Raw genomic sequence first — 62,228 nt, forward strand, 5'->3', positions numbered from 1 at the left:
AAGCAGATCAGTATGACGTTGTGGGAGAAAAACCTTCAGCTGGGCCAGATGTCTTCAGGTCCTCTCACACACTGTTTAATTCTTCTTCATTAAAACACTTGAGTCGAATAGAGTCCAGTGCAATATAGATTTGACTGTAATATCAAAAGTTGGTTCATGAAGCAACTGAACAGGCTCAGTTGTGTATTCACTTATATTTTCAAAACACGCTCCTCCTGGCTGGTTGTGGGGATGTTCCCTATTGGTCCATTATCAAAACACGGAAATCATTGACAGTCTCTGATTGGTTATGAATTATTGTGCCATTATGCTTTTACCCGCCGTTACACGGAAACTTCTGATTAAAGACACGAAAACATAATTACCTGACTGTCCTTGAATACGTTGGGTGAAGATAAGGATAAGGTTGTTTGTGAGAAACTAAAACAGGAGGATCCGGGCAGAGCGATAGGACTCCTGAGAAGAGCGTCTCTTTTGTCTCTTTATCAGACAGAAAGAGTTTATCACAAAACTTCCCAGGCTCTGCACAATGGAATCTTTGATTAATATGGAACGTATCATAACCCTCCGACCTTCGGCAAAACGCATCAAAGCCCACAGCTGTTGGTTTTACGTGTGCACAGACAGCATGCACATTTTATTCTCACATCTCTCACGTATGTCCATCAAATGTAGACACTTTTTATAATCTACAGTATATTCGAAACTATACAAAAATAAAGGCTTTGTTACAACACAATGTGCATTAATCAGGAAACACATTACTTTTCACTTAGCAGCACAACCTGAATCATTATTGAACTTGATCTATGTCAAGGAAAATATTTTCCACAACGTTATAACGCGAAAAGTTTATTGTTATAACTAGATGTTTTTCGTGTTCTAACTATATTTTCACGTTATTATATCATACAAACTTATCACGTTATAACAAACTTTTCTTGTTTACAGCCCGATTAGCAAACTTAGAACCCATCGGCTATCGTCTCACAACGATTTGAATGCAGATACGTTTTAAAAAAGCTAATCTCTAGGGTTCTGAGACTGATAAAAAAAGCTGAATTGTTGTCCGATGATAGCCAGTGGGTTGCATTTCGGCAAATGCGTTCTGCCTCTTCTGCTCTCCACATGGACTGTTTACCTGCATGCAACCAAAGCCCGCTCAAACGTGACTGGACAATACTACTCGGACTACAAACGGAAACCAGAACGCTTCCGATACCAAAATCGTGTCCCTTGCCTACAGATTCTGCATAGCAGAACAATATAAGTTATCACGTTATAACGTGAAACATTTCACATTATAAACAAGATAAGTTTCTTGTTATAACGTGATAAGTTTGTATGTCATAATAATGTGAAAATGTCTTGTTATAATGTGAAAAACCTCTTGATATAACAAACTTAGAGTTATAACGTGATAACGATCCGTTTTTCTTTTTCTGGCATGGCAGCAATATGATGCCGTACTTACGTTATCTGTTTCCTTTTGTTAATAAAAAATAAAAATCAGGAAAAAGAAAACAATGGCTGCCGGTGTTTTGACACGTGTCATACACCACCGGTGTGTGTTGCCCTTTAGGATACGCCACCGTCCTATTTCCAAGTGTCGTTGCTGTGGAAAAAGCAGCAATTTTATCACAGTCTCTCCTTGGATTTGCAGCTCCAGCTGTGCCTTGAGTACTTCTTCTGTCTATACAGTTTCAGACCAAATGCACACGAGTTGCACGCAGTAGTGTTAGAATGAAAAGCAGCACATACTCATATAAAGCAGGTGCAGGATGCTACAGACTACATCAGAATGTAAATAATCACGTTATTAATTTTCTAATTTGCTATTCTCTTCCTTTCTGATATTGTCTGCCATGCTTACGACTTTTTTCTCATGTCTCTGAGAGTAGACCTGCAAGCTTGTGGAACTTGTGCCAGGTGGTATTTGAAGCTGAGCGCTGTGGCACTTATTGTTCAAGGCTTCTCCTTGTGGTTTCTGCTGTGGTTTGGATTATACCTCATTTGTACATCGCTTTGGATAAAAGTCCCGGCCACATGCATAAATGTAAACGTAGAATCCCAGTGGACGCTCGTTGTGGAGGTCAGAATATTTGGAGTCAAAATTCAATTTACTTGAACATTGGCCGCACAACCTGGTGGAAAATCTGCTGTAAGCCCTGTCATGTTATGTGTGTTGATTGAAAATCACCCATAACGTAACAACTGTGACACGACCGGTGTGTGTTGCACATAACATGCAGAAAAGAATAGCTAAATCATCAGTATGTCGTGCCTCCTATCCACTTAAATATTGTGCAGTGTAATGAATGTTGCAGCCTCTAGGGCGCACTAGCAGGGGTTTTAGACCTAGCTCTGAACTGTAATATGCCCACTTCCAATAATACTACTGAACTACCCATGTATTAATATTACACATGCAGCACCAGCTAGTGTTAATTCTGCTCTGCTCTATCTCTATCCTAACATCATCTCTGTGCTTAAAATGTCTTTAAACTTGACCCCAAATCCTCCATCTGCAGACTCTAATTTGATCTAATGATAGCAGCTGTAGCCTAAATGTCAGTCTCAGTCACTTAGCTGCTGTCAGTACTTTGCTGAACTCCTCACATGTTTAAATCTGCTAATGTAATTTAATCTAACCATAAAGACAGAAGCCTGGGATATGTAGGTGTAGGACTATACTATATTTAGCAGCTGGTGTCTTTCCGTTTTAATCCTGACATGTATCCATCTGTTCTGCCTCTTTCCATGTCTTTGACCTTAACTGTAACCCAATTAAAGATTAAAGACACATCTAAAGACCACTGTAATACTTCAGATATTATCATTATCCTGACATGTTTTCCATCTGCTATTCAAAGCTCTTTCCAGTTCAGCGAGGAAGCTCTGTGTTAGTCTGGATTTCATCGCTGTTCATTTACACTCCGATGCATCGTCAGAACACATGTTTATTACCCTGCTTTGTCCATTAAAACGTCTTTAAACCACAAAGCATCAGTTTTTCTGAGGTTGTTTCAGAGTGTGTGTGTGTGTGTGTGTGTGTGTGTGTGTGTGTGTGCAGCTACTGTACTCTGGCATTACGGCTGTAATAACATAATCCCAGAGATTTGGCCTGACAGCAAGACAGTATGCTGCCGATTTCAACTGACAGTAGGGAATTATCGTCACCACGCACTTTACAGACGGCTAGACGTGTTATTATTGGTGCTGTGAGTCTCAACATGTGGCCCATCGACCCTCTGAGGGACGCTGACTAGTTTAAGGAAGAGTGAAGTTTAGAGTGATTTGGAAGTTAGGACAATGTTATGGTAAAATACAGACCATCAGGTCCATTTAACCTTATTACACCATATTAGTACTTTTTTAAAAATGAAACGAGGCACATCTTTACATGTGTGACGGCACTTTACTCAACTTAATACTACTCGCACTTTACTGTCTTTGTACTTATTTTATGTCTTTTTGGTTTGACCAAAAGGACGAGGTGAGAGAGCAAGATAAAAAATGTATCAATTCTCTTGTTTTGCTCAAATTTCGCAAATTACTTTGTATCCTTTTTCATTTATCACACTTACATAAAACACGTGCATCTGTTAAACTCAAAATCCACCCTCTAGGCTACGCCTTTGGTTGTCAGTGACTCAAATCAAATATTTTTACACGATCACAACTAAACTACAGAATTACACAGAAATACATGAGATAATTATCATATAAAGAACAATTTCAGTTTCCCTACGGGGATCAATAAAGTATTTCTGATTCTGATTCTGATTTCCTCTCTGCAGAATTGCACGCTTTTTTAGAGGAGTTAGAACTTGGTTAATGTTGCATAAACATCAAATTAAATTCCCATTCCAACAGAAACGCTGAGTACTGTTGTAGAACTGAAGTTCAGATATGGCAAATACAGATTTGACCTGAGTGACTGTGATGGTCTGAATGGTCTGTGTTGTCCTTTTTCTCCACAGATTGTACTTAAAAAATAATTATCCTGAAATTGGACCTCTGTATGATCTCTCTCAGTCCTCCTGATATGCTCACATTGTGATTCAACATCTAACGTTTGCCTGACATGTCCTGCAGTTTCCTTTGTTCATTTTAAAGGTGTGTCAGCAGCTCACATTCAGATCTGCTTACACTGAACGAGCAGGTTCAGTGTTTGGCTCAAGGACACCTGACAAGACGCTTCCCGACCGAGCACTCGACATGATCTCAATAATGATGCTTTAGCTCTCATATTGCCCAAGATCTGTTGAGCAGCAAATACTTGTTAAAAAAAAATGCAGAAACAGCGGTAAATACCAGACATCCTCAGCAGAAAAATAGTACCCAAGGAGAAATTTACCTTCCGTATTTCTGTTCTTACTTAAAACCTGCCAACAAATGTCGAAACAGGTCATTTTTTATGCTTGTCAGGTGCTACTAATGTTAAAATGACAGTTAATGTACCTGCTACAACATAGTAAACAGTGTGAAGATGCTGCTGAAGATACAGTGAAATGAAGCAGTTCATTAAAGTGCGGCACAGACTCGGTTACAAATGATTCTGGCTCTTCAACACCTTCCAGAAGAGAGAAGAAGCCCACGCAGCAGCTATGAGGACATCAAGCCTCCCAAAAAAGGTAAAATTTAGAAGCTGAGATGGTGAGGAAAAAACTGTTCTTTTGATTTGAAATGGTGAAAAAATGTGAATTGTGAAGAAGTGTGAAGAGAAAATGGAGACAGAAGGAGCTAAGCATGGGCGGGCTAAAGCATTTTCTGGAAACCTCCTTTGTCTTCATGTTTCTTTTTTCCCCACCATCAAAGAAAAGGACATCTTTCTGCTTTTTGCTTCCCTTTTCTTCGGTGTTGGTGCTCTAACAGAACATTTTCCCACTTCTGTGCTGTATTGAACTTCACTTTTTGATGACTTTGCATTTGAAATTAAGCTCCCAACGATTCCCAGTGTCTCTAGTGTAGCAGAGAAGGAACACGTCCATGTTTCCCTAAATTTGGTGGTTGTGACGGCTTCTGGTAAACTTAAAAAACTTACACGCTCCAGAGGAAATGTGCGTGTCTCATTTCCTATCTTGTTCATCTAGCGACCCCTCCGATTTTTCCGGTGACCCGTTGGGATGTCCCGACCCCCAGGTTGGGAATCAATGGTCTAAAATATCACTGTATGCTGTCACGTTATGATTTCCCTTCACTGGAACAAAGGGGCCTTGACCAAACCACGAAGAACAGACCCAGAACAAATGTACACAAAGTATGTCGGCGAGGCTGTGCAGAGTACATGGTTTTCCCTTGACTGTGACATGTCCAACCTTAGCTACATGTTCTCTGTCCCTTCCTCTCTAAATTTGAATGAAATAATTTAGTTTCAACTACAACAACTTCAATTTCAATGGTAATTTTTTACTAAACGAACTAAAACATGGTGCAACTAGAGGGCCAAAGGTCAGTGTCCTTTTAGAGTTTTATCTTATTGTGTGAAATCTAAATATACTGTAACAGCGGTGGTGTGAAGCGACTGTGGCTGGCATATGGACGTCCCTGCCTGTCTACATGAAACTCCAGCAGCCTGCTGCCAGATAATACATACAGATCTAGTTTAATACAAAGAAATCTCGTATTATTCTGCCCATTACGTAAAAGGATGAGATTATCGATACACAGATTAATGGGCATCCAATGGTGTTCCAGCGTAACGCCCCGCCCTGCCCCGTCCCTCCACCCTCCTCCCGCCCGTCTGCACACAATACTTCAATCATCCAGATAAAAATAGAAAACCCCACAGTGACTTGCAGTTTAGTTGTTAGATTTTAGTCTTTATTGTACTATTTTTTTCTTGACAATTTGCTAGCGGACATGTGAAAACTTGGACCAACAAAACATCATCATCATTATTATCATTTTTTAATTACAGCATATCGTCAGACTGCGGTAACAGTGAGAAGATGTGTTTTTAGAAAATAAAACAAAAAGAAAAAGAGAATCCAAACCAAACAGGAAAAAGAAAAAACAAACATTTTGACTTTAATATTTGATGGTGGTTTTTTCTTTTTTTTTTATTCATGTACACAATATAACAGTCTAAAAACATTAAACACACAGAGCTGAAGACATTGCAGTGTTGGTTGGGAAGTGGCAGTCCTCAGGGCAGTTTATATACTGTAGCAACATGGTCCTGCTGTACTGTCAAATATCTACTGGGACGGATGGGGAGGGGGGGCGAAGGGGGTTGAAGGGGACTACAAACCAAAATGGCCGTCAATATAAAACTAACAGTCTTTTTTTTCTTTTTTTTTTGTTCTTTAAATCCACCAATCAGGGGTTGGTAGAGACAGAGAGCAGAGTTAAGTAGCTCGACGAGGAGGAAAATAGGACGGCGGGGGAAATGGGGGAAGGGGTTCTCGATTTTCATTTTTTACATTTCTGCATTTTTCTTTTCTCTCGTAGACAATATAAAATCTCACAGACAAGCAAAGAAAAAAAAATAAAAATAAAAACACTGGATGTACATTTTTGTTTGTGTGTATGCATGTACTGGACGGAGGGGATGGATGGATGAAGGGATGGATGGATGGATGGATGGATGGATGGGGGACAAAAAGAAGGGCTTGAATTATTGCTTTCTGAGTGATTATTATTTTTCACTTCTCATCTACATGAATTGCGTCTTTCTCATTCTCTCAATCTCTCTCTCTCTTTCTCACCATGGTGATCTGTTAACACGTGATTACTCTGGGAGGAAGGATGAGGGATGAAGGAAGAGAGGAGGAGGGGGGGAGGAGGAGGAGGAGTTAGGGGGGGTGGGGCTCAGAGCTCCTTGCTCAGCGAATCCCAGGCAGTTCTAATCCTCTTTGTGTGGCCTCACACGTTTCCCGCCTTTTTGTCTGGTAAATGATAACAGAAGAGATTGAAAAAATGTATTAAAAAATAGGACTTGGAAAAAGGATAATAATAATAAACAGTCATATAAAAAGGGTTATGTGTTATGTGTGTTTAGTGGTTTAGTACAGATGTTGGTCTCTCTAGCGTTGGGTTAGTTAGTCATTTTTGTGTTAAGGACGTACATAAAGCAAACAACAACACAACTGTTTCATGAGAAAAATATGACCAAGTGTTGTCACATTATAACCAACAGGAAGACGTACAGTCTGTCTGTCTTTCTGCCTGTCTGTCTTTCTTCATTTCCCTTTTTGTCCTGTACCTGTATTTGTGCCTTTTTGGTTTTTCTTGTTTTTGTCTTTTGTGTTTTGACTGTCGTTTGTGCTCAGAACTCACAGACTCGTCACCTTAAGGAGAAGATTTTCCCTGAAATCAAATAACCTGACCATCCACTGGTCTGTCATCTGTCTGTAATTCTGTCTTTCTGTTTGCTTCCCTCCAGAGAGAGACGGCAGAGAGAGAGAAGGCTAGTTAATCTGGCTTGTTGAAGAGGCTCCGTGACACTTTGATTTTGCCCGCTAATCCGTTGATGGACTCAACTCTATTGATGTCTGCTAAACCAGCTTTTCTCTTCCACAGGAAACAGAGAGCTAACTATCTAAGCTACAGCTAGTTAGAGCTAGCTGGAGGTTTGAGGAGGGAGGCCAAACCACGGAGATCGAGGGTCTGCAGTGAAGCTTTTGGTGGTTTTAATCCTTCTTGTATTAATTCAGTTACTCTCTGTTCACACAAATGTTTTCATGTTTGCCGAGTCCATGTGAGGGACCTGCTATCTATGATAAAAACTGTCCGCGTTTTCCTCTATTCTCTCTGTGTTTCTCGGACTGGGCATTGAAATGGAAATTTGCTCATCATTTTTGGAAAAAGAACAAGGAGGAGTCTTGCAGCATCCATTTTTTTAAAGTAGGTGATCGCACCAGTTTAAGGGCATGACTGCTGAGCATGCTGTGTACTTAACTTCCCATTGAAAACATTATCATGCGCTCAATTTGAACCTTTTGAAGTAAAATTGTCAGCATTGATAAGTAAAGTTTTCCTGAGATAATTATTATTTTCGTGTCACTGCAGCTTGAGCTCATACAGCATTGGCATGGAAGACGACAAGAAAGACAGAAGACTTGCCTTGTCCAGTTAAAACGTGAAATCTCTTATTGTAACTGAAATGTGTTAGCAACGGTTTACAGTATTTAACAGTAGTTAACTATTTCTCTGACGACTTTCAGTATTGGCTGGAAGACTTGCCTGCGTACAGAGGAGAATCAAATGTGCAAAAATGGATGTTACGTACTGTAGGAGTAAAGTAGGGCTGCATACATGAAGAAAGTAAAAGTTTGAGATGACAATATCAGATAATGTAGTCAAATTTGGTTGACAACACCATGTGCACCATGTGTCTACAGAGAAGCCATTGCAGCCGTGTTTTCAGTCATCTGTCTCATGCACATCTGACGGAACCATGACCTGAGGCATCGTTTAAGGTTTTAAGTCTATTTTCTTTCGTTTTACAGGCGTAGCTGTGGTAGCTTGTGTATTGGGCTCTAAGGGCTGCCAAAACACAGCTGACCTGAACAGTGCCATTTTCATTTTGAACGCCCACTAACTGTATGCATGTCAACATGCTAAAAAAGCAGAAGAGGGCGTCGGTTTCACAGTTGTTCCAGTTGAAAGTGAAGCTTTTTGTGCTCTTGTTCTGTGCTAGTAGGCACAAAGTTGAAAAAGTTTAACTTAAATCTGAAAGGTGCCGTACACACAGTTGTTTACCCCCAATTGGATCAATGGAGATGTGGTACTTATGCGATAAAGCCGCATATGACAGTCATATGTCATATGAGAGTTACCATAATCACCAGGTTCTGACTTTTAAATGATACAGTTTACGCCAACTTCCAAGTCCTAATTGCGATTGGATATTTTTTGAAAGGTCCAATATATCTAACATGGTGCTTAATAATACTGAAAAATCAAAAAAGTCTATTGTTTAAGGAAATCAAACCATTTTTAACCATCACAATAATAACTCTCCAATCACACTATCGTCTTGGGTTGTCCAACGAAGCTTGGAAATTGTAAATGGGAAGATTTCCCATAGCTAGCATCCCACATGAAGTGAGCGCAGCAGTTACAGTTGTGACCCAGTTTTACGAGTCAGAACAAAAACTAAATCTAAAACAATTACATGTGAACCTAGTTAGCGCAATTATGAGCATTTAATTTAGCAACGGACATTTGATTGTGTATCTGATGTGCTTTCCAGCTTGTACTGAATGATATTTTCAGTAAAAAGCAGTTGCAACAATGCGGAGAGCTGTGCACGGTTTCAGGCCTCAGTAAGCCAAACACTGGGTGTTAAACAGAGTTAAATTTTTGCAAAAGAGTTTGAGCTTCAAAGAGGCTTCCAGTAAATCGCACAGCAGCAGCAGCGGGAGCCGTGATGCTCTCCACAAACATCTGCTGGGCTGTATGAGATCAAAGTGAGGTGGTTGCTGGACACCGAGCCTCACACTGCACTTGAATAGAGAGGAGGCTGGGACTGATAAATAATGGAGGAGGGAGCAGAGCACCTTCTGGTTCACAGGCACTTCACCTTCTGATGCTCAGTGTCTAACAGCTCAGAGTGGCTCCCAAGTGGGAACGCGTGAAGTGGTACGAACGAGAAGTGAAGCTTTGCTGTAAAGAGCTCAGATAAAACGTCTTTAGATGAATGAAAAAAGCTTAAAACGTCAGGAAATGTAAAATTTCATCTTCACCTTCGTGTTTTCTCTCATCAGTGCTTAATCCATTTATGTCTGTGGGTCAAAATAGACCAAAAACTGCACCAAATAAAAGCTAAAATCAAACATGTTACTGCTAAATCTCCTTTTAAAGGACTGTTTCAAGGGGGCTGTAGTTAGCTTGCACTGTGACAGGCTGTGTCATGTAGCAGTTCATCTGATATTTATATTTTTATACAAGTTCACGAACAGTCAGCCTCCAACCGTAGCTGCCCTGGGAATCCGCACGCGCCACCTGAGTCCCTGTTATTGTTAAATGGTTTTGTTGTTTGGCTGTTCATGAACTTGACATTATAATGAAATTAGCAGCCAATAAATGAAAGGGATGCTTCTCTCCATCTCTCTTTCTCTCTTCTATCAAATACTCGCTGGTTATTTACTTGTGAACACTTATTTAACAATCACACTACAATTTCTTTAAAGGGATATAGGAATAACTGCTACCTTATGTATATCATGCAATCACCCAGGGAAGTTGACATTTCTAATACAGTGGCTTTACTTGTGTGTGTGCAACTTGAAATATATAGTTCAACATTTTGGCAATTACACTTTTTCACTTTCAATCTTGTGTGCGTTTTAAGTCAGGATGTGTTAGCCTAGCTTAGCACAGAGACTGGAAGCAGGGGGACAACACCTGTAAAGTGTTGGAACAGTTTATTAATCTGCCCAGTATTTTTGCGTAGGGCTGTAACTAACAATTATATTAATTATTGATTAATCTGACAGTTATTTTCTTGATTAATCAATTAATCATCAAGAAAATGGTGAAACATGGCAATCACAATTTCCCAGTGCCCAAGTATTCACGTAGCTTTTTCCGTATAACAGTCCAAAAAACAAAGAGTTTTTCAGTTTCAGAGTTCAGTTTACTGTCATAGAAGACAAAGAAAACCAACAGTTCTTCACATTTGGTGATTTCTTTGTAATTTTCGCTTAATAAAATGACTTAAACAATTAATCAATAATCAGAATTGTTGCTGGTTTGTTTTCTGTTGATCGACTCATCATTTCAACTCTACTTCTGTGCAAACTCGTGGAAGTCACTGAGCCCATCTGTTGTTCGTCCAGAAATAACTAAACATGTAACTCCCCCTAAAACCTTAAAGTGTCTGGATTAAACAAATGAGATACATGTTAATTCGTTTTAGAGGTCCTGGAAGGTGTATATTTTGAACATTGGACAGAGCCAGGCTAACTGTTACGCCCTGCTTCCAGTCTTAATGCTAAGCTAGGCTAACCAAGTCCTGAGTCCAGCTCTTTACTTAACACACAGACATGAGATTGATATTTATCTTCTCATCTAACTCTTTAAGGTAGCAAATAAGCGTATTTCCCAAAATGTTGAACTTTTCCTTTAACATGTGTGTTTACATGCATATAGTGCGCTACCCTGTGCTAATATGTATAACTTTACATTTGGCACATTTAAGTTAATACTTGCATGAAAAGTGCATTTCCACATACTGTGCATAAATGTGTGTTTGTGTTATTATGTGTGTGTGTGTTCTTATCGAATGTTGGTGTCGTAACACCCATTTAGACAGTTGTCGAAGCACAGCTCCCTCTCTAATTGGTCAGTTGCTGCTGACATCACATTCTGAACGATGGCCACCGCTGCATCTCGAAGATCCCTCTTCCTCATCTCCTCCTCCTCATCTTCCTCCTCTTTCTCCCCCTCCCTCTCTCCCTTGTCACATGACTCTGCACCATCGTGACAACCTCCATTTTGTGGAGACTCTGCCTCCCCTCCCTCCCCCTCCTCCCTGCTAACGGCTAGTGCTAGCTCAGGTTCTTGACAGCTGGTTTTAGTTTGATTACTGCTGTTGTTTGTTAGTGCTGCCACTTGTTGTTGTTGTTGTCTGTTGTTAGTATCTCCTTCTTTGCTGCTGCTGCTGTTTTGTGGCTCATCAGAGTCCCGGTCGGCGTGCTCTAACTCACCGCTGTTCACAGCCGCCGTGGCATTGATGATCTTGGCGTTGGCCTCCTCTTTCGCTCCTCCTGCCTCCTTGGTCTTCTTCACGGGGCTGCCCCCAGTCGTCTTCTCCTCCTCCTGGTGATTGTGTGTGGCGTGCTCCTCTGCTGTGCCGTTGGAGCAGCCGTTTTCCCCGTTGGTCACAGGAGCTTCGGCCAGCGTCTTCTCCACCTCTTTCGCCGCCTCCCCTCCACTCTCCACTGCCTCCCCTCCACTCTCCAGCACCTCCGTCTTCTCAGCCGGTACTGCATCTTTGTCATTGGACTCCTCAGTCGCTGTGGCAGCTTCACCTCCTTCCTCTGCTGCTTCTCCTGCCTCTCCTCCCTCCGTGACCTCCTCTTCTTCCTTGGTGCCCTCACCCAGGTCCACACTAGTGGACTTGCCCTTTCGCAGGATGAAGTTCTTCAGGGAAACTGCGCGGCCAAAATGTGAGCGCTTGGCCTTGGCTGACTTGCCGTCTTTGCCCTCCTCTGCTGCTCCCTCCTCACCTGGAGGGAAGAAGAGAGTTCAGGGTTAAAGCTTCTTTATGAATAATGAGATTTTCATTGATTACCCCTGAAAAATCTGCCATTTAAGAGAATCGGCACTGATCAGCTTTTAGCTCTGTTTGGGTCTCCATGTCTCTTGAGAAAAATATCTGGCTCTTTAGGTGCTCGAGGCTCAACTTTCCTCAGCAGCTAAATTGGATTTAAAAAATCAATATTACAAAACTCCAGGTGGAAATCAGATTTGAAAAAGTACCATTTGCAATGCAACAACTCTGTATTTTTTATCTACTTTGAAGCAACTGGTGCATAATCAGCATCTCATTTGTGTTTTCTGCCCATTTTTTGCTTCACATTTTATCTGAAGATGAGCTGTGCTCATTGCAAGATGAATTTCGGTGAAAATGTATTGAGTTTAAACCAATCTCCATAGTAAAAACCTAAATACATTGAGCCCAGGGTTCTGTATTTTTGTACAATTTTCTTCGTGCAGCCAGGGGCAGAAAGTAAGCTAAATTTAGTCTTTACTGTTGACTGAAGCTGCAGTGTAATTTGAATTTCACATCGGATGTTGAATATTTTATCTGGGAGAATGTTCAATTACATTACCTCCCCCAGAGTTAGCAAGCCACTAACTCCTGTCTGTGCTCCCTGGACAGACACGAAATGAGTGTGAACACACTGTCAGCAGCTGAGTCTGAATTTTTTAATGGTGTCCACGTTTTAAAACCTATTAGACTCGTATCGGCAGATGTTTATCTGGTTTTTTTTGTGTTGGTTATTTGTATTAGTTGTATAGCAGGCTAAAAAGGCTTTTGAAGCAGTTATTTTTCAAAAAAAGAATCTTTTTCATGTGAAAGGTTATATTAAAGGTTGTTTCATAAATTTGTATGATTTGAATTTATGCTCATTCAAAGATAGTGTAATGAAGGGCTGAATGACAGATTTCTTTGTTTCCCTGGCACAAAAGGGGCAATAAATAACAACAAAACAAAATAAACAACAACAAAAAATAACATTGGTATCGGCATCGGCTATCTACTAAATTGTTATTTTAAACACTGGTATCAGTATCGTGCCAGAATTTCACAATCGGTGCATCCCTACTCTGTAGGGATAAATACTGGAACTGATGGATACCAACGTACCTGTACAGCAGCGGTTCCCAACATAGGGTCGGGCCCTCTCTAAAGGCTAACAAGATAAATCTGGAGGGGATTGATGAGATCATTAATGGTGTATTAATTCTGATTCTGCTACACAAATTTGTTTTCATTTTATGGACTTTTCTGACTATTTTTGTTAAATATTGGATCATTTAACCTGTTTGGGCCTCGAGCAGTTGTTTAAATAATACTATCTGTGAAGTTTAGAGGGGAAATGTCTCCTTACCTCACCACTACAAATGAAAGGTGGGTGTTAGGGATTTGCACCTTGTCATTATCACTCTAATTATTATTTATCAATGGGACAAACCTGCTGAAGGTTCGGTTTTGTGGTTTATTTGTCAGTATATTTGTGTCCTCTCACCTGAGGTGGCAGCTGCAGTTGCATCCTCCTCCCCGCTGGGGGCGCACTCTGTGTTGGCGCGTTTGGACTTGGAGATGACACGCTTCTTGAAGGAGGTCCAGATCTCATTGGCGTGTTGCGTCACCGTCCCACCTCCCGCCGTTGTTGCCTTCTCCTCCTCCCCTCCTTCAGCCTTCTCCTTCTCCTCCCCTCCCTCCGTCTTGGCCTCCTCTGCTCCTCCCTCTGCCTTAGCCTCCTCTCCTCCCTCAGCTCCTCCCTCTGCTGCCTCCTCTGGCTTTACATTGTCAGCAGAGTCTTTGTCGGAGCCTTTGGCCTTGCCGCTGATGCCGACCATGGATGGGTCCCTCTTCAGGCCCTGGAAGGTCCAGGAGCGTTTCAGCTTCCACCTCTTCTGCCCCGACTCCTTGGAGTCCAGCGTGGAGGAGTCTCCACCGCCTCCTTCTCCCTCTGCTCCCTCCTCTTTACAGTCCTCTCCTCCTCCGCTCTTCTTGTGCGCCTTCTGAGCCATGAGCTTCTTGAAGGAGTGCCAGCGCTTCATGTGCTTGGTGGCTGCCGAGGAGGATGAGCCTTTCTGTTCTCCCTCTGTGCCTCCCTCGGCTCCTCCTGCTGCTCCTCCCTCCTCTATGGTGGAGTCTGCAGTGGTGTTAAGTGCTTCAGGATCTTCCAGCCGGTCCAGAGACTTGGACCGAACCTTTACTTGTTTCTGGGGTTCTGTGGTGGCGCCATCCTTCTTCTCGGTGCTGCGATGGGAGAAAATCCTTGCCACCGGCTTCCTGATCAGATCTCGTACTGTGGATTTAGCCTCCGCCGGTTTGCCCTTCTCTGCTTTCTTCTCCTCCTCCTTTTCTCCATTTTCTGGAGCTTTCTCTATTGCCGCCTCTTCTTCTGCACCTCCCTCTGCTTGTCCTTCAGCTGCTGCAGCCTCCTCGCCTGCTTTCTCTCCCTCTTTCTCCCCTCCTTCAGTTGCGTTCTCCTCTCCTCCTCCAGTGGCTGTGACCTGCTCTTTCTTCTTCCTTCCTCCCATCACCTTTCCCAGGCCGCTCTTGTTGAGGAAGGAGTCCAGGAACGAGGTCTTGGGCTCAGCAGAGGAGGCGTTTTCCGAGCTCTGAGGAGGTGCCGCCTCCCCACTCTCTGCTGCTTCTCCCTCCTCAGCTCCTGCCGCCGCCACTGTGTCATTATTCACAGTCTCTTTGTTATCGACAACCTCACTGTTGACAGCAGTGCCATCTTTATCGACAACTTCGTTGTTGACAGTCTCTGAGTTTGCGTTGGCATTTTTAGCTGGTTGCTCTGCCTCTGTTGGCTTGCTCTCTGGGGTTTTTCCGTCTTCCTGGACCACCGGCGCCGCGTTGGCCTCCGTCGCCGCCATTTCAGAAAGGGAAAACAAACAACAACAAAAAAAGTGTGTTCCTTCCTTCCTTCCCTGGCCTTCTGCCCTCCTCTTCCTCTCTCGCTCTGGTGTTTCGTTCCTCCCGCTGTGGTAGCGCTCTCAGGTCATGGAGAGCAGGGTGGAGAACAGTTGCGAGGAGGAAAGATACTCAGCATCCTACTAGTCCTCCAAACTCCTGCAGAGAAAAGACAGGGTAGAGGAGGTAGTAGGGGTGAGGAAAGAGGGACGAGAAGAGGGGCAGAGAGAGAGAGAGGAAGAGGCACAGATGGTTAATAGTCTGAATCAACACCATAGACACTCAATTAGTCTGGTCTAGACTGTGCATTGAATGGGGAATGAAGTGTAACAAAATAGAGAATCTCAGCGGGAAATGCAATGCAATTATGATGTTTCCTAATCAGTCACACTTCCAAAATTCACACCCTGCGTGATTTGATATGGGACACACACACTTCTCCTTTTTTCTTTTTAAATGAAATGGCTGAGATACAATACATGCACCAGACAACAGCAATAAAAGCTGCATGTTTATTCTGTTAGGAGTTTGCCGCTTAACTTTCATCAGCTGGTGTTTCAAAACCAGATGATTGCTTTCAACAGCCCTGAGTTGGTATTTGTCCAGATATTTAAAATCGCTTTCTATGTGACAGTCCCATCCAGCTCAGATTCGTTATTTAAGCAACATGATGATGTTGAATGTTGTATCCAAATCCAGAAATTCTAATTGAAAACTATCAACCACACTTAAAAGTACTGAAGGGATTTAATATTGCACGTCCATAAAGATGACTTACGAGAAACAAATTAAAAACAGACTGGTCAGACTTGAGATATCTTGAGTTTTAGTTCCTGGTATGGGCCAAGCTCTAAAACTACTGGATCCTACATTTCCAATAATGCAAATTTGAGACGAGCATCTTTCGTTAGAATATCCATGCCTGGTATACGCCCTCAAAACACCCACATCTTTTAAACTTTGTAAGATTTCGGTTGAATATTTGTAGCCCAAGCTGAGGACTGATAACTCTGATGAAATCACTATGACATCATCAGGATTAATTTCCCAGACTTGACAAAGATCCTCTAAAGCCTCAGAAGATATTATATGATTGTCTCAGTACTCAGTAGTGGAGTGCCCCTAAATATTGAATTACAAGTGTTTGGGGAAAAATGTAAAAGTTTAGGTATTCTGCACTACACTAAATGCCAAAATGACAAATATAACTTTAGTACAATGTGGTTAAAATCACAAAAGTCTAAGATGACTGTGCTTTAACGTGTTCACACTGCTGCCAACAGGAAGGGACTCTGAATGTAAAACCTACAGAACTCACAAAACAAAACTAGTATCAATATTATTAGCAACAGTCTTTATATGACCACCGCTTAAATAACGTAATACGCTTTCTCAGTTTCTGATTGTTTTGAGGAAAACAGTCTACGAACCACAAAAGTGTCTTAAAGGATAAGTCTGGTGTTATTCCATATTTTTCTTATTGTCATCCAATCCTATGAAAAGACCAAAACCAACAGCGTGTTAGTTCGTCTCTTCATGACATTCCTACCCTGTCTGTGGCTCTCAGCTCCGAGCCCATTGGTTCCTACTGAAGACGTAAATCTTTAAAAACACCTCACAAATATATTTTATTTAAATTTTTTAAAAAGGCTCAGTAATTTCAGCAGGGAACTGTACTTTTTAGCAAACGTTACTCAAACAGGAGGAAACAGTGCATTTGTTGGGGACTATTTCCAGTGGCGGATGAATCCACATGTGGTGCTGTAGTGAGTGTTTGGGGCAGCAGGACGCTGTGTGTGGGACTGAGTCAGAATAAACTACAGTGTGTGCGTTCATGGTGATGAAGGAACATGTCACCCAGTGCAACAGTGCGGCTCACTGATGTGTTTTAATAGTTTTTGGACAACAACAGAGTTCTGCAGCTCAGAGGAAGACGATATGTCTGACTTTGGATACATACATAATACTTGTTAGCACGATCAATTCATTGCTGGTTTTTGTCTTTCTTGGGATTTGTTGATGATAAGAAAAAATGCAGAATATCACCAAACCTTTAAACACTGCTTGGTTGTAACACCTTTGGAGAATTTAATGAATGAATCAGCAGATCAATGAATCTGTGAGTCACACGCTGATGTGGAGTAACCGCCTTTCAGCTGTGAGAAACTGGAGAGTCCAGACGTTTAGTGAACACATTCTCACAGGAGATGGTGAAAGTGTGAGTCAGACTGAAGGAGGCAGAGAGATGCAGACAGAGAGGCACTCAGGTGGAGAAACAATCACACAGGGGAGATGGAGGGGCGAGCGAGGAAAACAGTCAGACAGACAGAGAGAGAGAGGTGTAAACACATACATCACATGCTCCAGATAATCTCACTATGTTGTTGCCACAACTGACAGACTGACCAACTGGATGGCTTACTGGTTGCTGCCATATTGGCTCGCTGGCTATACTGGCTGCCTTACTGTCTGGGAGATGGGATGGCTGACTGACTTACTGACGGATTGGATGGCTTACTCCCATTATCTCTTGATGACTGACAAGCTAGCTGTCTGGCTGGATCATTTACTGACTGATACACTGACAGACTGGCTGGCTGGCTGGTTAGTTTGCTCAGTGACTGTTTGAACAGTACGGCCATGTTCAGACAGACATCACCCTTGCATGAAAAAACGCAACCCCTTCGCTCATTTCGATGAGATCACTGTGTTGGCACAGCGAGGTAACTAACATACGCAGAGGGCTCCGGTAAAAAACACACGGTCGTCCGTCCAAAAAATTGAACCTGGCTCAACTTTTGCCGCAAAGCAATAAAGCGCCATCCGGCAGGGCGCTGCATTGGCCAATCAAATGCACACTAGCACACATATCTACTGTTTAATTTGCACTTGTCGAGATGGGGGACAGAATGAACATCGCCATGAAAACTTTCCAGAGTTGCACAATCCTGTATCATAGTATATAAAGCAATGAGCAGTGTTTTGGCGTCTGAAAAACCTGCAAACTCATGAATCTATTACTCAAACCGGAAACACATCCATACCAACGCATGCATTTTTTAAAAACAGGGCTGTTTTTGGTTTAAACGGCCGATAAACTTGACCATCAGGACGATTGACTTCTTTGCTCTCTAGCTGATTGTTGGTCACGCAGTTCAAAGGGGCAACTGGCTTGCTGATTGGTCAACTTGTTGACTTGAGGCAGGGTCAGACTCGCCACTGTAAGCAGACACCAAGTTTTTGCCAACTTGTTGCTGAATAGGGGCATGTTTTATTACCTTTATGGCAAGCAAATTACTTGGAACACGTGACTACTCTATCTCTTGCTATTTTTCCTGTTGCATGAGTGGCCAGTGGCCTCCTCCTCCTGCCTCAGTGCTGCAGCGTCTCTTGTTTACTGCTCTGAGCTTTAAATTGCTGGTAGCCTGTTACCTCTGATGCACTCTGCCTGGTAGTAGCCTAAGGATAGTAATGGTCACCTCTACCTAGCACACAGAAACAGCAACACACTCTTACTATCAGGCGGTATTAGAATCAAAGTGTTATTCCGCAGGTGCAAAACAATATACACAAATTAGTCTCAGTGACACAGACGCAAAGGCTAGCGGCAACACCGCTGATTTCAACAGTGAGCTAGTCAAAAATTGGGTGATTTAAGGGTGCTCTTTATAAAGACTTTAGAGTGATTTATTTAAACAAATTAGACCAGTAGTGGGATAAAATGTGCAATGAACTATGGCTTCAAACTTCTTTCCATGAATATGTATGCAAGTTCTTAACCCATCCAAGCCGACTGCAAAAAGTCTATTTAAGTCTCGTTGCGGACTGGATGAATTGTGAATTTGAATAGCTCTAGTCAATCACAGTCTTCCTGGGAACGCGCCTGTTTGGCACCGGTTTGCTCCAACCAAAAGTGCTTGTCCGACTGTCTAACAACGTCTGAAACTGTCCAACTGTAACTTTCCCCAACAGACAATCCGACAATCACGCCCACTTTATGCAGTGATTAATCGATTAATTGAATAGCGATACACTGAAGAATAAAAATCCTCAACATTGCAGCTTTAAACAGATGTTATAGTATTAATAAATGTGAGTTTCTGCTGGATTCTACCCAGCTGTTTGAGGCACGTTCAGCCACACGAGACAGAATCCACCATGGCTGTCTTTGTTTCAGTTTTTCTTTATTTTGGGGTGACTTTTTTTCCTCTGGTGGGTGATTATGCTGCAGCAGCAGAGGAGCATTAGTGTGTTGGATGGTGGATGTGAGGCTGAAGCCCCGAGGTGTTGGAACAGCATCAGACAGAGGAGGACGACAAAATGGAGGGTGGGTGGGATGGGAGGAAGAAGAGGGGGAGTGGTACAGACATGGGCTAATTGTGAATCGTCTCTCTGTTTCGATTTGTCTGTCTCTGCCTTTCATTCTTCACCTCCGTCTTGTCTGTCTGTCTGGTTTTTCCTCTTCTGTCTGTCTCTCTTTTCTTTCTATTTTTCCGTCTCTTTCTGTCTCCATCTCTTTTTTGCTTGTCTTGCTTTTACTCGTCTGCCTCGTTTACCTCTGTCTTTCTCTGCCTCATTTGACCTCCCTTTTTTGTCTCTCCTCCCAGCTGTATCTCTGCCTCTTTTACTTTTATTCCTATAGCTGTCTTTCTTTTCTTTTCTCTTTTTTGTCTTTTTGTCTCTGCCTTTCTTTCATTCTATGTTGTCTTTCTGTCTCTCTTTCACTTTAATTCTCTCCTTCATCTTCCCTCTTTCTGTCTTGTTTTCTGTCTCCCTATTGTTCTATTTGCTCTTTTTCTTTTCTCCCTCTCATCTTTTTTGTCTTCACGTCTTTTGCATTGTCTTCTGTTTTGCATTTGTTCTCTTATTCACCTTCCTCTTCTATGTTTCTGTATCTCTCGCTACTTGTGTTTCTCAATCTTTTTCTTCGTGTCAGTTTTTACCTCTCTTTTTGTCTGTCAGTCTTGATGTTTATGACCTTTCTGTCGTCTGACTCTCTTTAGTTTACTTTTTTAAAATCATTATAACAGAGAGCAAAGACCAAGCAAATGTTTCCATAACCAAATTACAAAGTCAAATTTTAAAAAGAAAATCAAGGACACACTGTGTCATTGATGTTAAACAGGTTGAAACCAGGTCCAGTCGATCTGCAGTCCTGCAGTTCCAGTCCAACCTGCTGCACCTACAGGCAAGGACATTAACAGCTGCTGCAGTTTTAACACTTACGCCACCTGCAGGCATTGAGTGTTACAGCTGTGTATGAGAATTAATATTTTACTAGTTAAAACTGTAAAAAATCAGGTTTGTTAACTGAAGAGTACTTTCTGCTGAATACAGAGAGAATCATGTCATCTTTCATCTGGGATACCCATATTTTATTTGATCTGTTGGATACTAAGCCGCGTTTCCTGCCTTATTACTTGAACCTTTGAACATAATCATAATCATAATCCCTCGTCTCTTATGAAAGACAACTCTACTCTTTATTACTGTTTACTATCAAAAATTGCGTTAGTCTTATAGATACTGAACCAAATTTACAGAAGCACAAACATGGCAAAAAATGTCAGATTTTTTTCTCTCCTCTTTTTAAAATTTTTTAAAGTTTCTTCTTTTGAATGCATTGATTGTTGTAGTAATATTGGGACCTTAAATGGTTTACACAGATGAAACCATGTGGCTTTGTGCTTTCAAACTATGTAGTTTGTCAAAGTTAAGTGAAGATTCAACAGGATACCATCCAAAATAACATTATGAGCTCCTTTCCTACCTTTATTTGGGCAGCTGTGTGTTAAATAATGCTTGTTTCATTAATGTTTAGACAGAGAAATAAAAATCAATCAATTTCCAAAATCTTCAGAAGCTAACATCTGATGGTTAACCCCCAGTTCACACATGGGATTACAAAGGAAAAGAAAGAAGCAGCAGGATGTCAGTCACTATGGAAGACTGCTAAGGAGGCAGATGCTAAGCGTCAAAGAGCAGTGCAATGACTGGGAGTTGAGAAAGTTTCTGCAAAAGTTTTTCTGTCGTGAGAGTTCACGTACTGGAAAAACGGCATTTACATTTCTTCCAAAACATAGTAGGCACAACTATTTACTACTCTATACACATAATTTTTTGGAATAATTTCAATATTTTATTTTAGCTTACAGGTGGCACATGGCATAAGTGCAAAACCTCAAAGACAACCACAAAGTAAGAAATTGTCTGCAGGTGGAAACATCGACATCGTGTCCGCTGCTGCTGTTACATTGCTTTCCTGTAGTTGTCGCAGGTTTGCATGTCTAGAGACTGAACAGCTCCCTCTGGTGGAGAATCTGCAGCTTGATAAGCGTAAATGAGTTACGAGCCAGTACACGTACACATCTAAACCTCGGAATCTGGACCAAACCTTCCTCTACAATCTATCATTCCACTACATTAGACAGGTAATAATATCTTGTCAGTCACCTGTCTTCACAGATTTACTCTGTTTATATTAGAAGGTTTTTTAAGTTTTTGAGGCAACTGATGCAGATAACTTTGTCATTATGTGAGGGCTTTCGGTGCCTCCTGGGTGCATCTCCAGCTGCATGTGTTTTCACTCACTGTGATGATAATCCCCCAGTTAATGCAGCTATAATGAGGGTCAATGGGGAGGCGGCGGAGTGGCCAATCACTGTTTCCCTCTTCACACTGTGATAATAGCCTTCCTCTTCACACCTTCCTGCTATCAACATGGACTCCTCAACCATTGCATTCACACACAAACACACAGCTTTGGTTCCTCAGTTTATCCCTTTATGGTGCAGGATCTTCTGGGCCTGAATATGGAGACGGGCAGATGCAGTGCGTTGTGCATTGTGTGAAAGTGAGACGTGGCCTGTTAAAAAGCAGAATGTGTGTGTTTTTACTGCATTAAGATGTAATCAGACACAGCAAACAGCTATAGTCAGATCTGTTTAGGTGGCTGTTAAGGTTTCATGCTGCTTAGATAAAAGTCAGGAGGAAGTTGATGTGTCTGGTGATTTTAATGGCCGACAGAACAAATTCTTACTTCTTAAAATAAGTCATTTGCACCCTTGTCTTACAAATAACTCCCTCAAATTACAATTTCATACACTCAATATTTAATTTCTTCAGTTTAGTAAGTCATACCCTTGAATTACTTAATTTCTTCCCTCAAGTTAAGAATTTCTACACTTTAAATACTAAATTTTGGCCTCAGTTTGTTTAATCTGGACCCTCCCTATTCTCATTGTAAATCATGTACAAATTATCAGTATCAGGGAATGTGTATGCATGAATAAAACCAGATAACAAAAAAAGTATACCGAGTACACAAATTTCGAATTTTCCCAGCCATACCTGCTAGGCTCTGTAGATTTTCAATTGACATTTTTGCATGTAGTGCTTCTAAATAAAATCTGATGCTGGGCTGTTTAAGACACGTACTGTGCGTACCTGGAAAGCAACCGAGTGTACAATAAAGTTTTCCCTGCTGCTAAAGAGGATCCGAGGATTTTCTACTTTTCCTTATTTTTTACGTGGTCTCACCTGCTGACGTTGTCGTTCTACATGTTGTTGTAGTAATGTTGTTTGCTTTTACATTTTTTTTTTTTTACTGCAAACCAATTTACTGTTAATTAAGTTTTGAATTGAAGTGAATTGCTGCCAGTGTTTAAGTGCTGCCTGTGAAGCAAAATGTCTGACACATCAAGAGCAACCGCAAGTCACATTTCCCGGAAAAAGTGCTGCTCAGGAGAGAGTTTTCACTCATTTCAGTCCAAAATGACAATCACCAGTTTCAGTGTCAGTGTGACGGTGACGCACAGAGCTTCGACAGAGTTTGCACACACAATGGCAAAACTTTGTCCTAAACAGAATATACTGAAATACTGAGCAGTAACTATCAGGTAAATACTATTAACTCCCACAATAAATCATTTAAAACTCTGTACACAAATCAAACGATACAATGAGTTTAAATTTATACAAAAGAACACAGAGCATTATCAATCCGTTTTTTTTCAGGTTCTTATATTGATGTACAACATTTAGGGGATTGATCTTAGTGAAGTGTTTTACTGTCAAGGTCATCCTCATGCTTTAATTTAACTTGATCACGAAACATGTATATAATTATTGAGCCCAGAAAGTATGTCAAAGTATGACAAAAATCTATATTTAAAACATACTTACAAATAATAAACTATATTTGTAAAGGGATTGGATGATTTCAACCTTTTGAAGTCTTTGATTTAAAGTGGTCCATATTTTTACTCACACTGCACATTGCTGCAGCGCCTCTTGTCTCGAACGCTCTGTTTTAGCTACAGAGTGAGGCATCTCACTTCTATTCAATCTTTGTTGGGAGTTGCACATGCACAGTACCTAGGTAAGAACTACTAGCCAATCAGAAGCAGAGTAGGGTGGGTCCTGACGAGCAAGGTAGTGTGATCCAAAACAAAGCGCTTCAGCCGGTAACTATGGCTTCGGTTCAGCTGTACATGTTCCAACAACCCGAACAAGCTTCACAACCGAGACTGAAGCGAGACCTTTCACAGTGGTAAGTTATTCATTTGTAACTAATTTATCTTTCATAGGTAACGTTTTAACTGTGCACAGTCTCTACATCACAGTAACAACTTTACTGACTGCCTGGAGGGTATCTAACGTTATGTTAATGTCATATTTAGTTGTACTTGTTACATAATGACGTTAGGGAAGTAAAGGCTGGACGACAATCGAGCTGTTTTCAGGCAGTTCAGGAGCAGTGTTTTCTGTGGGAGAGGGTAACTCCCTTTGGGGTGGACTTTGGGCTTTTTCACTTTGCAAACTTCTTACATGCACAAAAAAGATATATAGCAAAATAAAGGAAAGGGAAAAAGCCAAAAGGCATAATATGAACACTTTTTTCATGTTATAATGACACTGAAAAAGTCTTAATGTATGAAAATACCACTGAAGGTGACATTTCAGGTGATATATGGAGTTGTACTTTCGAAAAACTGAGCCGTGAACACCAAGAGTCTGTGATTTTGTCATTTTGTGATAAAAACCATCAGTCACATTAAATGAAACCAGGCCTGCAGGAAAACTCCAATCCAGTCAAAGTGTTCACACGTCACGAAGCTGTCGGAGTTACAGTGATAAAAAGCTGGTAGACATTCAGCCTCTCGCTCCAGGACACGGCAGCGGGACAGAGTAGCTGCTGTGGGAATTGAACCTGTGACCTCTTAGACGGGGGCTAAGTGGAGCGGAGACCGTGTCCAGACTGAGACAAGAGCGAATCGTATTCATTTGTACGGTTTACAAACCGACCAGCCTTTAATCAGGTCGTTCACAGCTCCCGCACAGCGATTCTGTGAAAGATCACACCAGAGAGACGATGTGAACAGCGAAATGGAAATGTTTCCCAGGACCACAGCGTTTAATCAGCATGATACGCTAAATATGACAAAATCTGACTCTAATGTGACACATTGGAGGAAACTGTTGTTCACTAAATGTACTTAATTTGTACAGAAAATTGATGTTAAGACAAAATGCATTTAAACTCAGTTAAAAACTCAATTACCAATGTTGATGAAATAGGTTTTAAGATTTGTTTAATTCATTTCCAACTCCAACATCCAATTTCCAACAGGTTTAACAATATTATGGATGCAGTATCTACATAATTTTGGAATCCATGCTAGTTATTGTGTGTGGCAGGGCTCTTAGTTGCCTAAATGTAACCATACCATGAAGTCCTCAGTATGCTTCAAATGAAGTGCTCATCAGATCATCTAAAAGGTTCAGGATGCTCCAGATGTGCTAGTTGTTGTCTGAACACATTTAAATGCAAAAACAGAAATAAGAGTATAAACTTTCTGGGCATGTTATGTTATCCGGCATTGGAAATTGTAACCTGCATGGACAATCTCTCTGATGTACAGAAGCTGGATGCCAACAGGCAGGCTCTATTTCAGAATGAAAATGTCTAGCTTAATGTATATTTTCAGCAGTCCAACAACACACATTTCTACTGCAAATAACTAAATGAAGACCTGGAAAGGTCTTAAATTTTAGACTCTGCAGACCTTTGTAGGATCCTCTTGCCTCTCTGTCTTTGATTTGTTTTTAAAGCCAGTGGGTTTCTCCTTATCGCTAACTTTTTGGGATCATCCATGAAAGCCACTGTACCTTTGAATTGGTGTAATGGATAAATAATATATATATTTTGTGTGGCAAATAATCATGCGCGTTTTGTTGCAACATGATAATTTGTTAATGCAGTAGAGTAGCTGATTGCTTCACAATTAGCCATTATGATTCTTATGAAAACAACAAACTAGTGTACAGTGAGGCTCAGCTGCTGTGGTTTGATTTAATCCAGATTTCTGTCCGGTTGGTCACACTGGAGGAATATAACACAGGCCATCCTGACTCGGGCACAGCGATATCACATTTAACAACAGGGAGACAAACTTCTGCTACTGTTGAACACAAATCCAGCCAAAACATTTTAGTCTTATTTCTTATATTCAGGTTAAATGGAGTCTATTGATGGGGAAAACATCCCTGAAGAAACTGAAACCAAAGCCTCCTTTACTTTCATAGCCACAAAACAAAATCCCAGATCCAAATCACTATAAAAATCAAATCAATTGCTCCTTGGCTCGAGGCCAAACTGTCTGCCAAATTTCATGGAGATCTGTTCAAAAGGTTTTAGAGAAATCCTGCTCTCAGACAGACTAACTGATCCTCCAACAGCTCCTGCTGACATAGTTCACATCAATGGAGATTCTCCACTGGCTGCACAGTTTCATTTGGGGGGATTGAACCTCACATGCAGCAGTGTCACACACATACAGCAGCTGTCTGTGTAATGATATCTCTAGAAATACGTTCTGCACTGTTGCCTTTCTACCTTAAAGCAGCAACAACATTTCATCTCTTTTGTATCTGCTTTCACTGCAAACTGTTCTGGACAAACCAATTTCTTTCCTAATTTATACAAAAATGGTCACTCCGTTGCTCTGAAAACATTGAGATTTATTAGAAGAGCTCATCAAATCGTTGCTTTTGGAGTTCATTTTCCTTCAGCACAGCATATGAAACTTCTGTTAGGCCAATCAAATAATCCCATCCACCCTCCAAACAAATGCCAGCTGAAGGTAAAATGTATGTTTGGAAGATGAATGAAAAACAGAGGCGATATCACTTTGATTGCCTTGATTATCTGATGAAGTCTGATTACATCTTTGTTCTTTGCCTGCTGTAAAATTTGTCCCTACTGGACACCGTACACAGTCTGACTGTGAGCCAATCAGATCAAAGCAAAACAAAGGCTCTGTATCAAATAGGCTCCTGATTGGATGCTCTGCACAAAGCAGCAGCATCTTTTTGATCCAGGAAATGAGTTCCCAATGAACACCAGAAACTGCTTCTACAGAGAAATTACCACTGTGAAAAGGTGCGGTGGCGATGTTTGGTAGAAACATTTTTATTTAGAAATTATTCTTGGTTGTTGTTGTTGTTGGTTGGCAGTTGAGCCAAGAGGTTGATTATAGACACTTCCTGTAGTCTGGCTTTGGCATTGAGCACAAACCCTCTGCTCTAAAGTGAACTTGAAATCTGTCCGGGTTGGTGAAGCAGTTACCTAAAGATTAATTTTAGCAGTTGAATGAGTTTGTGCGTGGTTAGCTTCAGGTTTTCATCATGGTTTGATAAATGGACATGTTGTTATGACCTGTTGGTTGAACCTGCACTGTTGGAGCTGATGGTTAATATCTCGTCCTATTAGCTCCTCTGACCTCCATGTATTATTGTTAAAGATGTGATAATATTTATCTACGTCAATCACAGAATTAAGCTACTGTTTTTTTCATAGGTAGATATTAGCTGAATGTTTGTTATCCTCACAGTCTCTTTGAGGGCTGCAACTAACAATTATGTTCATTATCACTAATCTGAAACTTATTTTTTCAATGAATCATTCAGTTTCTAATATTAGTCCTGAAATGATTAGTTTATTTATTGATTAGTAGATCAACAGAATATTAATTGCCAACAATTTTGATAATTGACTAATCATATAAGTCATTTATTCAGCCAATTATCTTGCTGCAGCTTCCCCAATGTAAGGATTTGCTGCTTTTCTCTGTTTTATATCATTGCAAACAGATTATTGTTGAGTTTTGGACTGTTGGTCAGACAAAACAAGACATTTGAGGACGTCTCCTTGGCCTCTTGGAAATGTCGATGGCCATTTTGTTTTAGTATTTTTAGTTATTTTGTGGACTAAACAATTCATGGATAATGAGTACAATTGTAGGTTGCAACCCTCTCTATCTGGAAATCGTAAAAATGCGTCCATTGCAAGTTCCTGGAGCTCAATGTGACGTCTTTGGGTGTCTTGTTTTGTCCGAACAACAGTCCAAAACCCAAAGATAATCAGTTTACAATGATACAAAACAGAGAAAAACAGCAAACTTTCACATTAGAGAAGCTGGAACCAGAGAACGTTTGAGATATATGCTTGGTAAGCAATTAATTGGTTATCAAAAAGGTTGTTGATTCAATCTCTGTCAGCTCATCTTATTGGCTCTCTTCTATCCTGCTGCTGTTACAGAACTCAAAATGACTTCACAACCTGCTTCTTCTTTGACCCAAACAAAGATGGCGGCCAGAAACGGAAGCTGCTTCCTCATCTGGTCACATGTTACACACTGGGGCTAAGTAATTTCTACATTTGCTTCCTCCGTCTCATTCTTTGCCACAGATTGCACTTTCTGCACACACTTTTTGTATTTTCATGCGCTGAGTTAATCAGATCTGAGGCATCCAAACTGGACTATGAAACGTTGACATGAAGCGAGGATGAGCGAGCCTGGCATAGTTTGATCTGCCCCTGCAAGCTTCAGCCAGATAAACTGTTGTTGTTGTTGTTTCTGTGGATTAAAGCCTGGTGTGTTCCTGCAGCAGATTGCCCTCGGAGGGAACGGACAGGCCTTTTAGTGTAAAGGTATTAAGCCCAGGTCTAATCCAGAGCTAGGAGAGCAGCCAATTTAAACTGGATTCAGCCCACAGGACGACACATCCCTCAGTCTATCCCTGTCTGTAGTGCCTAGTTTTTGGACGCTCTGTTGCTATCTGAGATTCTCCCTCCATTCGTGTCTTTGTCACTCTTTTATGTCCACAACCAATATATGTAGTTTATACTACATTAAGAATCTGCACACACAGACGTGTTCACATTAGTTTGTCCAGATGTACGGTCTGCTCGGACCCTCATGGCCACGAGCAGATGCCGAAAATATCATTTGGGCGTCACACAGTTTGAGAAAAATCATCAGATCATAGTGACAATGCAAAAGAAGATATTAGCTGCTGTGAAAATCAATATATTGGATCCAAAACTGAGAACATGTATAGAGCTGAATCAGTTAGGTGATAATCGATGAGTTAATTGACAGAATATTAATTTACAACAATGTTGATAATTGGTTATTTTCTTATGTCACTTTTTAACCAAAAATTGACTGATTCCAGCTTCTCAAATATGAACATTAGCTGTTTTTTTCCTATGAGAGTAAACGGAGTATTTTTGGATTGTGGAGGGAAATTGTGATGTTTAATTGAGAAAATAATCGGGAGATTAATCAGTACTGGAAGTCCTTAGTTGTAGTTCTGAACATGTTCTTCGTTTAGTAGTTAAATAAGTTGCTGTGTTGCTGTTATACGGTTACTGCAGATGCCACAGCCCTGTGGAGACTTAACTGTGTGTGTGTGATCTGTTTTTTAATCTACAGTAGTCCTTTTTTTTTTTTTTTTTTACATCTGCCTTGAAGCCACTCGTCTACTTTGCAGCTCTCTAAGCTGAATTGAAGGTTTTTTTATTCGGCGTTGTGCCCTCATTACCATGCAGACCTATATTTTCAAAATACAATTCCCTAATTATCCCTGCTGTCGTAGTTTTGCATCAGGAGCAGGGTTGGGAGGGGGTGCTCTGAAAAGGCTTTCATGTGCAACGCTGTTAGGGTCCATTTATTTTCAACTCAGTTCCTCCACAAAACAAAAATGTTGAGCAAGATTTCTGTGTGCTGGTTCACAGCAGAGTTTGTTCATGATTACTCTGGGAAAGAAAGAAAGACACAGCTTTGCATTTTTGGGAGGATTTTTAAAGAATTTCTGTTTTGATTGAAAAGACCACCATTAAATAATAATAAGCCAGGTCATCCAAGCAATATGCTGTATTGTAATTTTCTTACATGAACAGAAAATAATGATAAGGCATCTGTAGGCCAAAAGGGATACAGCCTGATAAATCATTTGTTTGAGCTTCTTTAAAGGCCAGTCCTGTGTTTGGGCAGTTACTGTATATAATTATTAAACAGTTTGACCTATAGATGGAAAAGTAGATGTTTTAGATGTTATCTACTGCAGTGGTTCCTAAAGTGTGTGCCGCTCATTCCCCTTTTACTAATGTACATTTCTGAGAACATTTCACCATGTAAAAAAAACGAGATGACATTTACATGAACTACACTTTTAGACATGTTAGGGATGGCAATGTCGGCTTGCCGGTCAGTCCATCACTTTGGTCCAGACTGAAATATCTCAACCTCTATCAGATGGAGTGCCATGAAATTTGCGACAGATATTCAAGGTCTCTAGAGGATAAATTCGGATACTTGACTCTACGCCACCAGCAGGTCAAAGCTTTCACTTATTTAGTGAAATATCTTAAGATCTACTAGCTGGAGTGGCACAAACGTTTGTACAGACATTCATGGGCCAAAATTTGTATTTGTCCAATACTTTGGTTTATGACCAAATGCCTGCAAACCTAATGACATTCAGCCTCAGCTGCACTTTGTGTTTAGTGCTAATTAACAAATGTTAGCATGCTAACACGGTAAACTAAGATGGTGAACTTGGTAAACATTATACCTGCTAAACATTAGCATGTTAGCATTGTCATTGTGAGCATGTTAGCATGCTGACATTAGCATTTAGCTCAAAGCAATACAGCCTCACAGAGCCTTAGTCTTGCTATATTGCATTTTTAAACATATCAAAACGGAATAAATATCAAAATAAACATATTAATCCACATACCTCTGCTAAATATGCAGTTATGAAACATTATCATTAACAATATAAAGATTTGTAACTGTAAATAGAGCTCAAGGCCCTCAACACAGTCTGAGACAAATAAACCTGAGCCAGCCAAAATAACTAAACTCAGGAGTAAACAGTGAAAGCTGCTCGGCTTACGGCTTTTCTTGGATAGACGAAGCTAGCTGTCCCACAGGGGGGGGGGGACTCACTATGAAGGAATGCTGTTGTTAAAAACAGTTTGGGAACCACCGGCCTACTGTTTAGCTTTTGAAAGTGACCGCAGGTTCCAGTCCTGTGTTTTGGTGGAGCGTCCTTTTTGTTTTATTTAAATCACAGATTTTACCTTTAACATGCTGGCAGCGCTGCAGGATGATGTAAAGAGACAGCCTGCAAACACCTCCAGCAAAACCCTAAACCTGCAGGCTGTAAGTCCTGCTCTGCAGCTGACCTTTACCTCTGACCTCTGACCTCTGAGAGTAAAAGGTCAAGAGAAAAGAGGATTTTCCTGCAGGGAACAATAAAGTTTCAAATTACATGACACTTGATTTAAGCCTGTTAAATCCATCAGGGGGATCAGGAGAGGCTGCACGCAGAGCGCTCACACAGGTTTACATGTGAAGGAAGATATCTTGTAAACACAGCAGAGCGGCTCAGAGCAGGACAACACATCAACCACACATATTCAGAGCATGAAAAACGAATATGGTTGGGTTTTAATTCTATCAGTCCAGTCCTGGCTGTAGCCTGAAGGAGTAAAAACCAGAACCAGTGTGGTTTCTGCTGCTTTAGTCAACAGGTTTGATGTCATCCTCCAAATGTATCTTTAACTCTCAGCTGCCAGTAAACTGCTAAACTGAGAAACACTCCTACTCAGCCAAAACCACCACTGAATTGTGAATCATAAAATATGTAATTCCACCTATTTTCAGTGTGTTTTCATAAAAGAATAAAGTGAGTGAAACAGTCATAAAAGAGCTGATATACAGGAGTAGACTGATTCAGTCAGCAGCTGATCATGACAGGGGAACAGACTAAGCGGTTTAAAGCAACTATCTGAATCAACTTAAACAGACTGATGGTTGAATGTAAAGCTGTAATTTACCCTCTAGGCTTGTAGTAATGATGCTATAGTTGTGGGAAGAATGGCTAATGTCTTTGGTTTAATGACTATAAATAGTTTTCTGCACAGGAGGTAGAATAAAATGAATCCATTCAGAGCCATCTGCCAAAACTCAAACTGTGCATGTCTTCCTCCTGAATATTCAAATTTTTTATTTTCCAAAAGTTAAAGCAAAATAATTCAGATGTTTTCTAATTGTTCATCCAAATTCCAGCTCAGTTTTGACTGACTAAATCTGTGGGAAAATCTCCAAAACTAAAACGCAGCATTTACAGTTTGAAATTGGCTGGATGACTGGAACTGTGGGCGACTGGAAGCAGCGATGCATCACGGACCCAATACTCCTGCTGCCTGAACCGCCACCATTTTCTGTTTCCAAAGAGCCACCTTAATTCATTCAGTCTTTCTTTCTGTAACCATCCAGTTTGCCCCAAAACTGTCCCACATTATTCAAACTGTAAACAGCTTTACTTCAACCGTCAGTCCTGCTTCATATTAAGTGAACAACTGAGTGAAACACTATGAATGTCTTCCAGGAGAGACTGTCTGAAAATGTAAAATGAACGATATCGCTTCTTCCCTCTCTGCCAGCTGTTCCCTCCAGAGTCCAGTGTGGCCGTTCAGAACAGCTCTTCAGGTTGGACAACACGTTGTACCAACTAGTTCTCAGTGAGCGTAACCCGACCCTTAGGCAACAAAAGCACTTCAGTTAAGCTTCGTTTAATGTTCATACAGAAAACATGTCGTGTCTCAAGTCACTGTTGATTTTTTTTCAGTATTTAATGAAAACCATGATCTTTCCCAAATCTTAACCAAGTGCTGTGAACACCTAAACAGAACCATTTACTTTGGTCGCTATGAATGGATATTGTAGGAAAACAAATGAAATACGTTGTCAGTGAACTTTTGGCAGATGCGCTCAGTATGAACATTTTGTGATTTCCCAGATACGTTAATTAACGTTTCCTCATTAAGTTGATAAAAAACATCATCCAGAAGGCATTACATTTCCTTCAAAATGTGTTTGCCGTTGCAAATCAGTTGTATATTAACGTAATTTATGATCATTAACCTCAAATTTATGCATTCTTAAACCTCAACAACCCAACAAAACTCAACCTGAAGCTTTCATTTTTGTGTCCTCCAACAATCCAACCATACACGCTCCCACCACTAATTCACCATTATCTAAACCTAAGACACCTCAATTAAAATGGACATATTTCCCTACACACTGCATCCTCATCCAGTGTGTACAATAGCAACCCTGCTAATAAAATTCCACTTAAAGTTGATAAACAATAAGACATTTTAAAAAACCTATTTTAAAACACATTACATTTTAAGTCAGGATTACAGTATAAGTTCAGATTTCAACTGAGTTTGGGCTCATCAGATGTTCAGGTTTTCATGTGTGGTTCAAACAGAATCCATGTTCAGGCCCTAAAGTCTCACCAGGCTTCCTCTTGTTCCTACCAATCACCCAACAGCTCATCCACCTCCATCACACTATAGGCATTCCTCACAACAAGCCCCAAGTTTAAAGGGACATTCTGTGTTTTCTTTTTCCCCTCCCTGTCCATAGTGGCATCATTATAAGAGCCTATTATGGCGTTACAGAGGCCGACTCACAGACTAAATGCCTTGTTTCTGTCCGCCATGGGAGCCTTCTATAGAGCCGCAGCTCCCTCCTTCAACAGAGAGGCCCCTTCATCACGCTGCCCTCCTCCTCCTCCTCCTCTCATCCTCCTCGCTCTCTTCTCCCTCAGACACAGACAAGCCTTTATCTGCCCATCATGTGCTCGCTCTCTCTCTTACTCTTTTTTTCTCTAGCCTGACCCTGTTTTCCACAGTGAACAAGCATGCCGGTTAGGATTTGGGGGGGAAACACACACACACACACACACACACGCAGAACGAGGGGGAAAAGGCTGATTTGGAAAGCCAGCTAAATATTTTATCCATGGCCACGCTATCTGTCTGTGTAGCTTAATACCGATTTGATGTTATCTCCTAAGTCTTTCCAGCAGAGGTTTTTTTTTTCATATTTTATTTTCTGGTCACATAATCTCTTCATATCTGCTGTGCAGCATCTAAACTGTACACCGCGTCATCTCGTGGTGCTCAAGCGTGGTCTTTTCGAGCTCTCTGGCTGGCAGACGTGTAGGTTTGTTGGTAAAAACATGGATGGACCGTAACGTCCAGCCAATAAAACAATCACAACAATCAACAAAAATACACCGTAGAGCTGCACCAAACTATTATTTCCAATATCAAAAATGTGTTGTTTATTAATTTTTATGAAGCGATTCATCTTTTGGTCTAAAAAAGATCAGAAAATACTGAAAACTTCCATCACAGTTTCTCAGAGCCCAAGCTGACATCTTCGCAACAGACTAAAACCCAAAGATATTCAGTTTACAGTCATGAGTGTTGTTGCTTTATGAACGACAATAACAATCAATTGATTATCAAAATTCAGACAAAAGTCAGTCAATTAATCAACCAATGATGTCAGCACTAATCAAGTGTATCTCAAGAGATACAGAAGACACAAACGATTCAAGCGCTGTGTACACTGAAACTAATTAGATTGGGAAAAATTTCTGTCAAGCAAAGTGAGTTCACCCTCCACTACATCACTAGTGCATTCATTTTTCCAAATCCTAAGCTTTTCCAAAATGCGCCCTCTTCAACCCGCAGACCCATTATTAAAATATCTTGTGGCTGAGCTTTGTTCTTTCTTTTCGCCTATAGTCAAGTTAGCAAAGTTTCCCGAGAGCCCAACTATGTGAGTCTGAATTACAGGGAAATGTGTACAGAATGACGCACAACACATCGGGAATTTTCAATTTGATGCAGCGGTTCGGCCATAAAAACACTGTGTCTGGGGTTTGGATATTTCAGTCAAGACATGGCTTCACTGACTACTAGAACCTTGTTTTCTTTATCGGTCTAGGTGTTTTTTAGCCCATTAATTACAAATCACGTAACATTACTGCTGGCAATTTTCCACAACATATCCCAATTTAGATTTTTCTAGGTTTGCACACCTTTTCAGGCAGCCAATGGTTTTCTTACAGTTCTATGCAGTGTTAAAAGCAACTTGCAAAGACTTGAAATCTGCTGGAGCTGCATAACTCATCACAGTGAACGCCATCGCGTCAGAATTACAGTTATGTGGTAATGGATCGCAGACTTTCACAATCTGTCTGCATTTACCACACAACAATGGCGTATACAACAACAGCAAACATGATATGAAACTCAAGCTGATTTTCTGAGCATACTGAAAAAAATACTCTCTGTAATGTAAGAAATCAGTCTAAAAAACAATCACATGCTTTGCAGAATGATTGCCAGCAATGCAAAATATGGGTGATTTGGAGTTAAAGGGCTAAACATTCAAAAATATTTATGTGTGACACAAAGATCACCTCTGCAAACAAACAGTTATTACACTTTTGTGAAATAAAACATAAACCTTAAACCAGAGGCGCTGTTTCAGTCATCCAGCAACTGAACTGACCACAAGTCGAGATGCGTTGGTATCCGGGTGGCTGCCACCTCTGCTAAAAAACGTCCTTGGGAAAACTTTGGCATGGTCCTTTAAAAGTTAAATATAAAGAATACTCTGGGTCAACTGAAGCTTATATTTGACCTCACTCATGAGTCCTGTTGTCCCATCAAGAAACTGAGATATTTTATCAGTCAGATTTTTAAAAATGATCTCACATAATAAATCTGCATGGGAATGAGGTGAATTGTTCCTACGTGCTGGTTGTATGCGTTGCACGGGATTTAAAAACCCTCATGATGTGCATGTGATGTGAAAAGAACAGAGGAGGAGGAAATGTACTGTACATTACTGAACAATTTCCTCCTTGTCTTGCCACAGCGGACGCCATCACCTGCCTTATCAGCTCCGTGTTTAGTTTGTCCACAGAACTGTAATGTCTCGCCCATCTTTTCCCTCCAGTTTCTCCTCTTTTTCTTCTAATTTGCCTCCAGTTTTCTCTATTGCTCATCCTCCTCCCGTCCTCCATCTTTGTCCCCTGTCCACTTCCTTTTCCACCTCTTTTACTTTACTCTGCATCAGTCTCTTCTGCTTTTGTTTTTCATGTCCTTTCTCCCTCTTCTCCTCCTCTCTTTTCTTTTCCTCTTATCAGTTTTCACTTTCCTTCATTGTCTCCTCTATTCTCCTTTCACTTGTCCACATTCCTCCCATCCTCCATTTTGTCCCCTCACTGCTTTCCTTTCTTGCCAACTTCACTACTGTCTTCCTTCCCGTTTCCTTGTATTTTGTCTCCCTTTCTCTTTTTAACCTCTTCTATGTTCTTCTCCTCACATCTCCTTCTGCTTCTTTCCTTAATTTGTCTGTTATTTTCTGTCTCTTGTCATGTCTCACTTCTGTTTTATCCTTTAAAATCATTTCATCCATCCTTTGCTTCTCTTCATTCCTCTCCTGTCATGTCCTTCTTTCTTCTCTCCTCTCATCTTCCTGTCATTGTTCTAACATCACACTCTTCTTCTCTTTTTTAATTTGTCTTGCCTGTATCTTATGTCCACTGCATTTCCATCTTTGTCCCCCTACTTCTTTCCTGTCTTCGACTCATGTCCTCTTCTTTCTTTTATCCTTTAACCCTTTTGTTATTTTAACATTGGCTTTACTTCCTCATTGTTTGGGGTCCTTACAGCTTCGGGCTATATAAAAATAATAATAATTGCAGAATCAACGTCCCCTTTTCTTCTGACCTTATAAAATAGAGTATTGAAGCAGTAACCCTTCCCTACGAACTGGGCCTGCACATTTGACGACTGATGGAAATGACCATAAAGCGTTGTTATTGAACCAAACAATGACATGTTTCATGTTTGATTTGTTATGTGGGCTATGCGTGAACAAATATTCCTTTTTGTTTGCCAAAAAGTCACTCACAGACCAAGAAATGAACAGTATCAAGAAAGTAACATCCATACTAGTGATACTTATGTTTGGGGTCAGTAAGACCACAGAGAGGTCGAACTCTCTGCTAGACCGCTTATGGTCAAACTGTTAGAAAACTCCAACAGCAGAAATCCAAATAGACTGATTTCCATCACTGATCCAGAGCAGAGGATGATAGTATGGGGTCACAAGGAATGCGTAATTTTCTGTAGCGGTTTTCTGAAACATGTCATCAGTTCAAAATCACGTTTATAAGCAATTCACATAAAATTAGGAAAAGTCCTCAAATACCAATGTAACTAAATTAATTTACTCAAGTACTGCACTTAAGTACAGTTTTGAAATACTTGTACTTGACTTCTTGTGTTTTATGCTTCTTCATACTTCTACTCCTCATCTCTCTACATTGCAGACAGAAATATTGTACGTTTTACTCCACTACATTTATTTTACAGCTGCTTAGTTAGGCCACTAGTTACTTTTCAGATTAAGATTTTACATACTAAACCTATGATCAGTTTATAAAATAGGATTTATTGTTATAGATGAAACTATAAACATTTCTATGAAGTAGTTCAAAATAGCTCCCCGACCAGCTACAGCTTTAGAAAACAGCTGTCATCTTAATGCATCAGTAATAATGATCAAATCATATATAATAATACAACACTGACAGGGGCCATTGCCGCATAATGAGTACTTTAATTACATTTTGCTCATTATACTTATGTACTTTTACATAAGTAGGATTTTGAATACAGGACTTTCCCCTGCTGCTCTCACTCGACGATGTAAAGTGTGTTTTACGATCTGTTTAGCTTAATATTTCTCCTGTGGCCTCATCTCTTCTTCCGTTCAGTCTTTCCCACTCGGTAATGCTCTTCTTTAATCATCCCTATTTAGCATTTATAAGCAGTACATAAGCATGTAATACATGGTTTATAACAGGCTGCTGTGTAAACAGATAGTGAACGCACAGTTGTGATGATATAAAATATGTCTTCATAGGATTAGAAGTTAGAATTGTTGACAAATACTAGATTAACACACAAATGAGCTTTTATCTGCTTACAACTACATTAAAACCTCATATTGGCCTATATATATATATATATATATATATATATATATATATATATATATATATATATATATATATATATATATATTATATGAATGCTAAAAACTTTCCCGTCATTTGTCTCCTGTAGTTTGTTCACCCTCCTCCATCTTTGTCCCTTTATTTCTTTCCTTTCTTCCACTGATCCACTCCTTTCCTACTGTCTTACTTTTAATTCATCTCCTCCCATTTATTTTATTTTCTCCTTTACTCCCCGTCTTTCCTCCTCTCCTCTCCTCTCCTCTCCTCTCCTCTACCTCTCCTCTCCTCTACCTCTCCTCTCCTCCTCCTCTCCTCTCCTCTCCTCTCCTCTACCTCTCCTCTCCTCTACCTCTCCTCTCCTCCTCCCCTCCTCTCCTCCTCCTCTCCCCCTCTCTCCTCTCCTCTCCTCTACCTCTCCTCCTCTCCTCCCCTCCTCTCCTCCCCTCCTCTCCTCCTCTTCCTCTCCTCCTCCTCCTCCTCCTCCTCCTCCCCCTCTCCTCTCCTCTCCTCTCCTCTACCTCCCCTCCTCTCCTCCTCTTCCTCTCCTCTCCTCTACCTCTCCTCTCCTCCCCTCCTCTCCTCTTCCTCTCCTCTCCTCTACCTCTCCTCCTCTCCTCCCCTCCTCTCCTCTCCTCTCCTCTCCTCTACATCTCCTCTCCTCCCCTCTTCTCCTCTTCCTCTCCTCTCCCTCTCCTCTCCTCTCCCTCTCCTCTCCTCTCCCCTCTCTCTCTCCTCCCTCCCCTCTCCTCTCCCCCCTCCTCTCCTCTCCTCCTCTCCTAACCTCCCCTCCTCTACCTCTCCTCCCCTCTCCTCTCCTCTCCTCTCCTCTCCCCTCTCTCCTCTGCTCTCCCCCCTCCTCTCTCTCTCCTCTCCCCCTCTCCTCTCCCCCTCCTCTCCTCTACCTCTCCTCCTCTCCTCTCCTCTCCCTCCTCCTCTCCTCTCCTCTCCCCTCCTCTCCTCTCCCCCTCTCCTCTCCTCTCCTCTCCTCTCCTCCTCTCCTCTCCTCTCCCCTCTCCTCTCCTCTCTCCTCTCCTCTCCTCTCCTCCTCCTCTCCTCTCCTCTCCTCTCCTCTCTCCTCTCCTCTCCTCTCCTCTCCTCTCCTCCTCTCCCCTCTCCTCTCCTCTCCTCCTCTCTCTCCTCTCCTCCTCCTCCTCTCCTCTCCCTCTCTCCTCCTCCTCTCTCTCCTCCTCCTCTCCCTCCTCTCCCCCTCCTCTCCTCTCCTCTCTCTCCTCTCCTCTCCTCTCTCCTCTCCTCTCCTCTCCTCCTCTCTCTCTCCTCTCCTCCTCCTCTCCTCTCCTCTCCTCTCCCTCCTCCCTCCTCTCCTCTCCCTCCTCTCTCCTCTCTCTCCTCCTCTCTCTCTCCCCTCCTCTCTCCTCTCCTCTCCTCCTCTCCTCTCCTCTCCTCTCTCCTCCTCCTCCTCTCTCCTCTCCTCTCCTCTCCTCTCCTCCTCTCTCTCCTCTCCTCTCCCCTCCTCCTCCTCTCCCCCTCTCCTCTCCTCTCCTCTCCTCTCTCTCCTCCTCTCTCCTCTCCTCTCCTCTCTCTCTCTCTCCTCTCTCTCTCCTCTCCTCTCCTCTCCCCTCTCCTCTCCTCTCTCTCTCCTCTCCTCTCCTCCTCTCTCTCCTCCTCCTCCTCTCCTCTCCTCCTCTCCTCTCCTCTCCTCTCCTCTCTCCCCTCTCCTCTCTCTCTCCTCTCCCTCCTCTCCTCTCTCCTCTCCTCCCCTCCTCTCCTCCTCTCTCTCTCCTCTCCTCTCCTCCTCTCCTCTCTCCTCTCCTCCTCCCTCTCCTCCCTCCTCCTCTCTCTCTCTCCTCTCTCCCCTCCCTCTCCCTCTCCTCCTCCTCTCTCCTCCCCTCTCCCCCTCTCCTCCTCCTTTTGTTATGTTAAGTGTTACCGCTGCTTGTGAGTGCGAGACACACACAGAGACGCTTTTAAAGGAGAGAAGAGCGCTCGAGCTCTTCTTCTTCTTCTTCTTCATCTTTTTTTTTTTTTTTTTACATCCGTCAAGGCTCCGACAGCGTGTACGCGCCGCGGACATGGAACACAATTCTAATGAGAGGGAGGGATGCGCGTTCCCGAGGCTGAGGGGGAGGAGGAGGAGGAGGGGGGAGGAAGCCAGTCAGCCATCCAGCCGCGCGCGCATGCTCGAGACAGCAGGTGCCCGAGCCCCCGTTGAAGAAAAAAAAAACTAATTTGCATTGCTAATGAGCTCCTCTGAGCCTCCTCCCCCTCCATTTTGGGGGGCAAAAAAGCTCCTAATATGGCGACATGTTTTTATGCGTGTTTTCCTTCTCCCCTCCTTCCAAAGACACAAAAAAGATCAAAGGCAAAACATCTTTGGTGATATTATGGTTACTAAAGGACATTTCGCAGCAACAATGCAAAGCCCTGTTGATGGAGGCTGTTATAGAAATATCACAGGAGAAATATAAACATGAAGCATGAAGGTCACTAGACTTTACTGTTGACCAGACCCACTGTAGACACACTTTAAATACCTGTAGCAATATTATGCACACCATAAAGAGGCTCTCAGTTATGGAAATGTTTGTGAGGCGATCATTTGGGTTAATGGGCCGACTGAAACGCGTTTAGCATCAGATTCACACAGGGAACAATAGACTGAGGGGGAGAGTCACACTCACACTGCACATGGACATGCCAGGAGCCTTCAGTGATCAATTACTCGGCCAATCGAGAGCTACTAATAACGACCAATGGTGATAAAAGAGCAACGAGTGAAGAGGTTCACGGAGGGCTTCGCCATCATCATCATCATCATCATCAACAACAACAGTGTGAGGGGCTCACAGTGAATTCCTCATTGAGCAAAACAAGTGAAGCGCCAAATCCCCAACAAGCAGCCCACTTGTCTATTGTGGGGGGAGAGAGGGGGGAGAAAAGAGGCTGGCGTACTCCTCCCTCCAAACCTCCAACCACCTTATAGAAAAGATACTGCAGCAGATCGTAATGATGAGGAGGAATTGGTAGTTTAATTGCAGAAAGAGCCCTGTTTCCCTGCGCGCTGCCCTCCTTCACTGCGCCCTCACGGACGCCTGGCTGTGATTTCAGTCAGTCAGTCTGTCGCCATGTGCGTGCGTTATTACACGCGCTTCATCGAAAATGGCTGAGAGACCCCCCCCCCCTCTCAGTGTCTCATTCTCTCTCTCTCTTTCTGCGCGCGCACTGTATAATATTCTCGGGTTTATTATTGCACTGTTGTTGTTGTTGTTGTTATTGTTGTCGCGGCGCATAAACAACTTCATACGTTATTATTCTCCAGACTGCACGCGCTGAAAACACGCACACACACACGACCAGATGACAGACACGCATGTCAGATGCACGGCGGCAGGTTCAACATCTGACCGTATATGTCTGCCCCCCTAAAGTATGGACATGCAGAGCAGCTGTAGGTGCATCCCTGCAGGAATATTATGCCGGCTCCATATGAGATTAAAAATGTCACAAAGCTCCCCGCTGAGCCCCACATGACCGTTATAACATAAACTCGCCTCTGTTGCTCCATAAGAAGAAACGGCGCACTCACGCACAGCCCAGCAACCCAGACCCGAGCCAGTCTGTGGGACTGACCCGAGCTATTAAATCACAAACTGACATATTTCTATTTTTTCTATTTCCCCCCCCAGTTGCTTCCAGAAGCGGTCGGATCGGTTTCGGGGCACACCGCGCGCAGCGTCGCCAAACAACAGCCCCGTTCATTGTCCCCCTCCGCCGCCACTCTCTCTGTCTCCTCGCGCACACCGGAGAAACCCCGACCACGACCAAAAACAAGCCCCTCTTGCACGAGGCCCCCCAGTCAGCATACCCACACCGCTCCTCCTCCTACTACCAGGTTAATTTGTCCGTTAACGGCTAATGACCCGCCGGCTAATCGCCATTAAACCACTCCCGCGACCTGTAGCCTCAAACTGCAATGGACGGGGCAAATAAAACGTTTAATTTAAGAGGTGAGAAAAACATAAATCAAATGCAGAGATGAATGCAAACGGTAGAGATGGTGAGAGCAGAGAATAGATAAATAAATGAGCCAAACAAACCTCCTTTTCGTGCGCGTAAATCCGTTTCCAAGCGCGTGGAGAGAAAGGTAATAAGCTTGTTGTGTTGGACGGGAAAAGACGCTGCCGGGGCTAAATCCTACCAGCCATCCTCTCTCTCTCTCTCTCTCTCTCTCTCTCTCTCTACGTCTGTGTCTAGGTCTCTCGCTCACTGTCTGTCTGTCTCTCTCTCTCTCTCTCTCTCTCTCTCTCTCTTTCTCAATGTGTTTCTTTCTCTCAGCCAATTGTGTGAGATGGAATTGGCGCGAGGGGTCGCGCAACGGGACGTAGGCAGGTCCCACACGCGCGCCGCACACACACACACACACATACTCACACGCACAGGACGCCTTCTACTTCGCTCACTCCTCTATGGTTGCCCCTAGCAACTATGAAGAACACCACCAGCCCCGCCCCTCGCCAGACACCCCCCCCCCCCCCAAAATTTCAACCCCCCCGAGTTAAGAGGGTTTAGAGAAAAATTATCTTCTTGGGGGTTAATTTGCTCGCGAGAACGTGATGCGCACGAGCTTTTCATATGCCCTCAAAAAAGAGGGGATCAGAGAGAGAGAGATGAGCGAGAGACATAGACAAACAGAGGGAGAGAGAGAGAGTCAGCACTAGTCTGGGCACCAACAGCTTACAACTCTCCCTGTGGTGGCTGCTCCATTCACGTCTCAGGCATTGTTTTGTACTAGTGTGTGTGTGTGTGTGTGTGTGTGTGTGTGTGTGTGTGTGTGTGAAGGCAAGAGAACAATAGGGGCAAAGCATCAGGGCGAGCAAGAGGGGGGAGAATGGGGATGGAGGGAGGGGTGTGAGGAGGCCCCCCTTCTTTCAGATATCAACCGTTCAGAGTGAACTGGAAGGAGATGGAGAGGCAGAGCGACTGCGTCCACACGGAGCCGGCTGCTTTTAAAATGCAGACGTCCCTCGCTGTTCTGTGTTCGCTGGATGTTCCAGTTGCACTGCAGCTCCATCACATCCACCGTCACCGTTCAAACGTCCGCGCCTCAGCAGCAGAGCATCTTCACGCAGTCTGTTTGGAGTTATGGCAATGTTGGATGGTTCTGCACCGGATTTACGTCCGGTACCAACATTCAGTACGGATGCGGGATGTAGTGTGTCCTTTATAGGGTGGTTGATGGGTGACTTCCACGCAGGAGACCAGAGTTTGTGTCCTGTCACAGACCTGCCATCCTTTTTTTACTGACCTTAACTCTAACCAGGTGTTTTAGTTGCCTGACCCTGACCATACCTGAGCCGTAGTTTATTTGCCATCTCCACAATCTTTTCCTGTCCTTAACATTTGTCTAGAGTTTTGCAGGATTGCCCAGTAGTGACGTTCTTGCCTGGTGATAAGTTTGGTTTTACAGCATATTAAATGAGCTTGCAGCTCTTTATGATCAATACGGTGACAGATACTTTGGAGCTGCACTCATCTAGGTGTAATTAGTGTGTGTAGCATGCTGCTGTAATCGTCTGCTTCACAGACTTAGGAGAACAACAAACAGGAAGATGTATTTTTGCTGTATGTACATAAAGACAAAGTAAATAAATTAAATGCGTCGTTAAATATTAAATTAATATCAAAAGGTATTCACATACAGTCACAGGTGAATTCACGCTTCACAGATATGTGCTGCTCTGGAAAAAACACTACACTGGCTGGCCGTGGATTATCTCTGACGCTGCGGCAGATGCGAAACGCAATGCAGCTGGATTTGGTGGACACCGGGGGTTAGTCTGCGTTTCATACAGCCTCTCCGGAGTGGAGCAACCTGAAAATGGCTAGCCTCACAGTTTAGTGTGGATGAAGAAAACTGAGCTTTTGCAAAGCGATGACATGCCTTCCCGGTCACGGTCAGGCGCTGCGTGCCACTAAAGTTAAGAAGACTTTATGTCACCTCTAACCCTCTCTGATCATCACACAGTGCAGATTGCCGTTGTCATTAACCTGCATTCATGCAGATTTTGTCACATAACTTCGAGATCATAAAATAGTGATTTTGGTGGATATCTCAGTGCAGCAGAACAGGAGTTACTTTTCACCTGCTTAACAGGAAGAGTTGCAATCAAATCACTGGTTTCTGCTCATTCAGTTGTCTGACAACAACAACATAAAAATATACAAATGAGAACAACTAAATCACGAGTTTGGCTGCATTAAACAACACAGATGATGATGATGATGATGATGATACTTTGTTAGATCAAGTCTGAAATTGTTCTTGCATCACAGCAGCTCCATTTGCATCATCACAGAAAAGATAAGAAACAAAGATGCAATATTAAATGGCCCTTCAACATACATTTGATCTGGGATTAAGCTCCATATTTAATTTTTGGATTGACTGGTGTACAAAACAGTGTTTCAGTCTAACCTTATTAAATCGTCGAACCCTGTATCTCCGGCTGATGGTAACAGTTTGTATTCACTGTTCAGTTGGCCAGCCTTAATATATTATTATGGTAGGCTCAGGCTGATTCATAGAGTTTCTCAAGTACGGAAGAGGATTAGGGCCACGTGAAAATTTGATTTGATTTCACAGTTTAAAGTCAGAACTCAGATAAAAGTTTCACATGTGGCCCTGATCCTCTACCGTACTCAAGATGTTGGCCTACAGTCTTTGAGCAGATTTTCATTTGGTGGAACAATTTTGACTGTAAAGTAGTGGACAAACATTTGTACCACGTAGTATTACAATACTGTAGAACACTCGTAATCACAGAAGTAAAATACAAAAGAAGAATTCGTCTTCGTCTGGAAAATAAATGATTTGTTTTGTCTTTTTGCAGACAAACTCAATGCGGTCTTTCCAGGATAACAGATGGTCAATCATTACACCCAAGGTGTGAAAATACCTGCTTGATTTTTTTCATTATAGATAACAATGATGAGAGTCAGATGGTGAACCAAATACAATTTCCTCCGTTTTTCTTTGTGTTAAAAAACAAGCAGAACAGATCAGAGAGAGCGGAGAGCGGACAGAACAGAGCTTTAACCAGCTGTCTGGCCCACTGCTCAGCACATGTTGGCTGTGATGCACGTTTTGTTGTTTGCAGACCAAAAGCGGGCAGAGAAGAAAAGATTAGGCTGTTTTCCTGTTGCTCAGGTGTTTTAGTGCGGACAGAGGTCTTTACCAAAACGACACGCATCGTTTTCACATATAAACTGCATTTTCCTTTAAAGCAGCCGGCTTTGTGTGGATGTTTCCTCTTGTTTGAAGCAGAATCACAACTTGAGTTGAAATCAGAATTGAGCGAGAGACACAGAGGGAAAGAGCAGGACAGAGATGTGACACTCAGTGTGTCGTTGAGTGTGAAGTCTGATGCCGACGATGTTTCGACATGACAGCCAGCAGCCTCCTTTTCTCCTCCTCCTCCTGTTTCCTCTTCTCTCCTTTGATCCCTCCTCTGTTCTTCTGAGCGGAGGAGAGGAGATGAGAGAAAGAAACGTGGAAAGGAAAAGAAAGGACATGAGGAGAAATATGCGAAGAAGAGAGAAGGATCATGACGAAGGGAAGAACAGGAAAGCAGGAGCTGAGCTGTTACATGGGGTTTGTTTAGCGAGGACATAATCTAGGTGACCAGCTAAGCAGCTTTCTGACTGACTATCCAACCAGCCAAATGAATGACTGATTAGTCTAGTCTAAAGGGGACTAACTAGTCTCCCATCTGACTAACTGACTAAAGAACTAGCCATCTAACTAACTAAACTAACCTGCAGTGTGGTTAATCTAAAACACAACCCTGCTTCCTCTGCAAAAATGGTGGTGAAGTTTTAATGTTTTCATGTGAAGCACATTTTGAATATTATGCATTTGCGAAAGTAAATATAAGCTGATTGATTCTGTGTCAGAGGCTGACGGTGTTCTTGTTTGCAGTAATTACACCATGTCTCAATATTATTCTGGTAATAATCTATTGATTTTAAACTCGTACACACTCTGATATCGCTAAACATCAATATTTTAAGAACGAATGTTCTTAAATATAAACGAACGGTTTATTCTGCCTGCAGGCTCATGGGTCGTGACGTCCCAGAACTTAGACAAGTAACTGGAGGGTCAGAGGACATGTCCTGTCTGCAAAAAGGTTCAAAAATGAATGAAAGCCAATCAGTTTTTACCTTTTAAAGACGGCATAAAATCCTCTGCTGGCCAATAAAAAAAATCTCAGATATGTGAAGTCAAGTCAGTCGGTCAGTTTTAGTGCATTCCACTAAGACTCCATCATATTAAAATGTACAGAAAAGAAAAAGCTCCAGCTGTAATTCAGCGGCAGGAGTGCTGAGTCAGACTCGTTTCTGCTCCACATCACCGCTGGACTGTCTGCAGATCACTCCATATGCTCACCTAATGAGGCTTTGAGACCAGGAACACCTACGTACACACACACACACACACACACACACACACACACACAAAGTATGCTCTCATACTGTATGTATTAGGTTACTACACATAATGTAGTAAGGATTTGTTGGGTCTCTGTAAATAATATTATAAAGAGTTCGGTCTGGACCTGCTCTATAGGAAAAGTGCAATATGATAACTTCTGTTATGAATTGGCGCTGTATAAATAAAATTGAATGGAATTGAATAATCTTCAAACATAGCACACGATGGGAGTTGCCCTGTCACCCAGCTGTAGCTTAAAAACCAGTTGAACCAGTGAATATCATGGTCCTGTTTGGGAGCAGGGCCAAATGGTGTCTTTGCCCTCAACCATGCTGAGACAATATGTTGATGTGCCACTGGTTGTCTTCCAAGTGGCACTGAGGAAATCAAATGTTTTTATTTGTGATCACATTTTTGAATTTTTCATATTCAGGCAGTATACGTTAACATTAACATTATCAAAGAGTTACGCTGTAACTGTGATTTCATCATACATTCCACGGTCAACTTTGAATACAGTCTACAATATGTAACTGTTCACTACCGTCCATCATTGGAGTGTGAAATAAAATGTTAATATTCAGAGCAATTAATTTTAAATGTGCATGTAGATAATAAAAGCACTTGGTGAGTTCTTCTGAAATAATCATGAATATCTGTTCAGATCATTAATAACTAGCCAGGAAGTTGGCATTTATAGGGAACAACATAATACCCCCTTTGAGGTATTTGGTTGGAACTGGCAGGTTCGGTTTGCTGAGATATGAACTGGTGGAACTTGTTGGGACGGACACACAGCCTGGCAGTAAACTGTGTCTGAGAAAATGACTTCAGGGGAACGAAAGTCCCTGAGGTGTTTATATATTTGTAATGAAGTTGGTTTGTTGAGGTCGAGGTTTGATTTTAGTTCACTTGGGCTTGTATTATTGTAGGCCAGGAAGAGTAGCTGGTAAAACAGCATTTGTTATGGAGGGGTGGGGATTACAAAAACTTGAAAGCTGGTGCAGATATTTGCAATGATCAGTTACATTTGTTGTGATTGCAGGATTGCAGCTTCCTGGAAGGACTGCTAAAAGAAGCAGCAGCGACAGTGAAGGGGTTTGATGAGGAGGTGCAGGTCCTTACTGTACCTCCAACAGGACATCAAGATACGAAACATTTGTTACTGTGATGCCTTGTTTATCAGTTCTTAAACGTATATTCAAGGTTGTTGTGACTGTTGAGCTGTTGCTTTCTCTGCCATCACTTGAAAGTTCCTCTGAAGGAGCGATCATCTCTGCCATGGTCCTTCTGACGTTTGATACCAAAACAAAAGCATGCGGTGTGTTACGTTAACTCAGCGACCCTGCTGTGCCTGTTGTGGGAAGTGGGCTGTTTCTGTGATGTAACTGGTTGTTTGTACGTTGTCAAGTGCTAACGTACCTCAGTGACAGTATGTCAGCTACGTTTGGCCCTGTAGTAGAAACCACACTATCCCACTTAGGCTGTGCAGTAGAAATCAGAACAGCCTTCTTTGGCTTTGTAGTACAAACCAGACTAATAATGAGTGTGCTGTTGAAAGCTAATTAGGCTCCACAGCTGTAAGTGGCTGTCACATACACACACACACACACACACACACACATATATACAAACCTTCAGGGCAAAGTTGACAAACATGCCAGTCTCTTAAGTCTCTCTCTCTTTTCCACTTTTCCCTTCATCCCCTCATTCTTCGCTCCTCTCGCCTCCCTCTATCTACAACTCTGCATTATTTTAACCATCCCCCTTTCATAAACTCTCTCTCTCTCATCTCATCCCACTCCCCTCCCTCCCTATCTCAACCCCACTCGACTGCCGCCTCCATCATTCTCTTATTTCTCCATCACTCCATCCCATCACTTTCTAATTTGTGATGAATCCTTTATTTTTCTGCTGGTATGAAAGCTGAATGAAAACACACACACAGGAATTGTCTGTCTATCTATCTATCTATCTATCTATCTATCTATCATCTATCAGATAAAGACAAGAGGACAAACACACACACACACACACTTGTGTGTGCACAAGCGCAAACTCAGACACAAAAAAAAAAAAATCAAAAACACACAGTCCAATGTCGTCTGGATGTCACCAGACAGAGAGGTGTCTAGAGAGAGTCCTCTGCCTCTGGTGACAGTGTGTGTGTGTGTGTGTGTGTGTGTGTGTGTGTGTGTGTGTGTGTGTGTGTGTGCGTGTGCGTGTGTGTGTAAACAGCGATGCGGACGGAGGAAAAAACTGAGGATAGAGAGCGACAGGGAAAAAACAACAGGCAGAAGGCAAGACAGAGGAAGAAATGAGACAGAGAAAGAGCCAGACAGTGGCATGAAAAGGGAGGTAGAGGGAGAGAGAGAGTGAGAGAGCAGCATCGACAGAGTGAGAAAGAGGGGGTAACGAAAGAGAGAGAGTTTGCCTGAGGACAGAGCGACCAGCCTTGCCGTGCTGGCTAAAGCAGGGGCTGCTGGGTAATAAATAACAGTCACTGAGATGTCAGACAGAGGAAAAGAGCTGGATACACCAGATAGACAGACAGACAGACAGAAAGACAGACATCCCCGGCCTCCAACAGGAGGGTCTATTCCAGCTGTGAACTAGGGACTGAAGGGTGGCTGGTATCACATCTAAGTGCCCTTGAGCAAGGCACTGAACCCCAAACCTGCTCCGGGGGCACTGCACTGCAGGTGACCCTGTGCTCTGACCTCTCTGATGAAATGCATATATGTGGGGGACTGTATGAATGTGTCAGCTTAACTTAAAGGCATGAATTCCCTCTTTCTCCAATTTATGGTATAACCAGAAATACTCCCAAAGGAATTTATTTATTCTAGTAGGATGGGAATAGAGACCGCTGGGTCAGCTAGACAGACAAGGAGGTCATCCACATATGGAGTCATGTGGCTCTCAATACTGCCCAACTTGACTTTCTGAGAATGAAGGATTTTGGATTAGCATAAAATGTTTGACTCATTCTATGAATGTGTCGCCAAATCTAAACTTCTTGAGTTAGGAATTTTTAGGGATACAAATGGTTAATGTGTTGTGTCAGTAGGGATTGTAAATGGTGTTGGTAGAACTGTGGTGTTGGGATAAGTAAACGGTGTTGCATTGGTAGGGCAGGTAAATGGCGCTGGGGATAATAAATGGTGTTACAGATAGTGAGTTGATATGGAAACTTGTATTACAGATGGTTAATGTGTTTGGTGAGTAGGGATTGTAAACGGCATTGGTAGGACTTTGGGGATGTGCATAGTAAAAGTAGTTGCATTGGTAGGGCAGGTAAATGGCGCTGGGGATAGTAAATGGTGAGGAATATTTATTTGATAGGCATGCATAATGGTATTGAAGATGGTAAATGTGACTGTGGGGATTGTAAATGGTGTTGGGATTGGTAGATTGGTTAGTAAATGGTTTTGTGGATGGTAAATTGCTTTAGGGATGGGGAATGGTGTTTAAAAGAGAAAAATGGGCAATTAGAAGTGGTAGTATGTATGTAATTGTCTCAGAGATAGTAAATAAGGTTTAGGGATTGAAAATAATCTTAGACATGGTAAATGGCAATGGGGATATGAAATAGTGGTAGGGCTCATAAATGGTAATTTACAGGTTGGTTTGGAATGGTAAATTGAATTAGGGACAGTAGTTGGTGCTGAATTATTAGGACTGGGTATATAGTGTTATGTGTGATAAATGGTGCTGGGATAGTAAATGGTTTTGGGTTAGTATAACTGCTAAATGATTTTGGAGATGTTAATATGTGTTTGTTGGGAATACAAAATGGTAAATGTGTTTGGTCAATAAGGATTGTGAATGATGTTAAGGTTGGTAAACACCATTTAAATGGTTCTGTGGATGGCAAATTGCGTTAGGGATAGGGAATGGTGTTAAGTGTGAAAAATGGGCAATTGGAAATGGTGAGTGTTGGTGCGTACAGTAAATGGTTTTAAGGGTTGTAAATGGTGCTTAGGGATTAAAAGTGGTTTTAGAAATGGTAAATGGCCATGGGCATACCCAATGGTATTAGGCACTGAAAATGGTAATTGACAGGTTGGGATGGTCAATGGAATTAGAGGACAGTAGTTGGTGTTGAGTTAATAGGACTAATAAACGGTGTTAGATATGATACATTGTTAGTGCTGCTGGATTAGTGGGGCTGGTAAGTAGTGTTGGGAGAGTAAATTGGGTTAGTTGGACTGGTAAATGGTGTTGGGTATGATATATGATGCTAGGGAGGGTAAATGGTGTTTGTGTTAGTAAAACTGGTAAAGGCTGTTGGGGATAGCAGATTGTGGTGTTGGGATCGTAAATGGCGTTGGAACAGTAGGACTGATAAATAGTGTAGGACATTCAGACAGAGGGAGGAAGAGAAGCTATAGGAGAAGAGCCATGAAGTCAGAGAGATGAGAGAGGATGATGTTATGTTAATGGGGCAGGACATGGATGGGCATGTACCTACACACACACACACACACACACACACACACACACACACACACACACACACAAGGAGAGGGATTTGAGGGGGATTTGACAGTGAGGTCATCTCTGTGTGTTATCTTAGCTCTGCATTGAGTGGGCAGCTGTGAATGACCAGGACGGACACACACACACACACACACACACACACACACACACACACACACACTTCCTCCCTCCCACGCATACTATCACCACGCATTAGGGCAAACACCTAATGAGCTTTGTGTGAATGTGTGTTAGTGGGCAGTCCCACTATTTACTGCTCTGCATAATGTATACAGGCCAGTAATGTACAGACTTAATGGACAGAATTTGTCAAATCTAATAATAATCCTAAAAACTACACATCAAAACATGTTTTTTTATCGTCTTCTAAAATTACTCATGTGAGTGTTTTCTGATCAGGTGCTCCAATCAGCAGGAAAACATTGTGTATAGGTTCCTTCTAAAATGCATGTGACCATTACAAAAATTAGTGATATTATTTTTTTTGCCACCTCTACAGGTAAGGCTTGGTTACATTTAGGCACAAAAATGATTCGGCTATCATTGGGGAAAGATCGTTTGGTTTAAAAATCTAGGGAACAATTTTGTCATGGTCAAAAGAAACCTGCTTGGTTAAGTTTAGAGAAAGATCTTGGTCTCCGGTGTCAAAGTCAGACACTTTGTCCGGCCAACCACCCACCCTGACGACCTGAGCTGTAAAACGAAGAGAGTAAAGTTAGGGATTATAACTTTTAAGTTCTGCTGCACAATATATATCACAGAATCCTGAATCAAACCCTGATATCTCTGTCTTCTACTCAGTCTAAAATGCTCTTATCTCAAAGGAGATAAAGAAAATCCTTTCTACCTGTCCTCTTAGCTCTTATTCTTCTCATTTCTCTCCCCATGGCTGCTCGGCCGTCCGCCATCTGGGTGCGGAGTATTGGGTTACTCCCTTTTTTTGGTTTAAACAATGACATACACTCAAAACATAACCTGTAACGCTGGGATCAGATTACACAATAACAACCTGATAATGGCCCGAACTGATCTGAAAGTGAGTGTTGGCACGACAGTTGCTTATGTCTGTGAAGTTGCTTGTTTTTTTCCCGTGTAGCAACCCTGTCTCTCAGAAATTACGTCTATATACATGTTGTTTTGACAAAAACATTGTAAGGGAAGCGTAATTGTTACATGGATTCTCACTGACAAAGTTTTTTGCAGTCCAGGAAGCGCAATGCATGCATGTTGTAGGGAGGTGGTTGAAGTGGATGGTGGGCGTACAAAGCACAGGTTCTTAGCACTAGAGACTGGAGATGGGATCCTGAGTCCTGCGTGTGTGTGTTCGGTTCAGGCAACAAAGGCACTTTGATTAAGGTTAGCGTAAGACTGCGGTTTCGGTTAAATGTTAATAAAGTATACAAGTCGTATCTCACCCTTCAATATTACATCAACACTCTTCCCCTAACATTAACAGTGCGATGAGTTGCCTAAAAACAGAACTGTAAAGACATTAATCATGCTTTCGTTGCTACAAGTGAATATTGTAGGAAAACAAAGGAAATATATTTTCATTTCATGTTTTACAGATACGTTCAGTATGATCATTTTGTGACTTAGCAGATATTTCCATTAAAATGTTTCCTCATTATGTTGATAAAAAAAATGTGGGCAGCGTTTTCTCTCAAAACGTTTTTGCATTTAAGCTTTTGTGTATTAGTAGTATACAAACACAACTTCAGGACAGGAATGTGTGTAGTGTGTCATAGTGGAAGTCAGTCTGGGACTCGTCACAACCTTCAGACAAAAACTGCGTCGTTGATGTGTTCGCCCTTTACAAAAGCTTATAAGAAAAAAAATCACAATGCTACTCAAATAGTGGAATGTCAAACAACACAGAAATAGAGTAAGTGTACAATTTTGAAGTTTTAAATAAAACTTTAAAGTTTTTAAGTACAATTTTATATTACTTAATGTGCATTTACAATAACAATCATGTGACTTAATTTTCAACTGTGCCTCTCCTTGCTAAGCTACATGGGTGAGTAAGCATGTGTGTGTGTGTGTGTGTGTGTGTACTCATGAGTAAGCTTATGTATATGTCAAGGGTTAGGGGAGGTGTGTGTGTGTGTGTGTGTGTGTGTGTGTTGTATCAGGCTCTAAGCGCTGTCAGATTAATTTCCTGCTCACCCATCCCTGCTCGCTTATTTTCGGACGCATGGTGTACCCAAGCTCTGTTGGCCAATCAGGACGCCGTTTAGAGCCCCTGTTGGCAGGAAGCGGCTCTGGGATTGGTTGAGGCGAGCGGGTAATAAGCGCAGGAGTTTAGCTGGATTAACTTTGATATCTAATCAATGTTGACTGGTGGAATAACAGAGGGAGAGATAGAGATGGGAGGGGGAGGTGAGAAAGAAAGGAAGAAAGAAAATGGCGATAGGAGACGTGAGTTGGGGAAAAGAGAAGGAAGAAAAGGATGTAAGAGAAAAGGAGGTGAAAACATGTTAAAGCTGAAGAAAAATGTGTGTTTGTGTGACGGAGAGAGAATAAGTCAGGCCTGAAGGGAAATAAAAGAGCATGAAAACGTTGTCCATTAGAGGAGGAGAGATGGAGTAGAAGGAGGAGGAGAAGAAGCGCAACAGGGAGAAAAAGGAGAGTTGGTGAGGGGATGGGAGGAGAGGAAGAGCTGTAGAGGATGGGGGAGATGGACTTAGAGAGAGGAAGAGGATAAATGGGAGGAGAGGGGGAGGAAGAAATGAGGAAGAGGTGGAGAGGAGAAATAGAGAAACAAGAAGAAGAGGAAAGTAAAGCAGGCAGCAGAACAAGAAGAGAAAAAAGAAAGACAATGAGGAATTAGAGGGAGGAAGGAAGAGGAATAAAACAGGAAAAAGAAGAAGGAGATGGAAGAGGAGGAGGAGAAGTAGGAGGAGAGAAAGACAAGGAAGAGGAGGAGAGAGAATAGAGATAAAATAGTAGAAGAGGAAGACGAGAGGAAGAGTAAGGAAGTGAAGCATGAACTAAAGGTAGATGAGGAGTAAAAAGAGGGAGATGAGGTAGAGGAGAGGGCAAAGAAAAGGGAGAAGGAGGAAAGGTGAAGGAGGGATGGGAGGGGAGAAAGAGTGAAGGAAAAGAAACAGAGAGGAGGAGCAGAGAAGCAAACGGAAGGAAGGATCAGATGAAGGAAACAAGGTGGCTGGCAGAAAAGAGGCAGACCTAGAAAAGTCGAAAGAAGGAGCAGGAGGAAACAGGATTTAGGAGAGGAGAACAAGAAGAGAAATGAAAAGAAGAAAGAGAAGGAGGAAGGGGGAAGAAGAGGAAGGAGATGAGGCGGAAGAGAAAGAGGAGGAGGAAGGGAGAGGGGAACAGAAGAGGTAGGATGAGAGGAGGAGGAGATAAGGGGAAGAGGAAGAAGGGAGAAATGGGAGTATAAAAAGCTAGAGGAAGAGGAAAAGTAGATGGAACAAGGAATAGAGAGGAAACGAAGAAAGAGGAGGAGGAGGAGTGACAAGAAGAGGAGGGAAATGGAGGAGAAATAAGAGCAGGAAGAGGAAAGGAGTAATAGAAAAGTACAGGTGGAAGAATAAAAGTTGAATGAAGTTTAGAAAAGGGGGGCAAGAAAAGAGGGATGAGGGGGGAGCAAATTGGTTGGAGGAGGAGCAGGTCTCCTTTCAGTGGCGGTGCGCTGATGCATGTCACTGTCCTCCACCCCCGAACTTCCCACAACCCCCTATTCACATGAATGAAAGGCTGTGTGTGTGTGTGTGTGTGTGTGTGTGTGTGTGTGTGTGTGTGTGTGTGTGTGTGTGTGTGTGTGTCATTGTCACCCTGAGCAGTCCAAGCCATTCTCTGGAACTAAAGACCGCCACAAAACAAAAGTATGACTCATCACACACACACACACACACACACACACACACACACACACACACACACACAAAGAGGGGTGAGGTAATAGCAGGGAAACAAGAATGAAAAGTTGGAGAGAAACACAAACAGAGACTTTGGTTTGGTGAACTCTTCTGATATTTACATTAATCAAACCTTTTTAAAATGAAACTATATATCTGTGACCCATTTTAAAATATGAAGCTGGATTCGTACTTGACACAAGGAGTTAAAGGCAGTCCCACCGTAAAAACCTTCGGCGTAGGTTTGGATTTCAGCGTTGGATTTTACACGTTGATAGCACCACAGATCTATCGTACCTGATCAGGCCACATCATGCCTCAATTCTGTGTTTCACATGAGTGATCATGCACATGTGCTTACAGAACTGGAATTACATCCAGGTAACTCCTGTTTCACCATGTTTAAGAACTGAATAGGAGACTGCTGCTGTTTCCATTCTGTCATTCACTGTGATATATAGCGGTGACCGTGGTCAGCAGAAGGTTTGCAGTGGAGATGTCTTCGTTAGATGTGTGTTAGTGAAAAGCAGCAGATTCTTCCTTCAGCCTGCTACATGTTGGCTTCACTCTTAACAGTCTGCACTGGCATCAGAAGACACAAGCAGCCCAAGCTGACCAATCCTGTGGTTTAAATGTTTTATCTCTGTAGTCCCGGCGTGTAGCTACATTTTTGAAGAGGCGCACATCAGCTACAATGTTGCCAACGGCAGCTACATGCTGAGGCTCTGCGCTAAACTGAAACCCGAACTATAAATCCACATTTATGTCTTCAGAGTCACGGACAGGTTAGGGAAGTCAGAAAGTATCGAGAGACGGACTAACGCATTATAGTTTTTGGTCTTTTCACGGGTTTTGTTGACGATAAGAAAATAAAGACTAAAACCAGACTGATTCTTTAAAAGCAATAAGACCACCTGTGGCTGAGTGGTCTGACGCACCTATCAGGAATTTGCAGTGGCCACGGTTCTATTCTGGCTGCTTCCTGTCTGTTTCCTGTCTGTCTCTACTGCCAAAATGCTCAAAAAGTTATTTTAAAAAGTACTACAGTGATTTAGTATTGCACTTTATATAAACATAAAGTTGGGGGATTTGCGAGAGACAGATTGTAAAAGAATGGTGAAAATTGCAGCAGTAGAGGCTGAAGGATCCTAAATTTACTCTTTACCTCACAACCACTGAGACAGAGGATAAAACGACTGTAGCTGTAATAACGTTCGAGAGCTGTAAAATTGTTTCTGTGCAGTGTTTCGGCGTCTGATAAGCCTTCGAGCTCATGGATCTATCTATCAAACATGACTTTCTGGATTGCATTTCATCTTCTGTCCAAATCCAGGCAATGATAACGAATTGTGTAAGAAACAGTATAAATCACGTCTTGGCATTCTTTTTCATTGTCCACGAATTTGTCTTTAAAAGTCAGTTTGGGAATCTGCCCGCTCAGGTCTTTTTCCACGAGGTGTTATTTTGTTCGGTCACTTTATACGCTGAACTGTACTTAATTTCAATAAAACTAACTAACTGGCTTGAACTAAGGTGAGGAGGGAGAGAGGTAAGGGCAGAGAGGGGGAAAAATGAACAGAGAGAGAGAGGAAGTATTGTGCTGACACATCCTGTCTAACGAGAATGAGCGAGAGAGGCTGAAAGATAGAGGGAGCAGAGAAAGAGAGAGAGGGTCATCTATTAACATTTAGAATTTTAAGCATCATGGAGAGTAATAGTCTCTCAATTTCATTTTTTCAATTCAATATTCTTTATTGGCATGAATGTCATTTCATGTCATTCTCTCTCTCTCTCTCGCTCTCTCTCTCTTTAATCCATTTGGGTAACTGCTCTCTCCACGCCACATTAATCTGTGTAATTAGATGTGAGGCTAGTTTTACCTCCTTTCCTCTCCTCATCTTTTATCTCCTCCTGTAACAGTTGTGGCACAGAACAGACTCGAACCCAAAAGCACCACACACACACACACAGTAACACACACACACACACACACACACACACACACACACACACAGAGAGTAGGGCTCAGGTTAATCCAGAGACAGGCAGAGGTCAAAACCAGGAGAGCAATCAGAAAAGGCAAACTTCACCAGACAGGGGGCCGGTGAAACGGGGGAGGGGGTCACTGCAGGGCAGGAGGGAGTGGCTGGATCTGGAATGACATGAGAGTTAGTATACGGTGGAACAAACACAGCAAGCAACAGAACGAGGATCTGACTGGAGTTGTGACATCTCCTTCTCTCCTCCTCATGTCTCCCTTCCTCTCTCTCTTTCCTCATTTTCATATTTACTCCTACCTTCTCTCATTCATCCATCCTCTCTGTATCTTCCTAAATTCCCCTTTTCTTTTCTTCACCATTCATTTTCTCTATCCTTGTCTTTCTCTATCAACTCCAGTCTCTCTTTTTCTTTCTGTAAATCTCTCTCGCCCCATTCACACACAGAACCTGGGAGGAGTTTAATTATTCATGACTGAAAGAAACAAGGAGCAAGACTAAGAGTCTACAGCCACAGCTCTGCAAAGCTGCACTGAGTTAAATGCTAACGTCAGCATCCTAACATGCTCGCAGTGACAATGTCAACATGCTGATTTGCAGCAGGTATAATGTTTAGCATGGTCACCATCCTAGTTTAACCACACAGTACAGCCGAGGCTGATGGGAAAGTCATTAGGTTTGTTGGTATTTAATCATAAAGCAAAGGAATGCGGAAATTCTGACCTGATGATGGCGCCACAGAGGACAATTGAGGGGATCACGAAAGTGATTACGATTCCCCCTGAGGGGAACATGAATGTCTGAACCAAATGGCAGGGCAATCCATCCTGTAGTTGTCAAGACATTTCAGTCTGAACCAAAAAAACTCAGAGGATCACTTAAATCATTACACCTGCATCGTTTCAACACGCGGTCTAAATCCCATCTAACGGCCGACAGACTGTAGGTCTATGATGTCACCCTGGAATTCGGGTTTGATCAGCTCTGGTGCATAAGGGCATGGTAAACTGCTGTAACAATAAAGATACGTGACAAAAAGGGGAATAAGTCACTTTCTCTCTCTCTCCATCTCTCATTGTCTTCATCTCTCTGTCCTATGTGTCTCTCCATCCCCTATCGCTCTGTGTTGCTGATTCATGGCAGAGCTGCAGGCGCTGACATGACAGTCAGTCTGGTAGCACTCAGACACAAGTCCTGCTGGCTGCTCAGCCTCTGTGTGTGTGTGTGTGTGTGTGTGTGTGTGTGTGTTATCTGTGCTGACTAGCCCTGTCTGTTGTCCTTCTCCTCTTTGGGTCACATCCCCAAACAGCCTGTAAACCTCAGCAGGAGGACAAATCAGGACAGGACAGTTACAGAAGGAAAATAAGAATTGTGTTTCTTTTGCAAATGATAAATGAAATTACAGGCATTTCTTCCCGCTGTGTTTAAAAAAATACTGATCTAAACAAACCTTTGGAAGCATCATACAACATTAATAACTAATAGCCTAACTAATAAGCTGTTGTGTAGTGTTGATTCCTGTTTTAAGAGACCATAGTTGGTTCTAGTCCTGTGGTTTGAATTTAGGTGGTGGAGACAGAGTGTGGCTTTCAGTCCAGTTGACTATCTCAATCAGTTTTGAAAGTGAACATAAATGTGAACAGCAAAATAATTACTGAAACTGTGGCCTCTAGTTTTACTGCGATAGACTGGTGGTAACGATGGTCGGACGAGATGTGTCGATCCTGATATTGATGTCTTACGAATCCTTCCTGTCGGGGTGCACGTTCAAAACAGAAAAGAAAAAAAGCTTTCGTATTTGTACAATATGAAAAATAAAGCTTTCTGTGAACAACTCCCGTGAACGCTTGTTTACGCGCAGCCCATGCATATGTGCAGAGGTGGAGACACAAAACAAAAAGTGATCATTTGATCAAACAGAGTGACAGCTGTCTCTTATGAACGGGTCCATCACTGGCTGAATGGGCATCGGTAGATCCATGTATCCTGTAAGAAATGTGCATCCAGGTGCTGTCTCACTCCCTCTTCCTCTCCTTGCAGTTTTCATACATTAGTTCAGTGTTCCCACAGTTGCTGTGGCTGCTTTGACATACAGTATGTTGGTGTTCATGTTTGCTGTCTGCTGTCTTTCACCATGTTCATGACATATGAACATGGTAAAAGAAGTATCAACAATCAGTGTGAAAAACACACACATCATCTTTTTGTCCCGGTGCTGAGTCCAAAAAGTAGATACTATCTGTTTCACAATGACTTGCAACGCTCTCTTTCAAAAACAGAGTACTCCTGTTAAAAGAAGTACCAGCCACAGTAAGCTGATTAGATGAAGATGTGCAGGTGACAGGCTCTTACGACAAAACCAACACCTCTAGAAGGTAAGGTACACATTTATTGTGCACTTCCTGGTTGTATGGAAACCACTCACGCTGCATCGTAGGCTCTGATCACAGCTGCTCGCGGGCAGCTAAAGGCATCAGTCTGCTTCAAAAGATGTCATTGTCAGATCATCACACTGCATTCAAAGTTCCTTCCCACTTTAGTATTGGGATGGGCTCTATCTGGCAACTTTTATGACTTTTCAAAACCAACAATCTGATAATCTTGCCTCCTCACACAGCGATTGACAAGGTGTGCAAAGGTGGGAAAATATGCAGGATTTTAATTCTCTCTCAAGCTCTTTTTTCATACTTCATACAGTTACTTCTGTCACTTTACATGTGAACAACCGCGAGCAACACCATGAATGCCTTCAAGGAGAGACCACTTGTGCAATTATCACATTTTGTTCTTCTCTATTTAGTTGAGGTCCCACACTTTGTAAGAATGTGTATGTTGTAAGCATTCCCCTGGCCTTGAACTTGCAGGTTTCCAACTCTATGAAAATTTGACATAAGAGGGGTGAAAATAAAAACTATTGCTATTTTTCTGCCCAAACCAAACATATTCCCCACTCTCACTCATGCAGCGTGTAGGGTGTTAAAATAAAACTAAAGGATTTATTACAGGCCAGGTCAAGTTTATTTGTATAGCATATTTCATACACAAAGGCAATTCAAAGTGCTTTACATAATGCATTGAAAACAAAAAAGAAAGAAAAATATTAAAATGCAATAAAAAACAATAAAAACCTTTTCATAGGAAATTAAAACATTAAGAACAAGACATAAATACAGGAGAGGAGGGCAAAAATGGTTCATGATGAGTATTTAAGGTTCAGTCAAAGGCAGTGCAGAACACAAAAGTTGTTAACATGGATTTGAAGGTGGTCAAAGTTGGTGCAAGTCTAATATCCTCAGGAAGTTTGTTCTAGCTCAGCGGTGCACACTCACTAAATGCTGCTTCTCCATGTTTAGTTTGCACTCTGAGAACAGTTAGCAGCCCTCTACCTGATGACCCGAGAGGCCGAAAGGGTTCAGATGGTAAAAGACAGTCAGAGATGTATTTTGACAAGACAAGAAGCAGTACTTTAAACTCCGACACACTGAAAGCCTGTGAAGAGACCAGAGAACTGGTGTGATGTGTTCAGTGCTCTTGGTCTTTGTTACGGCTCTAGCAGCAACATGCTGAATGAGCTGAAGTTGTTTTTGGGGAGACCTGAGAAAAGACCTTTAAAGTAATCTAACCTGCTGGAAATGAAAGCATGGATTTGTTTCTCTAAGTTCTGCCTGGACACGAATCCTCTGATTTTTGCTTTGTTTTCAAGACGGTAGAATGCAGACTTAAAGTTTAACTCTGAGTCCAAGATTACGCCAAGATTTCTGACTTGGTTATTGGTTTTCAGACTCAGAGAGTTGAGATGAGCGCTAACTTTCAGCCTTCCTTCTTTTGTGCCAAAGACAGTTATCTCAGTTTTGTTTGCATTAAGCTGGAGAAAGTTCAGGCACATCCAATCATATATTTGTTCACTTCCCTTGCAGAGAGAATCTATAGGACCACTCGCTTGGTGACGGAGCAAGGTAAATTTGGGTGTCCTTTGCATAATTAAATTAAATTGTAAATGTTAGAGAAGAGGACCAAGGATTGAGCCTTGGGGAGCTCCACACTTCTGTTTGTCCGCTCAGATGCATAATTACCAATTGAAACAAAATAGCTCCTGTCATGGGCGTCTGGTTATGTTTTAAAATGGGGGAGCAAACTTAGATAGATACATAATTGCCGGCGGGTTTTGGGGTCCCCAGAATTATTTTTTTTTAATTTAAAACAAATTTGCTTCATTTCTACACCACCCAACCTGACTTATGGTAATAATAGAGGATAATTTCCAAAACATAAAATAATCATAATTTAATAGGCCCTACTCAGTCTTACAGTTTGATGAATAATAATGACACATTATGATTGTGTTGAATGTAACTGCATGGCTCATAAAATCCCATCTGAGCCAGTTGTGGTGAAGCAGGGTTGGATGGAAAACATGCTGGACAGAGTGTGCGTGGTCTAATAGAGGTTTGGGAAACACCTTTCTAGGTTAGTCTGCTGTGGTGTGGGGCGAGGGAGAGGGCGGGGCAGCAACTTATCCTGAGATGTTCCAGTAACTGGACCGAATCACAGAGGGGAGGTAGTGGTAAAATAAAAGGTGGGTAAACTATAAATGTCCGCTGGCTAAACTGTCCAGTAAACCCATGAAAAGGTGAGTAATGTTTCATTTGAAAAAGGTGGGTAAACTGCTTTATGTGCGTTTACCCTCTCCACTAAATCCCAAATAATAAAATCACCAGGGCTAATGCAAAATATTAATAGCCACGTTACACGCCCCCCTGGTAAAACGCGCGTCCCATGTACAAGGCTGAGTCCTTACTGCAGCGAATCCAGCCCGCGGCCCTCTCTCTCCCACATTTCCTGTCTCTCTACAGCTGTTCCTATCAAATAAAAAGCCCCCCAAAAAACCTTTAAAAAAAAATAAAGAGCCACCTCTTTGATTTGGCTCCTTAGCAAACGTCCCATCTCCACAGCTGAATCCTATCACATCGCAAATCGGTTCGGCATTTCAGAGACATTACAATCCTACTTTTAGCTAATTTAAAGTTTGGCTGGAGTCAGTGGGCCAAGCAGCTTGAACCGATCTTTTAGTCACATCACTGTGACTAAGAGCAACCAACCCAGTTGTCCAGTATGTCCACTAAGTATTGTATGGTCAACTGTGTCAAAAGCAGTACTGAGATCTAATAACGTAGCCAACATGTGGCTAACATGGGACAACAGTGACCACAACACAGAGCGGCTGTGGAACCAACACACACTAGTCATTCTCTCTCTCTCTGCTCTGACAAAGCCTCTCTCGCCACCTCTCTCTACCCGTCCCTCCACTCCCTCTCTCCATAATCCCATTATGTGTAGCAATGACCTGTCAGTGTCAATCGGTGTTGTTGTCATGCCAACCTCCCGCCGTGGGCTTGCCCCAGGGCTCTCGGCCAATGGGAATTCTCCCTGCTGATTAACCGGCGGTGATCTCGTTAGGCGGCCCCGCCCTCTCCAAGGGAGATACACTGGGAGGATGGAGGGGTGATGGGTGATTGGCAGGTGGAGGGAGGGATACACAGAAAAGAACAGAAGGATTTTCAGGTGATGTAACACACCTTCTGGTGGCCATGTTGGAGGTCCTGATTGGGCCACAACTGAAATGAACAGCTAACTTCTTGTATCTTCAGGGAACTGATCATTTCATCACTGATCCATCTGATGAGTCAGAGTCAAAACTGAGGCTCAAGACAAGACAGTTTATTGTTTACAGTTTAAATTATCAGACTGTTTGGTGTTGTTTAAAAAGTTTGTTGAGTGACTTTCTGAGATATAGGTTGTGTTACAGTAAGTTTCATTTCATATGTATTGTTGTTACAACTGTTAATTTTTTAAGTTTACATGTATTGCCTCTTTTATTGGTCTTGTTTTTAGGCACATTACTCATGATCAGCCTTTTATTTAACAACGACTTAATAAACTGATAATGTTGAAATTTTACATTGCTTTTTAAATTAGTGGCTAGACGGGCTTCTGAGCTTCACTAATGTCCTCTT

At 42.2% G+C, this 62,228-nt stretch overlaps 1 protein-coding gene and 1 long non-coding RNA gene across 2 annotated transcripts; one reads left to right on the plus strand and one right to left on the minus strand.

Moving 5' to 3' along the window:
- Window positions 1-5,804: 5,804 nt before the first annotated feature.
- On the minus strand, window positions 5,805-41,598 carry si:ch211-137a8.4 (apolipoprotein B receptor). Its single transcript, XM_044201721.1, has 4 exons — window positions 41,434-41,598; window positions 13,710-15,274; window positions 11,661-12,182; window positions 5,805-6,893 (listed from the first exon to the last, which is right to left on the minus strand). Exons 2-4 carry the CDS (start codon window positions 15,076-15,078, stop codon window positions 6,871-6,873), a joined length of 1,914 nt encoding a protein of 637 aa, XP_044057656.1. The 5' UTR covers window positions 15,079-15,274; window positions 41,434-41,598; the 3' UTR covers window positions 5,805-6,870.
- LOC122878655 lies at window positions 17,011-29,942 on the plus strand. The gene is made up of 3 exons (XR_006378517.1): window positions 17,011-23,663; window positions 23,704-26,558; window positions 27,717-29,942. It is a non-coding gene; the product is annotated as an uncharacterized LOC122878655 (long non-coding RNA).
- Window positions 41,599-62,228: the final 20,630 nt, after the last annotated feature.

This window comes from Siniperca chuatsi, linkage group LG7, assembly GCF_020085105.1.
Source record: "Siniperca chuatsi isolate FFG_IHB_CAS linkage group LG7, ASM2008510v1, whole genome shotgun sequence".
NCBI classification, from domain to species: Eukaryota; Metazoa; Chordata; class Actinopteri; order Centrarchiformes; family Sinipercidae; genus Siniperca; species Siniperca chuatsi.

Bases quoted from the DNA above. Each gene is read 5' to 3' on its own strand.
- si:ch211-137a8.4 (XM_044201721.1), bottom strand. From the start codon at position 15,078: ATGGCGGCGACGGAGGCCAACGCGGCGCCGGTGGTCCAGGAAGACGGA. The intron at 12,183-13,709 runs GTGAGAGGACAC...TCTTCCCTCCAG, and splicing joins AACTGCAGCTGCCACCTCAG to GTGAGGAGGGAGCAGCAGAG. The intron at 6,894-11,660 runs GTGAGTTAGAGC...ATCATTTACCAG, and splicing joins CACGGCGGCTGTGAACAGCG to ACAAAAAGGCGGGAAACGTG.